Source organism: Mobula hypostoma, chromosome 8 (assembly GCF_963921235.1).
Source record: "Mobula hypostoma chromosome 8, sMobHyp1.1, whole genome shotgun sequence".
NCBI classification, from domain to species: domain Eukaryota; kingdom Metazoa; phylum Chordata; class Chondrichthyes; order Myliobatiformes; family Myliobatidae; genus Mobula; species Mobula hypostoma.
Window position 1 is genome coordinate 116,016,875 of NC_086104.1, and position 72,089 is coordinate 116,088,963.

Here is a 72,089-nt window from a genome sequence, read left to right on the forward strand (position 1 = left end):
GTCCCATAAACCTCTCCCCTTGCCCATTCCCGGACACAAACAGGGAGAGGTGTTGGAGCTGTGGAGGGGTCGCAAAGAAGAGGATAAGTCATCCCTCTCTTCTCCTCCCGTCCCTCATCCCTCATCCAAATCCTCCGCCCTGGTTCCCACCTTTCCACCGATTCCCCATTTTCCTCTGCAATATCTCTGATCCGCTCCTGTTATTTCCGTGTTCTCTGAAACTTTGGAGGCAGACCCTCCGCTCCGTGCTGCGATACCACTGGATCCAGTGGGAGCCACTCAGCACGCGACCGGATTGTGAGTGGACAGGAAAGATAAATTTACCTCTCATTCTTTGAAAGTCCAATCAATGCAACCACAATCTTTCTACTATCTGTCTGTGGGACAGCCCTCTCGTGTCAGGAATTAGCCTGGTGAATCTCCTTTACACTGTCTCCAATCTGTTCTAGATGATGTAAATGCAACAAAACCTCTCTGTTTTAAACTCTAAAACCTTGTAAATCAAGGCTATCTTGCCATTTGACTGTAGTAGTGTCTGTTGAACCTACCTGCTAACGTCTTCTTTAGCCATTAATATTCTCGGAACATCTTGTAGCCGGTTTCTGATGGGGCTGGCCTGGGTGAGGTTCACAACACCAGCCTGGTGCTGACAGCCTCCAACATTGCAGGAAAACATGTTGAGACATGGCAAGACCCAGAAAGGTGTCACATCAGTGCAGGTCTCTGCACTTTAAATCAACCAGTACAGGTCCCTCCATCCTCAGTGTGGGTCCCTGTATCATCAATTGGAATCGATTTATTATTGTCAGATGTACCGAGGTGCAGTGAACCAGAGCCAGAATCACGCTGATTGTCACTGACATATGTCGTCAAGTTTGCTGCTTTGTTACAGACGCTCGGTGCAATACATAAAAAGTATCACTTTAAGCTACAATAAAAACTAAATCGTGGAAAAGAGGAATAACAATGTCATGTTCATGACTGTTGAGAAATCTGATGGCCGAGGGGAAGAAGCTGTCAAATCATTACTCAGTGCACCGAGGTTGTACAAGATTAAACAATAACAATGCAGGATAAGGTACAACAGCCACAGAGACAGTGAAGCCGGCAGACAATAAGGTGCGAGGTCATAACGAGACAGATGTGAGGTCAAGAGTCCAATTTACTGTCTGAGGGAACCATTCATTATAACAGTGGGATAGAAGCTGTTCCTGAGCCTGGTGGTACAGGCTTCCAGGCTTTTGTATCTTCTGCCCAATGAGGGAGGGGTATAGAGAGAATGTCTCCGGTGAGTGGGATCTTTGATTATACTGGCTGTTTTACTGAGACAGTGACAAGTGTAAGGAGGGGAGGGGAGGCTGGTTTCTGTGATTTGCTGAGCTTTGTCCATAACTCTGTGCAGAGGCTGGGAGACAAAGGGTGCTGTCAGAGAGAGTGATAGCGATAGGAGACTCAATAGTGAGGGGGCAGACAGGAGGGGCACAGAATAGACAACAGGATGGTGTGTTGCTTCTCGAGTGTGAGAGTCAAGGATGTCCCTGAACATTTGCAAGACATTCTCAAGGAGAATAACAAGTGATTGTTGTAGATATTGGTACAATATCATGGGTAGAAGAAGGAATGAGATCCTCATTGGGAGTGAGGATAGGAGTTAGGAAAGATGTTTAAATGTAGGACGTCATGAGGAATGACTTCTGGATTACTCCCAGTGTCATCAGCTAGGGAGGGCACGTGACACTGGGTGCAGATCATCAGATTGTGGTGCCAACATTTTCCCTTTATCCCTGTGACCTTCCTCGTAATTCTTCAATGTCAACTCCGAGTTTATTCTCATGGTCATATGTACTCAGCAAATAAATATCATTCGATCTGGCTTTTACATGAACTTAATGTGAATTCACAATGATCAGAAATATAAAATACCAAGAGGGAAATATAGTCTGAGGTAGAATTGAGATTTTTCTAATGATACAAGAATCACCCCTTGTAATAATGATCAGTGAGGCACAGAAAATCTGTATTTACTGAGAAGAAACTTTTATTGTCTGAACTGAAAAGCAGGTGGGTGCACTAGCTATCTGTGTGCACCCTACTGGAATCCCTGACCCTCCATGAACAGTCAATGAAGAGAAAATTATTACCCAGGAAAGGAGTCTACACTGGCCAGGCATTCCTCGTGGTCCCGATCTCCACATGTCTGTGGGGTCCTCCTTATCCATGATGGTTGGTCTCTGGTTGCTGGAGAGCTATTGCCCCTGTGTATTTGGAGCTCCTGACTCTTATAGTGTTTCTCAATCCAGCTGGTGGATCTCCATCACATTGGCTCAAGGTCACCTGACCTACCAAGGTCACCTTCTTTCTGGTCATTGTACAGGGCTACAACCAACATTTCTTCATGGTTCTGCTGACATAAGAACATAAGAACTAGGAACAGGAGTAGGCGATCCGGCCCATCGAGCCTGCCCCGCCATTCAATAAGATCATGGCTGATCTGTCCGTAAACTCAGCTCCATCTACCTGCCTTTTCCCCATAACCCTTAACTCCCCTACTATGTAAAAATCTATCTAACTGTATCTTAAATATCTTTAGTGAAGAAGCCTCAACTGCTTCCCTGGGCAGAGAATTCCACAGATTCACCACTCTCTTGGAGAAACAGTTTCTCCTCATCTCCGTCCTAAATCTTCTTCCCTGAATCTTGAGGCAATGTCCCCTAGTTCTAGTCTCACCTACCAATAGAAACAACTTTCCTGCTTCTATCTTATCTATCTCTTTCAAAATTTTGCATGTTTCTATAAGGTCCCCTTTCATTCTTCTGAATTCCAGAGAGTATAGTCCCAGGAGACTCAATCTCTCCTCATAGGTTAACCCCTTCATCCCTGGAATCAACCTGGTGAACCTCCTCTGCACTGCCTCCAAAGCCAGTATATCCTTCCTCAAGAATGGGGAGCAGAACTGCACACTGTACTCCAGGTGCAGCCTCACCAGTACCCTGTCTAGTTGCAGCATGACCTCCCTGCTCTTGAATTCAACCCCTCTAGTAATGAAGACCAACATTCAATTTGTCTTCTTAGTAACCTGTTGTACCTGCAAGCCAACTTTTTGAGATCCATGAACAAGCACTCCCAAGTCCCTCTGCATAACAGCATGCTGCAATCTTTCACCATTTAAATAATAATCTGCTCTTCCACTATTCCTTCCAAAGTGGGTGATCTTGCATTTAACAATGTTGTATTCCATCTGCCAGACCTTGGCGCACTCACTTAACTGATCTATGTCCTTCTGCACACTCTCCACATCCTCTGTACAATTTTCTTTTCCACTCAGTTTAGTGCCATCAGCAAATTTTGCTACACTATGATCAGTCCCCTCTTCCAAATCATCAGTGTAAATGGTAAACAGCTGCGGGCCCAGCATCAACCCCTGTGGCACCCCCCTCACCACAGACTGCCAACTGGAGAAACACTCATTTATATCAATCCTCTCAAACAACAGAAATTCTGCAGATGCTGGAAAATTCAAGCAACAACACATCAAAGATGCTGGTGAACACAGCAGGCCAGGTAGCATCTCTAGGAAGAGGTACAGTCGACGTTTCAGGCCGAGACCCTTCGTCAGGACTAACTGAAAGAAGAGTTAGTAAGAGATTTGAAAGTGGGAGGGGGAGGGGGAGATTCAAAATGATAGGAGAAGACAGGAGGGGGAGGGATGAAGCCAAGAGCTGGACAGGTGATTGGCAAAGGGGATATGAGAGGATCATGGGACAGGAGGTCTGGGGAGAAAGACAAGAGGTGGGGGGGGGGAACCCAGAGGATGGGCAAGGGGTATAGTCAGAGGGACAGAGGAAGAAAAAGGAGAGTGAGAGAAAGAATATATATCCCGTCTGGGTAGACTCCAACCTGATGGCATGAACATCGACTTCTCTAACTTCCGCTAATGCCCCACCTCCCCCTCGTACCCCATCTGTTATTTATTTTTATACACACATTCTTTCTCTCACTCTCCTTTTTCTCCCTCTGTCCCTTTGACTATACCCCTTGCCCATCCTCTGGGTTACCCCCCCCTTGTCTTTCTCCCCAGACCTCCTGACCCATGATCCTCTCATATCCCCTTTGCCAATCACCTGTCCAGCTCTTGGCTCCATCCCTCCCCCTCCTGTCTTCTCCTATCATTTTGAATCTCCCCCTCCCCCTCCCACTTTCAAATCTCTTACTAACTCTTCCTTCAGTTAGTCCTGACGAAGGGTCTCTGCCTGAAACGTTGACAGTACCTCTTCCTAGAGATGTTGCTTGGCCTGCTGCGTTCACCAGCAACTTTGATGTGTGTTGCGTATATCAACCCTCTGCCTTCTATTGGTTAACCAATCCACTATCCATGCCAATACATTTCTTCCAACTCCAAGCATCCGTATCTTATTTATAAGTCTCCTGAGTGGCAACTTATCGAACGCCTTCTGGAAATCCAAGTATGCGACATCCACCTGTTCACCTGTATCCGCTGCACTCATTATGTCCTCAAAGAGCTACAGTAAGTTTGTCAAACAGGACCTGCCCTTTCTGAATCCATGCTGTGTCTGTCTAATGGAACCACTCCTTTCTAAATGTTTCCCGATTTCTTCTTTAATGACGGCTTCAAGCATTTTCCCAACTACAGAAGTTAAGCTAACTGGCCTATAGTTGCCCATATTTTGTCCACATCCTTTTTTAAAAAGTGGTGTGACATTTGCTGTCTTCCAATCCGCCAGGACCTGCCCAGAGTCCAGAGAGTTTTGGTAAATGGTTACCAACACGTCTACTATAACTTCCGCATATTCCCTCAGCACTGTGGGTTACATCCCATCAGGACCAGGGGACTTATCTACATTCAGGCCGTCTAGTTTTCTCATCACTACCTCTTTAGTGACAGTGATTTTATCGAGGTCCTCATCTCCCATTTTGTGCATTACATCATTCTTTGGCATATTAGATGTGTCTCCACTGTGAACACTGAGATCAAATAGTCATTCAATGCCTCAGCCATTTCCTTATCGTCCAATATCAATTTCCCCTCCTCCTCTTCCAAGGGACTTACATTGACTTTAGCCACCCTCTTCCACTTTATATATTTATAAAAACTTTTGCTATCTGTTTTTATATTTTGTGCTAATTTACTTTCATACTTCCCTTTCCTTATTTCTTGTTTAGTTGTTCTTTGTTGCTTTCTAAAGTTTTCCAATCCTCCAGTCTCCCACTACTCCTTGCGATTTTGTACACATGAGCTTTTAATTTGATACTATCTTTTATTTCTTTTATTATCCAAGGCTGGCTCGCCCCACATTTACTGTCCTTACATTTGAATGGAATATACTTTTGTTGAGCACTGTGAAAAATCTGTTTGAAAGTATCCCACTGTTCCTCAAATGTCCTACCAAGTAGCTTGTGCTCCCAATCCACATTAGCGAACTCCTCCCTCATCCTGTTGTAGTCTCTCTTGTTCAAGCATACACTAGTTTAGATATAACTATTTCATCCTCCATCTGTATGCGAAATTCAATCAGACTCTTATCACTCTTTCCAAGAGGATCCCTGAGTACAAGATAGTTAATCTTACCTGTCTCATTGCACAGGACTAGATCTAAAATAGCATATTTCCTTGTAGGTTCACTAACATGCTGCTCAGGAAAGCCATCATAGATGTATTCTATGAAGTCCTCCTCAAGATTTCCTTGACCAACCTGATTCACCCAATCTATGTGGAAGTTAAAATCCCCTAACAACTGCCATTCCATTCTTACAAGTCTCAGTTATTTCTTGGTCAATTGCTTCTGCCAATGCAAAAAAGAATATTAGGTTGTCTATAGACAACTCTCAACAGTGATTTTTCCCTTTACTATTGTTAATCTCTATCCAGATGGAATCAACATTCTGCTCCGTAGATCCTATGTTATCTCTCACCATCGCCCCGATCTCATCGTTAATTAACAGCACCATCCCACCTCCTTTGCCTTCCTGCCTATCTTTCCATATTACCTGATATACTTGGATATTTAATTCCCAGTCATCTCCACCTTTCAACCTGGTTTCTGTAATGGCCACTAAATCATATGCCTTGGTACTGATCTGTGTCACAAATTCACTAATCTTGTTTCTAATACTACGGGCATTTAGACAAAATGCCCTGATACTCATTGTCCTTTTTTAATCCAGTGACCTATGCGATTTTTGCTTTTTACTTTTATGCATTCTACTCTTACATTTTTCTTCACTAACTCCAGCTTTGGTCACTGCATCACTTCCCTCTTCTGTTCTGTATGGGTTCCCATCCCCCTACCATACTGGTTTAAACACAAAATAATCTGCAGATGCTGGGGTGGAAGCAACACTTACAAAACGCTGGAGGAATTCAGCATCCGTGGAAAAGATTGGTCGACGTTTCAGGCCGGAACCCTTCGTCAGGACTGTAGAGGAAGGGGGCAGAGGCCCTATAAAGAAGCTGGGGGTAGGGTGGGAAGGAGAAGGAAGGTAGGCATCAGGTGAAAAACCAGTAAGGGGAAAGATCAAGGGGTAGGGGAGGCAAGCAGGAGGGGGATAGGCCGGAAAGGTGAAGAAGGAATACGGGAAAGCACAATGGGTCGTAGAAGGAGGAGGAACCATGAGGGAGGTGATTAGCAGCTAGAAGAGGGGCAGAGTGAAACTGGAATAGGGGAAGGGAATTACCGGATGTTGGAGATTTCAATGTTCATACCAAGGGAGACTACCGAGACGGTATATGAGGTGTTGCTCCTTCAACATGAGTTTGACCTCATCATGAAAGTAGAGGAGGCCATGTATGGACATATCCGAATGGGAATGTGAAGCAGAGTTGAAGTGGGTGGCTACTGGGAGATCCTGTCTGTTTTGGCGGACAGAACGGAGGTGCTCGACGAAGTGGTCCCCCAATCTGCGTCGGGTTTCACCGATGTAGAGGAGGCCACACCGGGAGCACCGGATTCAATAGGTGACCTCAACAGACTCACAAGTGAAGTGTTGCCTCACCTAGAAGGACAGTTTGGGGCCCTGAATGGTGGCAAGAGAGGAGTTGTAGGGACAGGTGTAGCGCTTACACTTACAGGGATAAGTGTCGGGTGGGAGATCCATGGGGAGCGATGTGGGACCAGGGAGTCACAGGGGGAACGATCCCTGCAGAAAACGGAGAGGGATAGAGACGGAAAGATGTGCTTAGTGGTGGGGTCCTGTTGAAGGTGGCAGAAATTGTGGAAGATAATGTGCTGGTGGGGAGGTAGGTGAGGACAAGGGGAACTCTGTCCCTGTTGTGGTGACAGGAGGATGGGGTGAGGGCCGAAGTGCGGGAAATGGAGGAGATGCAGGTGAGGGCATCATGGATGACGGTAGAAGGGAAACCACAATCCTCAAAGAAAGAGGACATTTGACATGTCCTGGAATGGAAAGCCTCATCGTGGGAGCAGATGCGATGGAGACGGAGGAACTGGGAATAGGGAATAGCATTTTTGCATGTGGCAGGATGGGAAGATGTGTAGTCGAGTTAGTGATGAGAGTAAGTGGGCTTATAGAAGATGTCAGTGGACATTCTGTCTCCAGAGATGGAGACCGAGAGATCGAGAAAGGGGAGAGAAGTGGCCGAGATGGACTAAGTGAATTTGAGGGCTGGGTGGAAGCAAGAAGCAAAGTCGATTAAATTGATGAGCTCAGCATGGGTGCAGGAAGCAGCTCTAATGTAGTTGTCAATGTAGCGAAGACCAGGTTGGGGAGCAGTACCAGTATAGGTTTGGAGCATAGATTATTCCACATAACCAACGAAGAGGCAGGCATAGCTGGGGCCCATGCGAGTGCCCATATCTACACCCTTTGTCTGAAGAAAGTGGGAACAGCCAAAGGAGAAGTTATCAGTGTGAGTACCAGTTCCGCCAACTGGAGGAGGGTAGTGGTGGTGGGGTACTGGTGAGGTCTATTGTCCAGAAAGTAGTGGAGGGCTTTGAGGTCTTCTTGATGTGGAATGGAAATCTATAAGGATTGGACATCCATAGTGAAAATGAAGCGGTTGGGACCAGGGAACTGGAAGTAATTGAAGAGTTGGAGGGCATGGGATTTATCCAGGATGTAGGTGGGGAGGGACTGAACTATGGGTGACAAAATGGAGTCCAGGTAAGCAGATACAAGTTACGAGCTCAGTATGGGTGCAGGATGCAGCCCCAATGTAGTCATCAATGTAGCAAAGGAAAAGTTGGGGAGCAGTACCAGTATTACGAGCTCAGTATGGGTGAAGGAAGCAGCCCCAATTTTGTATCTGCTTACCTGGACTCCATATAGTGGTGGAATCCCTTTGGAAATCACATAATTTGTGGATGATAATATGATGGATGTGGGGACTGATGGGATGGTCGGTAATGATAAGAGGGACTCTATCACTATTAAAGTGGCAGGAAGATAGGGTGAGCACCATCGACAACAAGCATGACTTCCTGGTGGGCAAATATTTTAATTTCACTTCCTATTCCCTTTCCAACGTGTAGATTCATGACCTCCTCTTGCCCAAGATGCCATCCTGAGAGTGGAGGAGAAACACAATATTTTCAGTTTGGGTCCCTTTCACTCTGATGGATTGAATACCCATTTCTCCTTCTGGTGAACAAATTTCACCCCCACTTCCTCTATTCCCCACTCTGACCTTTCACTTCTTCTCACCTGTCTGGGTCCCCTCTTCTTTCCCTTTCTCCTGTCGTCCACTCTCCTCCCTTTTCAGATTCTCACCTAACTCTCACCTTCTAGCTTGCCTGCTTCCCCTCCTTTTTTATGGCATCTTCCCCTTTCGTCTTTGTACTGCAGAAGGGTCTCAGTCCAAGATGTCGACTGTTTACTCTTTTCCAGCGATGCTGCCTGACCTGCTGAGTCCCTTCAATATTTTGTGTGTGTTGTTGTTGATTAAGCTCTATGACTTAACTGCTCTAAGGAGCCTGACACATGCCACACATTTCTGTACCACACCCTGTGTGTCTGGTTTGTCCAGTCAGTATGTCCCCGCATAATAACACAGTCTCCTCAAATACACCTTTCATATTTTCCTTATATATGCTGTGGTTCATTCTGAGGCCACACTTTGAGGGTCTGTGAACCTCTCCCATCTGTGTCTTCTCTCCCCACTGTTCAGAAACAAAGGTTAAAGAAGGGTAACTTTGAAGATATGACACGTGAATTAACTAAGATAGACTGGCAAATGATACTTAAAGGGTTGATGGTGGATATGCAATGGAAAGCATTTAAAGATCACAAGGATAAACTACAACAATTGTTCATCCCAGTCTGGCAAAAGAATAAATCAGGAAATGTAGTGCACCCATGGCTGACAAGGGAAATTAGGGATAGTATCAATTCCAAAGAAGAAGCATACACATTAGCCAGAAAAAGCGGCTCCTCTGAGGACTGGGAGAAATTCAGAGTCCAGCAGGGGAGGACAAAGGGCTTAATTAGGAAAGGGAAAAAAATTATGAGAGAAAACTGGCAGGGAACATAAAAACTGACTGTAAAAGCTTTTATAGAGATGTGAAAAGAAAAAGATTGGTTAAGACAAATGTAGGTCCCCTACAGACAGAAACAGGTGAATTGATTATCGGGAACAAGGACATGGCAGACAAACTGAATAACTACTTTGGTTCTGTCTTCACTAAGGAGGACATAAATAATCTTCTGGAAATAGTAGGGGACAGGGGGTCTAGTGAGATGGAGGAACTGAGGGAAATACATGTTAGTAGGGAAGTGGTATTAGGTAAATTGAAGGGATTAAAGGCAGATGAATCCTCAGGCCCAGATGGTCTGCATCCCAGAGTGCTTAAGGAAGTAGCCCAAGAAATAGTGGATACATTAGTAATAATTTTTCAAAACTCTTTAGATTCTGGACTAGTTCCTGAGGATTGGAGGGTGGCTAATGTAACCCCGCTTTTTAAAAAAGGAGGGAGAGAGAAACCGGGGAATTATAGACCGGTTAGCCTAACATCGGTGGTGGGGAAATGCTAGAGTCAGTTATCAAAGATGTGATAACAGCACATTTGGAAAGCGGTGAAATCATCGGACAAAGTCAGCATGGATTTGTGAAAGGAAAATCATGTCTGACGAATCTCATAGAATTTTTTGAGGATGTAACTAGTAGAGTGGATAGGGGAGAACCAGTGGATGTGGTATATTTGGATTTTCAAAAGGCTTTTGACAAGGTCCCACACAGGAGGTTAGTGTGCAAACTTAAAGCACACGGTTTTGGGGGTATGGTATTGATGTGGATAGAGAACTGGTTGGCAAACAGGAAGCAAAGAGTGGGAATAAACGGGACCTTTTCAGAATGGCAGGCAGTGACTTGTGGGGTACCGCAAAACTCAGTGCTGGGACCCCATTTGTTTACAATACATATTAGTGACTTAGATGAGGGAATTAAATGCAGCATCTCCAACTTTGCAGATGACACAAAGCTGGGCAGCAGTGTTAGCTGTGAGGAGGATGCTAAGAGGATGCAGAGTGACTTGGATAGGTTAGGTGAGTAGGCAGATTCATGGCAGATGCAATTTAATGTGGATAAATGTGAGGTTATCCACTTTGGTGGCAAAAATAGGAAAACAGATTATTATCTGAATGGTGGCTGATTAGGAAAAGGGGAGGTGCAACAAGACCTGGGTGTCATTATACACCAGTCATTGAAAGTGGGGATGCAGGTACAGCAGGCGGTGAAAAAGGCGAATGGTATGCTGGCATTCATAGCAAAAGGATTCGAGTACAGGAGCAGGGAGGTACTACTGCAGTTGTACAAGGTGTTGGTGAGACCACACCTGGAGTATTGTGTGCAGTTTTGGTCCCCTAATCTGAGAAAAGACATTCTTGCCATTGAGGGAGTACAAAGAAGGTTCACCAGATTGATTCCTGCGATGGCAGGACTTTCATATGATGAAAGACTGGATCGACTAGGCTTATACTCATTTTGGAAATCCAAACAATACACACAAAATGCCGGATGAACTCAGCAGGTCATGCAGTGTCTATGGAAAGGAGTATAGTCAACTTTTCGGGCCAAAACCCTTCAGCTACACTGGAGAAAAAAAGATCAGGAGTAGCTTTAAAAGGGTGAGGGGGAGGGGAGACAGAAACAGAATGTGATAGGTGAAACATTGAGGGGGATGGATGAAGTAAAGAGCTGAGAAGTTGATTGGTCAAAGGCTGGAAGAGGATGAGTCTTATCGAAAGAAAGGTCATGGAGGAACATAAAGGGGAGAGGAGATCCAGAGGGAGGCAATGAGTAGGCAAGGAATTAAGGAAGGGGTGATGGGGAATTGTGAAGGTGGGGGTGTATGGCATTATCAGAAGTTCAAGAAATTGATGTTCAAGCCATCAGGTTGAAGGCTACTCAGATGGAATATAAAGTGCTGTTCCTCCAACCTGTGTGTGGTCTCATTACGACAGTAGAGGAGGCCATGGATAGACATATTGGTATGGGAATGGGAAGTGGAATTAAAATGGATGGCCACTCACTTTCTCTGGCAGATGGAGCGTAGGTGCTTGGCCATGCGGTCTCCCAAACAACAGGACGTCTGATCTCCTCAATATACAGGAGGCACACCAAGGGTACTGGACACAGTACATGACCCAAAAGGCTCATTGGTAAAGTGTTGCCTCACCTAGAAGGACTATTTGGGGCCCTGCATGGTCGTGAGGGAAGAGGTGTAGGGGCAGGTGGTCCCTCCAGCAGAAAAAGTGGGATCTCCCAGTGTCCACCCATTAGCTGGAAAATGAGCTGAAAATGGCAGGTGGAATTTAATGCAGACAAGTGTGAGGTGTTCCACTTTGGTTGGACCAGGGTAGGCCCTACAGAGTGAATGGTAGGGCACTGAGGACTGAGGTAGAAAAAAAGGGATTTGGGATGGATAGTGTCATAAAGAAAGCTTTTGGTGCATTGGCCTTCATATAAATCGATGTTTTGAGTACAGGAGATGGGATGTTAGGCTAAAGTTCTCTAAGTTGTTGGTGAGTCAAATTTAGAGTACTGTTTACAGTTTTAGTCACTTATCTTCAGGGAAAGACGTAAACTGGGCTGCAAGAGTATGGAGAAAACTGGATGTTGCCAGTTCTGGAGGACCTGAGTTATAAGGAAAATTGAATAGGTTAGGACAGAGTTCTTTAGAACAGAGAAGTTTGAGAGCAGATTTGATGAAGGTATACAGAATTATGAGGGGTATATATAGGGTAGATGCAAGCAGGCTTCCTCCATTTTTGTTGGATGGGACTACAAACCAGAAGTCATGGGTTAAGGGTGAAAGGTGAGAAGATTAAGGGGAACATGAGGGGAAACCTCTTCTCACAGAAGGTTCTGAGAGTATGGAATGAGTTGCCACCACAAATGGTGCATGCAAACTAGATTTCAATGTTTAAGAGAAGTTTGGATCAGTACATGGATGGTAGGGGTATGGAGGGCTATGGTCCAGGAGTAGGTCAATGGGACTAGGCAGTATAAATCAATTTGGCGTGGACTAGATGGGCTGAAGGGCCATTTTCTGTGCTGTACCTCTCGATGACTCCATGTATTCCCGAGAATAAGCTGTTTACACGATGGTTCAGAAAACGTAGGTAGGAGAACAATCTCACATTCCTTCCAGTAAAAGGCAAGAACAAAATCATTGGAGTTGGCCATTTCCACAGTCCTCACCCACTTCTAATTTGAAGTGACTCCTCCATTTCCTGAAGCCATTCGCAGACAAGGTGCACATGACTCTGGGAAGCCACTGCTTCCATGGGAAGGCAGGGCCTCCATCAGGGATTGAGTGATATGGGAAACGATGACAACATCATCTGATCTAGGAGCAAAGATGAAGCTGACGTGTTGGACAGGGGAGGGGACGCGAGGAGACTGAGCACAATGTCCACATACTCACAGGGAAGGTGAAGGAATGGGAATTCACCCGGTGAAACTGTTGAGTCTGGAGGTCAGTACAGCTTCTCGCAGGTCAGAGGCGGTGATTTAAAACGAGAGCTTTGCGAGCGTTAGTCCATTGTGCGAGGCCTATCAGCGGCGGCAACTAAGCTCGACGAAATAAATAGAAGTACAGAAGAGATAACGGAGCGGCAATTGTCGGGTGTATGCCAGTGGCGAGAGCAGAAGTGACATTTTGCACATTCAGGCTTCGGCAAGGTCGGTGAGTAAGTGGACTTCGTTTTTGGTTTTTCTTTGCATTTTTTGAGGAATAGAGAGCATATACGTAGGGTTAATATTTTGCTCTGGGTGTCTGATGTGGGAATCCTGAGAATCTTCCAGTCTCCCAGATGGCCACATCTGCACTAAGTGCACTGAGATGCAGTTCCTGATAGACCGTGTTAGGGATCTGGAGCTCTGGCTCGATGACCTATAGCTTTTTAGGGAGAGTGAACAGGAGATGGAAAGGAGATACTGGGAATTAGTCACCCCGAGGCTACAGGATTAAGATAAACGGGTGGTGGTCAGGAAGGAATGGAAAGAGCTCAGCTAGTAGAGAGCACCACTGTGGCCATTCCCCTCAATAACCGTTTTCTCGTTTTGGATGCGGTTGAGGGAGATGACCTGACAGAGGACGACCACAGGAATCTGGTCTCTGGCACTGAGCCTGGTTGCGTGGTGCAGAAGGGAAAGAGGAAAATAAGGAATGCAATAGTCATAGGGAATTCCGTAGTGAGGGGAGCAGACAGGAGGTTCTGTCAGCCTGCTAGAGCTACCCGCATGGTCTGTTGCCTCCCAGGTGCCAGGGTACAGGATGTCTCGAATCGGGTGCAGATTATTTTGAAGGGAGAGGGTGACCAGCCAGAAGTCTTGGTACACGTTGGTACCAATGACATAGGTAGTAAACGGGAGGAGGACCTGAAGAGAGAATTCAAGGAGTTAGGTAGGAAGCTGAAAGGCAGAACCTCTAGGGTTGTAATCTCGGGATTGCTGCCTGTACCACGTGCTAGAGAGAGCAACGATAGTATGTGTGGCTGAGAGACTGGTGTTGGGGGCAAAGGCTTCAGACTTCTGGATCATTGCGGCCTCTTCTGGAGGAGGTACGACCTATGCAAAAAGGACGTGTTACACCTGAACCCAAAGGGGTCCAATATATTAGCAGGCACATTTAATAGAGCTGTTAGGGAGGGTATAAACTAATTTGGCAGAGGCTGGAAACTGGAGTCATAAGGCTGAGGAAGGGGAAAACATAAATAAATCAAAGATAGTGTGCAACAGAGATTAGAGAAAGAACAGGCAGGAGATGAGGCTTAATCAGAGCCTATGGCATGAGTTACAAGTGCAGCCCCCTGGTAAGCCTCAGACTCACTCAGCTCACTTTCGTCTAGGGGGAGCAGCCTTTGGCCCCATCAAACTGAGTAATCAAGTTTGTGTGGATGCTGTGTGATGTACCCCACCCCGCCAATAACAGACAATACACCATATGCGATTAAATGATTAAACTCTATAGATCTTACTGGAAATATGTCATTAATAGTGATAAATATAAAAGGAAAGTAAAAGGCGCCAAACTTATCAAAGTGCAAACACTTCATGCACACAGTTGGAGCTCAATTAACGGAGTCTTCTATCCACCATTCGATCCCCTCCGACCCCCTCGACCCGCCACCTGGGATCAACCACGGTTGTCGACCAGACGCTCCACACGAGTCTGTCTTCGTCTCCTCTCCTCGCCGAAGACCCTAGGCCTCGGACTCCCGCTCGGGGTTCGTTGCGTCGCCCAGTTTAAGCATCGCGTCTCCAGTATCTGTCCCCATCGCACCTTCTGCTCAAAGCCCGCGAAAACAATAGCTTACAGACACACAAGAAAGAATAACATCTATCCCAGTTGATTAGCAAATGAGTACAATTCTCGTTATCAGTAATATAACCCAAACAAGCTGCTAGAGAGAGAACTTTCTCAGCAGTTAACATAATAAAGAAACCATTTTATTAGCCTTAGCAGTAACATAAAAGAAGAATCCCCTTACACTCTCCCCCACCAAATTAGTCATGTCCTCATGACTTCTAAATAACTCGCCAACCATCCTTGCAGACACAAAAACCCAAACCAGGTACAGTCACATTGATCCCCAATCAGTAGACCTTACGCCCTGTTCCACGGACGGTACATAGGCCAACCTATCTGGGCATTTCCTAATCCTCCGAGACATCCGTTCCCCCTCAGCTAAACCCTCCAGGCTCGGACACTCCTGAGGATACCTCGGGTCTGCCTGCCAAATCCTCTCAATCTCTCACTCATGCCCCCACTGCAACTCGGATCCCCCGGTCCCATGTCCAGGAACCCGCATCTTTTCCTTCAGGATCCTGCTGTAACCCAGGCTGCCCACAGATAACCCTCCTCACTGCCCCTGACTCAGTGGGAGAAGGGCTAAAAGCCCCTTCCTCAATCAAGGGGAAGTTAGCAAAAGGCAGCATGTACCACACATCCAGCACATCATGTTTCGAATCCGTAATCTTCCCCTTTCCTTGATCGGTAGCTGCTGTTTGATTTTCTCCAAACGCAAGCACTTAGCCTGGGCTGCGTCTGCAGCCTCTTCAGCCTGCTGCAGTCGAGACGTCAGCTTCTTCTCCGACTCCTCCAACTCTCGCCCCAGTCGCAGCAGTTCTGACTCACGCTTCGAGTTCATCTCCATCTGGGACGCAATTACACCACCAGCTTCTTCCAATCTGTTCTGGATCGGTTTCTTGAGTTCCTGCTTATCCTTTCGAAGGTTGGTCATTGTTTCGTCTCTCTGGAAAATTCATCAGTAAATGACAGAAGTTTCGGCTCGGAATTCCGTTTCCCCGTCTCCAGTTTGACGAGCGTGAACTCCAATTCTTCAATAGTTGTCCCAGAATTGCAGCACTCAGTCTCCAGCCTGCATTTATGAGCGTTCAGTTCAGCGATGCAAATATCCTCTCTCAGGAGTTGCGTACTTCTCCAGACCTGGCACTCGTTCAAAGGAAGTTTTACTTCGTTAATCCCCAATCGCCCAGGATCCGTCACTCGCCTCGCTTCATAGTCTTCCAAGACGAATTCCAATGCTAGGAGGTCATCCAGATACACCAATACTCCACGCACCTCCATATCCCCCATGGTCGTCCCCATGCCCTGCGGGAAGGTTGCAGGGACTCCGGATACGTCCTGTGGCACCTTTTCGGAACGGAAGAATCCTACGGAATCTATAACGGCCGTCTTCTCCTTGTTGGCCTCACTTATCGGGATCTGGCAACATCCACTTCTCAGATCCAGCACATTAAACCACGTCGCACCATTCAGACAGACCATAGCGTCTTTGGCCCTCAGGACTGTATTCAGCTCGAAACACTGGGTGCACAGACAGTGCCCCCAGACAGCTCTCACCCGCCTCCTCCTGGCAGGCCCCCATGCGCTTCCTCATCAGCGAGGTGTTGGTCCCCTCCAGAATCAAAACACTGCCCGTCGCACCAGGGTCCGGACACATCAGTATTAACGATTCACGGCCATTTGACTCCCACACATTGACCTTCAAAAACTCCAGTTCCACTGACCAGTAACGGTCATATGGATAATCACCGGCATTGGTACCCCAAATCTCCAGTGCCCTTAATGTTGTCAAGGGCAAATGCTTCAGAAACCGGTTGTACAACGAACTGTACAACAACTTGTCCTGCGCCCTGGTGTCAAGGATGGGTTTAGCATAGCTTCCATCTATCCGTATCGACACCCGAGGGCGTGGTCCCTTTAAGCCTTCCGGAATAGAGTCTTTTCCTTTCGGAAGCTCCTTGGTACATTGCTGGGTACGTGCTCCCCTAGAGGTCCCAAGCCTCCACTAAGTTTCCCGACACCTCTCTGATCAGCTGAACAACTGAGGGAGGGGCTGATCCCCTTAAATGATCCCCCTGGCACTGCAAGCAATTTAGCTGCTCCCCTACCCAGAGAAGATGCATTGAAAGCTTTTCCCCAATCTCCTGACACAGGTATGGAAACCGCCCCAGGCGCTGCATTTTACTTCCAGTCGAACCAGACGCATTTTCCCCCGCTTTCACATAACTGGCAGCTGTCACTACGGGATAATTGGTCCTGACAGTTCTAACACTGTCAACAGCCCGCCTACTCAAACTTCCAACCAATCCCTGCCGCTCTCCCTCAACCGAGCACTGCCACTCGTCTAACAACTGAGAGATCCGCTCCGCCCACGTCTCGTACGCCTCCGCCCCTTTAGGGGGGGGGGGACTTTTTCCGAAAAGCCAGGCGGAGCCTGCCATAGCAAGAACTTTTATTCGCAGACACTACCTCCTAATCAGACCACTCGTTCCTCTCTCTCCTAACAGTATGGACAGCCCATTGTCCCGCCTCACCTGGGGCACCAATAGACTCTGGCAGTCCCACCACCATCTCATCAGCGCTAGTCTGAACTTGAACAAAGACCTCCGGGGTGCCAACAGCCACCCCACCCAACACACATGCAGTAACAACCAGCAATTCCACAGAGGCACACCAGGTTCCGTCCCCGCAGCATGCATAATTTAAAGAGGGTGATCACACAGCTTCCTACAAAAATCCATATTCCGGACGAGTAACCCCACTATGCAGCCCCCTGGTAAGCCTCAGGCCCGCTCAACTCGGTTTTGTCTCGGGGAAGCAGCCTTCGGCCCCGCCAAACTGGATTTATCAAGTTTGTGTGGATGCTGTGTGATGTACCCCACCCCGCCAAATAACAGACAATACACCATGTGCCATTAAATGATTACACTTTATAGATCTTACTGGAACTATGTCATTAATAGAGATAAAGTATAAAAGGAAAGTGAAAGGCGCCAAACTTATCAAAGTTCAACCACTTAGTGAACAACAGTTGGAGCTCAATGAACGGAGTCCTCTTTCCACCATTCGATCCCCTCCGATCCCCTCCGACACCCTCGACCCGCCACCTGGGACCAGCCACGGTGGTCGGCCAGACGCTCCGCACGAGTCTGTCTTCATCTCCTCGCCTCGCCGAAGACCCTGAGCCTCGAACTACCGCTCGGCGTCCGTTCCGTCGCCCAGCTTAAGCATCGCGTCTCCTCTCTCTGTCCCCATCGCGCCTTCTCCCCCAAGCCCGCGAAACAATAGTTTATAGACACACAAGTAAGAATTACATCTATCCCAATTGGTTAGCAAATGAATACAATTCTCATTATCAGTAATATAACCCAAACAAGCTGCTAGTTTTGAGAACATTCTCAGCAGTTAACATAACAAAGAAGCCATTTTATTAACCTTAGCAGTAACATAAAAGAAGAAGCCCCTTACATAGGGCAATAGATGCGTGGTGCAGTTAAAACAGAGACAACAAATACTGGACTGAGAGCGTTGTATTTGAATGCACGCTGCATAAGGAATAAAAAGTACGATCTAGAAGTTTAGATTGACAAATACGACGTTCTGGCCATCTGTGAAACTTGGCTAAAGGATGGCTGCCACTGAGAGCTGAATGTCCAAGGATATACGGTATATTGGAAACATAGGTTAGTAAGCCGAGGGGTTGGTGTGGCTCTGTGCATAAGAAATAATATTAAATCATTGGAAAGAGATGACATAGGATTGGAAGGTTTAGAGACCCTATGGGCTGGGTTAAGAAATGGCAAGGTAGAAGGTCCCTACTGGCAGTTGCATACAGGCCTCCAAACAGCAGCCCGGATGTGGATTTCCAGTTACAGCAGGAGATAGAAAAGGCATGCCAGAAAGGCAATGTCATGGTAATCGATGTGGATTATAACATGAAAGTGGATTTGCCAGTACTGGACCTCAAGAGAGAGAATTTGTAGGGTGTCTAAGGGATGGGTTTTTAGAACAGCTTGTTTCGAGCCCACTAGGGGATTGTCTGTGCTGGTTTGTGTGTTGTGCAATGATCTGGAGGTGATAAGAGAGCTTTAGGTTAATGAACCCTTAGGGAACAGTGATCACAATATGATCGAATTCACACTGAAATTTGAGAGGGAAAAAATAAAATCCAATGTGTCGGTGTTTCAGTGGAATAAAGGAAATTACAATGGCATGAGAGGGGAACTGGCCGAAGTTGACTGGAAAGGGACATTTGCAGGAAGGACAGCAGAGCAGCAATAACTGGAGTTTCTGTGAAAAATTAGGGAAGTGCAAGACAGATATATTCCAAATAAGAAGTAATTTTCAAAGGGAAGGACACTTCTGTCGCTGACAAGTGAAGTCAGAGCCAAATTAAAAGCAAAAGAGAGGGCATACAAGGAAGCCAGAGCTAGTGGGAAGATAGAGGATTGGGGAGCTTTCAAAAACTTGCAGAAGGAAACTAAGAAGGTCATTCAGAGGGAAAAGATGAATTATGAGAAGGAATTGGCAACTAATGTCAAAGAAGACACTAAAAGATTTTTTAAGTATATAAAGGGTAAAAGAGAGTTGAGGGTAGATAAAGGACGAATAGAAAATGGCGCTGAAGATAGTATAATGAGAGTTGTAGAGATGGCAGAGGAACTGAATGCCTATTTTGCATCCGTCTTCACGGTGGAAGACGTCTGCAGTATACCAGACATTCAAGAGTGTCAGGGAAGTGAAGTTTGTGCAGTGAAAATTATGACTGAGAAGGTGCTCAGGAAGTTTAATGTTCTGAGGGCGAATAAATCTCCTGGACCTGATGGAATGCACCCTAGGCTTCTGAAGGAAGTAGATAGCGAGATTGCGGAGGCATTAACGATGATCTTTTAAGTATTGATAGATTCTGACATTGTACCGGATGACTGGAAAATTGCAAATGTTACTCAGCCTATAGACAGAAACTATAGACCTTTTAGGCTGACATCAGTGTTTGGGAAATTGTTGGAATCGATTGTTAGGGATGAGATTATGGAGTACCTGGAGGCACATGACAAGATAGGTCAAAGCCAGCATGGTTTCCTGAAAGGAAAATCCTGCCTGACAAACCTACTGCAATTCTTTGAGGAAATTACAAGCAAGGTAGACAAAGGAGATGTAGTGGATGTGGTGTACTTGGATTTTCAGAAGGCCTTTGACAAGGTGGCGCACATGAGGCTGCTTAGCAAGATAAGAGTCCGTACAATTACAGGGAAGTTACTAGCATGGGTGGAGCATTGCCTGCTCGGCAGAAAACAGAGAGTGGGAATAAAAGGATCATATTCTGGTTGGCTGCCGGTTACCAGTGGAGTTCCACGGGTGTCAGTGTTGAAACCACTGCTTTTTACAAAGTATGTGGATGATTTGGACTACAGTATTAATGGATTTGTGGCTAAATTTGCCGATGATACAAAGATGGGTAGAGGAGCGGGCAGTGTTGAGGAAACAGAGAGCCTGCACAGAGACTTAGATTGTTTAGGGAAATGGGCAAATAAGTGACAAATGAAATACATTGTTGGAAAGTGAAAGAAGTAAACGGGCAGACAATTACTTAGATGGGGAGAGAATTCAAAATGCAGAGGTGCAAAGGGACTTAGGAGTCCTTGTGCAAGATACCTTAAAAGTGACCTGCAGTGTGAGTTGGACCCAGGAATGAAAGGGTTACCAAATGAGGAACGTCTGGCAGCTCTTGGGCTGTATTCCCTGGAGTTCAGGAGAATGAGGGGGATCTCATAGAAACATTCCGAATGTTAAAAGGCCTGAACAGATTAGAAATGGCAAAGTTATTTCCCATGGTAGGGGATTATAGGGTAAGAGGGCACGGCTTCAGGTTTGAAGGACGTCCTTTTAGAACTAAATGCGTAGAAATTACTTTAGTCAGAGGTTGGTAAATTTGTGGACTTTGCTGTCACAAGTGGCTGTGGAGGCTAGTCATTAGGTGTACTCATGGCAGAGATAGATGGGTTCTTGATAGCCAGGGCATCAAAGGGTATGGGGTGAAGGCAGGGGAGTGGGGATGACTGGAAGAATTGGATCTGTCCAGCAGAGCAGACTCGATGGGCCGAATGGCCTACTTCTGCTCCTATGTCTTATGGACTCATGGTCTTATAGAATAATGCAACAGAATTTTCCTGGTGGAAACTCCCGTCATGATTTCCTTTTCGTCGGTGATAGTATTATAAACAGAACGGGCTTTTATATGTTAGTTAACGTGTACGCCCTGCGTGGTGTCGCTGAATTCGACGAACAGTAAAATCGGAATGGATGAAATGTCACTGTAAAAGTTCTTATTGGTTCCTGCCTCACTTTGATCATCCTGACCAAATTTGCTCATCAACCGGTAGCAAAGGAAAGTGAAAGTACATCAAGAAAAAGACTTGGATTCCCGCAGGCAGAAGCACAGTCAACACTCCGGCGCAGATCACTGGGTTTATACAACGCCAAACATGGGAAGCCGTGAGTTTATATCTTTAATCCGTTACTGAGACCACCACCCCCCCCCCCCCGAGATAAAACAAAGATATTAATACTTTCACGTTGTATTTCAGATTTTTCAAAGGACTGCTGTTATCACTTCCCAGCCATGGACAAGCGGTAGGTTCGCATAATCGGGGTGTGTCATCCCAATCGGACAGGGGTAAATATGATGATTTCGTTAACCCGTTTCACTCAGACAGCTGATGCTCTGTCTCCCTGGTCTTTGGCAGGAATCTGGGCAATTTGAAGAACCTCTTGTTAAACTACAACCCCCCTGAGGGCTGTGGAGACTGTATAAATATCCTGCTCTTCGGCATGGTGGGGGTTGGGAAATCATCGACCATCAACACATTCCTCTCGGCTCTGGATCCACAAGGAACGACTATAACCTGTGTCCCAACAGGAGACAATCCCGAGTCTCTCACACCAGAGGTACACACACTGCTGTCAACTTAATACAAACGCACAAGCGGTATATGTTACTCTATTAACTGTGAATTCACCGTCCTTTATGTGTCTCCTTGATGTCCACATCAGAGGTAGTGAGAGGTCACCTCACTCCAATCTATTTGCTGGTAAGCACGTCGGGAGGCCCCGAGGCTGGGAAAGTAGGGAGGCTAGAAGTCCGGCTTTAGGCCTCCGTCTGACGCCATCTGGAGCCGGACGTTAATTTGCCTCCAACCTGATCGCATGAACATTGATTTCTCTAACTTCCATTAAAGCCCTCCTCCCCTTCTTACCCCAGCCCTTATTTATTTATTTATCCATCTGTCTATTTATTTATTTATTCTCTCTTCTCCCCCCCCCCTCCATTTCTCCTCTCTTTGTTCTCTCTCTGTCCTTCTCACAATTTCTCCTTGCCTGCCCTTCATCTTCCTCTGGGCTCCCCTCCCCCTTTCTTTCTCCCTAGGCCTCCCGTCCCATGATCCGCCCCCTTCTGCTGTTCTGTATCCCTTTTGCCAATCAACTTTCCAGCTCTTAGCTTCATCCCAACTCCTGCTGTCTTCTTCTATCATTTCGGATCTCCCCATCCCCCTCCCACTTTCAAATCTCTTACTATCTCTTCTTTCAGTTAGTCCTGACGAAGGGTCTCGGCCCGAAATGTTGACTGTACTTCTTCCTATAGATGCTGTCTGGCCAGCATTTTGTGTGTGTTGCTTGAATTTCCAGCATCTGCAGATTTTCTCATGTTTGCATTAACTTGTCCTCCTTTTTTGCGTCTGACTAAAAAACTTATATAAATTACCTCGGATATACTTAAAACAGTGGAAACTGAAAGCTATAACAACCGTTAACCCAAGACCACAGTGGAGAGTGGTTGACTTTTTATTCTTGTTTCAAGACCCTAAAGAATTGCTGAAAAGAAAAACTATATTCAACCATGAATGGACCAAAGAATTTGGATTTATTGCTAAAAGCAGAAAATATAATTTTCATGTTTTTTGTACACTATACCGTTGTGACGTGAAGATTGGCAGTAAGGGAAAAAGTGCAGTTGAACGACACGGTACCACAGATAAATATAAAGTTAACACTCGTACTGCTGGAACACCATCATTATTATCATTTTTCTCCCCAGCTCAAGCAACTGAAGAAATTAAGTAAATTAATTTGGTTAGCATATTTGCTTCAGCAGGAGTAAAAATGAATATTCATTTCTTTATTTAAACTGTATGAATGCATGTATGTAATATGCAGAATGATGAATAATTGAATAGGAATAAGGGCTCTGGCAGAACATCACGGATTAATGATGAAATAGCTAGGTTTTTGCTGGATTTATATAGGCAAAAAAGTATCGTGTTAGAATTTTTATTTAATAAAATAACTAAAGTGGTCATCTGTTTGCATTTATTGTTTTTGCAATACGGTTTAAATTTTATAATTTTTTTTTGAAACGCACTGTATATATATGGTAATCCATGACCACATATGCAATGTCCTCCTTTTTGGAAATTTGGAAATGGTCCCCCTATGGGAAATGTGAATTTAAATCCAAGTGCGTGATATCAATTAGCTGCGGAATTAAGAAGGGAGGGACGAAAAAGAAATTATAGGCCAATTAGCCCGATGTCAATGGTTGGGAAAATGCTAGACTCCATTGATTAGCATAAGGTTTCAATACACTTGGAGTCACATGACAAAATAGGCCAAAATCAGTACGTTTTCTTCAAGGGGAAATTTTACCTGTAAAATCTGTTGGAATTCTTTGAGGAAATAGCATTCCAGAGAGACAAAGCAGAGACAGTGGATGTTGTTTACTTGGATTTTCAGAAAAACTTTGACAAGGAGCCACAGATGAAACTGCTGAAGTAGTTAATAGCCTATGGTATTACAATAAAGTTACTGGCATGGATAGAATTTTGGATGACTGACAAGATGCAAAATGTAGGAATAGATGGGGCTTTTCCTGGCTGTCTGCTGGTGACTAGTGGTAATCACAGAGATCGATATTGGGACTGTTTTTATTCACGTTATATGCAAAAGATTTGGAAGATGGAATTGATGGCTTTGTGGCCAGTTTTGTGGCTGATAGAAAAATAGGTGGAGGGTGGTTAGTTTTGAGGAAGCAGGGAATCTGCAGAAGAACTGAGACAGATTGGGAGAATGGGTGTATGAAGTGGCATTTGCAATTTTCAGTCCTTCAGAACCAATCTAGAACTAGTGTTTCTTCAAAGACGACTACTGATGCCTCCACAATCTCTTCAGGATCACTTTCCAGAGCCTGGGCTGCAGTTATTCAGGTTTCAGCAAATTACCCACATACAAACTTTTCCACTTCCCATCACCTTCTCCTTACCAACAGCTGCTACACTCACACTTGATCCCTGACTCTCTGGCATACAGCTGGTGTCTTCCACAGAGAAGGCTGATGTAAAATACAAATATTGTCACAATGGGTGGCACTGGTAGCGGATCCAAATGCAAGACACAGACAATGAAGTACGGGGAACATGACTTGACTAGAGTAGGAACGTGACAGGTTACAGACAAGGAGCAGGGACAAGAATGCAGACTTGGGCTAGGACATGGACAAGACAGGGAACCCGGACAAGGAACTAGGCACTAGGAGCCTGGGCTTGGGCTCTGAGCCAGAGACTGGACAAGGACCCAGAACCTGGGTCTTCCCTCGGACTCGGACCCCAGAATCAGGCAAGGACATGACATGACTACAGGACAGGAAATGTCTGGGGCATAGAGGCTTGAGGTTTGAGGCTGGGTTCTTGGTCTTGAGCTTGGAGTCAGGCTGGGGTCTTGGTCTTGAGCTTGGAGACAGGCTGGGGTCTTGGTCTTGAGCTTGGAGAACAGTCTGGGGTCTTGGTCTTGCACTTGGAGACAGACTGGGGTCTTGGTCTTGAGCTTGGAGACAGGCAGGGGTCCTGGACTTGAGCTTGGAGACAGGCTGGGGTCTTGGTCTTGAGCTTGGAGAACAGTCTGGGGTCTTGGTCTTGCACTTGGGAGACAGACTGGGGTCTTGGTCTTGAGCTTGGAGACAGGCAGGGGTCCTGGACTTGAGCTTGGAGACAGGCTGGGGTCTTGGTTTTGAGCTTGGAATACAGGCTGGGGTCTTGGTCTTGAGCTTGGAGACAGGCTGGGGTCTTCGTCTTGAGCTTGGAGACAGGCTGGGGTCTTCGTCTTGAGCTTGGAGACAGGCTGGGGTCTTCGTCTTGAGCTTGGAGACAGGCTGGGGTCTTGGTCTTGAGCTTGAAGATAGGCTGGGGTCTTGGTCTTGAGCTTGGAGACAGGCTAGGGTATTGGACTTGAGCCTGAAGACCGACTAGGGTCTTGGTCTTGCGCCTGGAGACAGGCTGGGGTCTTGGTCTTGAGCTTGGAGAACAGGCTGGGGTCTTGGTCTTGCGCTTGGAGACAGACTGGGGTCTTGGTCTTGAGCTTGGAGACAGGCTGGGGTCTTGGTCTTGAGCTTGGAGACAGGCTGGGGTCTTCGTCTTGAGCTTGGAGACAGGCTGGGGTCTTGGTCTTGAGCTTGAAGATAGGCTGGGGTCTTGGTCTTGAGCTTGGAGACAGGCTAGGGTATTGGACTTGAGCCTGAAGACCGACTAGGGTCTTGGTCTTGCGCCTGGAGACAGGCTGGGGTCTTGGTCTTGAGCTTGGAGAACAGGCTGGGGTCTTGGTCTTGCGCTTGGAGACAGACTGGGGTCTTGGTCTTGAGCTTGGAGACAGGCTGGGGTCTTGGTCTTGAGCTTGGAGGCAGTCTGGGGACTTGGTCTTGAACTTGGAATACAGGCTGGGGTCTTGGTCTTGAGCTTGGAGACAACCTGGGGTCCTTGACTTGAGCTTGGAGAAAGCCTGGGGTCTTGGTCTTTAGCTTGGAGTCAGGCTGGGGTCTTGGTCTTGAGCTTGGAGACAGGCTGGATCTTGGTCTTGAGCTTGGAGACAGGCTGGGGTCTTGAGCTTGGAAACAGGCTGGGGTCTTGGTCTTGAGCTTGGAGACAGGCTGGGGTCTTGGTCTTGGTCTTGAGCTCGGAGACAGGCTGGGGTCTTGGTCTTGAGCTTGGAGAGACTGGGGTCTTGGTCTTGAGCTTGGAGACAAGCTGGGATCTTGGTCTTGAGCTTGGAGAACAGGCTGTGGACTTGGTCTTTCGCTTGGAGACAGACTGGGGTCTTGGTCTTGAGCTTGGAGACAGGCTGGGGTCTTGGTCTTGAGCTTGGAGACAGGCTGGGGTCTTGGTCTTGAGCTTGGAGAACAGTCTGGGGTCTTGGTCTTGCACTTGGAGACAGACTGGGGTCTTGGTCTTGAGCTTGGAGACAGGCAGGGGTCCTGGACTTGAGCTTGGAGACAGGCTGGGGTCTTGGTCTTGAGCTTGGAGAACAGTCTGGGGTCTTGGTCTTGCACTTGGGAGACAGACTGGGGTCTTGGTCTTGAGCTTGGAGACAGGCAGGGGTCCTGGACTTGAGCTTGGAGACAGGCTGGGGTCTTGGTTTTGAGCTTGGAATACAGGCTGGGGTCTTGGTCTTGAGCTTGGAGACAGGCTGGGGTCTTCGTCTTGAGCTTGGAGACAGGCTGGGGTCTTCGTCTTGAGCTTGGAGACAGGCTGGGGTCTTCGTCTTGAGCTTGGAGACAGGCTGGGGTCTTCGTCTTGAGCTTGAAGATAGGCTGGGGTCTTGGTCTTGAGCTTGGAGACAGGCTAGGGTATTGGACTTGAGCCTGAAGACCGACTAGGGTCTTGGTCTTGCGCCTGGAGACAGGCTGGGGTCTTGGTCTTGAGCTTGGAGAACAGGCTGGGGTCTTGGTCTTGCGCTTGGAGACAGACTGGGGTCTTGGTCTTGAGCTTGGAGACAGGCTGGGGTCTTGGTCTTGAGCTTGGAGACAGGCTGGGGTCTTCGTCTTGAGCTTGGAGACAGGCTGGGGTCTTGGTCTTGAGCTTGAAGATAGGCTGGGGTCTTGGTCTTGAGCTTGGAAACAGGCTAGGGTATTGGACTTGAGCCTGAAGACCGACTAGGGTCTTGGTCTTGCGCCTGGAGACAGGCTGGGGTCTTGGTCTTGAGCTTGGAGAACAGGCTGGGGTCTTGGTCTTTCGCTTGGAGACAGACTGGGGTCTTGGTCTTGAGCTTGGAGACAGGCTGGGGTCTTGGTCTTGAGCTTGGAGGCAGTCTGGGGACTTGGTCTTGAACTTGGAATACAGGCTGGGGTCTTGGTCTTGAGCTTGGAGACAACCTGGGGTCCTTGACTTGAGCTTGGAGAAAGCCTGGGGTCTTGGTCTTTAGCTTGGAGTCAGGCTGGGGTCTTGGTCTTGAGCTTGGAGACAGGCTGGATCTTGGTCTTGAGCTTGGAGACAGGCTGGGGTCTTGAGCTTGGAAACAGGCTGGGGTCTTGGTCTTGAGCTTGGAGACAGGCTGGGGTCTTGGTCTTGGTCTTGAGCTCGGAGACAGGCTGGGGTCTTGGTCTTGAGCTTGGAGACAAGCTGGGATCTTGGTCTTGAGCTTGGAGAACAGGCTGTGGACTTGGTCTTTCGCTTGGAGACAGACTGGGGTCTTGGTCTTGAGCTTGGAGACAGGCTGGGGTCTTGTTCTTGAGCTTGGAGAACAGGCTGGGGTCTTGGTCTTGTACTTGGAGACAGGCTGGGGTCTCGGTCTTGAGCTTGGAGACAGGCTGGGGTCTTGTTCTTGAGCTTGGAAACAGGCTGGGGTCTTGGTCTTGAGCTTGGAGAAAGCCTGGTGTCTTGGTCTTGAGCTTGGAGACAGACTGGGGTCTTGGTCTTGAGCTTGGAGAAAGCCTGGTGTATTGGTCTTGAGCTTGTAGAGACTGGGGTCTTGGTCTTGAGCTTGGAGACAGCTGGGATCTTGGTCTTGAGCTTGGAGACAGGCTGCGGTCTTGGTCTTGAGCTTGGAGACAGGCTGGGGTCTTGTTCTTGAGCTTGGAGAACAGGCTGGGGTCTTGGTCTTGAGCTTGGAGACAGACTGGGGTCTTGAGTTTGGAGACAGGCTGGGGTCTTGAGTTTGGAGACAGGCTGGGGTCTTGAGTTTGGAGACAGGCTGGGGTCTTGAGTTTGGAGACAGGCTGGGGTCTTGGTCTTGGAATGTGGAGGCTGATAACTTGGAGGCTGGATCTCGGAGACAGACTGGGAACTGTACTTCAACAGAGAGCCGGGACTTATCCTTTGAGAAGCCGGGACTCATCTTTAACACATTACTAACACGAGACTGGACAGTACATAGTCATCGAGCCTGGACCAATCCTTAGACAAGCCGGGACTCAACTTTATCTCCACACCAATGTGTGACAGGTCCATCCATTGGTTAAAGGCAGAACGGCCGGACTTTCCCAACAGAGGCAAACACAAAACAAGACAAGACAGGACCCCCGCAGGGCAATGGCAGAACCGCTTGAGTTACCACTTGGAGGTGAGGACAAGACAAGACAGATCCCCCGCAAGGCAATGGCAGAACGGCCTGACTTACCCCACAGAGGCAAGGACAAGAAGAGACAAACACCAAAGAATGACATACAGTTCCATCTCTGCATCGGGGTTGCTCCAAGTCACAGTTCGGCCAGCAACCTCAGCTGGCTACGGAAACAGCCAGATCCCCACCTAGCTCGAAGTGGCCAGCAGCCACTCAGCTGGCCCGGGAAACAGCCGAATCCATGCCGCAAAGACAGCTCCGACTACCAACAGCAAGGCTTCATGAAGCGATGGTTCTCCAACACAGCCTAAAGATGGCAAGTGGCCGCTGTAGCCTTCCACCGGCAGGTTGCTCCCAGGAAACCTTTACAAGACAAACCAGCAGCCACCAGTCGTCCCCAAGGCTACTTATATTCCAAGCCCCAAGATGGGAATCAAATGCCTATGATTAACTCAACCAAAACAAGGGACAGCAGGAAGACCCGGAGTCCTGAGTCCACAGACCAGAGCGTGAACCAGAATGCGGACATTTACGGACTGGACCATGACAAATACAGTTCATCAGCCATTTCTGTGTCCCCCATTATCTCCTGCATTATTTTCCAGCAGTCTGATATCCACTCTTACCTCTCTTTGACTCTATATATCTGAAAAAATCTGTTATTATAATTTTATAGTGTTGGATAGCTTATCCTCAAATTTCATCTTTTCTCTTCTTGTGGCTTTTTTCAGTTGCCTTCTACTGATTTTGAAATATTCCCAGTCTAACTTCCCACTAGTTTTTGTTACATTATATACTCTCTCTTTTGATTTTCTGCTTTTGACTTTCCTTGTCAGTCATGGTTACCTCCTTACACCCCCACCACCCCTCACCCCATCTTTAGATTATTCCTTCCACTTTGGGATGAATCTATCTTTTGAATTGCTCCCAGAAACTCCATCCATTGCTGTTCTGCTATCATCCCTGCCCGTGTCTCCTTCCAATCAACTTTGGCCAGATCCCCTCTTATCCCTCTATAATTCCCTTTATTCCACTATAATATCGATACATCATTTTCTTGTCCCCGCCCCCCCCACCACCAACCCTCAAGGTGACTTCAATCATATTATGAAACTTGCCTCCAAGGGTTTCTTTACCTTAAACTCCCAAATCAAATACAGTTTATTTCACAACACCTAATCCAGAATGACCTTTTCCCAAAAGAGCTTAACCACAAATCCCTTCTTTGAGAACAGTCCCTGTTCCTTTTTCCATGGATGCTGCCTGATATGCCGAGTATTCTCCCCATTTTTGCTCTCTCACCCCAAGACTGTCCTTGTTAATTTGGTTTTCTTGGTGAACTGGAACGTTTTAGTTTGAAAGGGGAATCCAGAGATTCAGGATAACATTGCTGCAGTCAGAGTGTCTCTGGGTCTGTATACCAGGGATTCACCTGCCCTCTCAGGGGAACGTAAACAGTCCCAGGGCAGCAAGGGAAGAGGAGTTTTCTTGTGTCATGAGACATCATGTGACCGAGAGAAGATCAGGGAGATGTCCCACAGTCTGGGATGTCCTGTCACTGAGGGAAGAGGTAGGAGTTCTCCTGCAGATTGGATTATCCCCTCACTGAGGGAAAAGCAGGGTGTTCTCCCATGTCCCGATACATAATTTTAGCCAGCAGTTAACAACACAAAGCAGATCTTCAGTTGATCACCATTCCACTGTTTATGGGATCTTGTTGCGTAAATACCATCTGCCCTGTGTTCTACATTACACAGAACTTTACTCTCCATGAAAGGTGCCATACAAATGTACATCTTTTTAAAAAATTTACAGCTCAGGTCCTACAAAGCAGGGAGTTTAAACTTTTGGGATACAGCTGGATGGAATGCTATGAAGAACTGTGGTCAGACAAAGGAAGTGTTACAGATGATCCTGGAAGGGAGAGTTCCCAAAGGAACAAACGTGAGTTTCCTCCTTTACTTCATACTCCTGATTTCCACAAGCCATTAAACACTGAACAACCTCAGAGAGAGAAGGGAGAAATGGTCCCAAGCAAAGTTTCAGACAAAACAGCTATGGTTCTGAAGACTAGGTCCACACTCCGATTGGAATTAAACTATAACCTAGGCCAAGGGAGGTGGCACTCTTCAAAATAAGTTACACATAAATACCAAACAAAGAGTAACACTCGAGAACATAGTGACAGAGATTAGTCCCGGAGTAACACACAGGGATGCAGTGGCAGAGATTAGTCCTGGAGTAACACACGAGAACACAGTTACAGAGATTAGCCCCAGAGTAACACACTGGGATACAGGGACAGAGATTAGTCCTGGAGCAACACACCGGGACACAGTGACAGAGATTAGTCCTGGAGTGACACGCTGGGACACAGTGAAAGAGATTAATCCTGCTGCAACATGCAGGGACACAGTGACAGAGATTAATCCTGGAGTAACACATGGGGACGCGCTGACAGAGATTAGTCCTGGAGTAATACACAGGGACACATTGACAGAAATTAGTCCTGGTGTAACACACGGGGACACGGTGACAGGGATTAGTCCTGGAGTAACACACATGAACACAGTGACAGAGATTAGTCCTGGAGTAACACACAGGGACACAGGACAGAGATTAGTCCTGGAGTTACACATGGGGATACAATGAAAGATGTTTGTACTGGAGTAACACACAGGGTCACAGTGACAGATATTATTCCTGGAGTAACACAGTGGTACACAGTGACAGACATTAGTTCTGGAGTTACCCATGAGGAGATATTGACAGAGATTCACCAGGGGGTTACACACCACTCTCCTTGGCGTCTCACTGCCAGCTGTCTCCACCTCTACACATTGCTGGGACACTTAGAGCTCTTTTCCACGTGAGGGAGGACTGACTGTTGTGCTGACATCCTCCACATGGTACAGGTCAGGAGACAGAGCAGTGTTGGGGAAATGGATCAATCCCAGCAACACATGACCCCAGCATCCGCTCCACTGCTAGTGAAGGTCACAGGGTCACCAGCCCCGATGATGGTCCGACCCCTGCTCCAACTCACCTGGAGCAGCTCCTCCTTGTCTCCCACCAGTTGCCTTCTGCTGGCATCCATTATAAGCCAACAACTCCACCGTGTGGGGTTTGATGTTGGAATTCTGTGTATGGCCATGAAATCTTGTCTTACTTCCAAACTGATGTGAGAACAGACACTCAGGAGTCAATGGCCATGGGCCAACAGAAGAAGGGTGTTGAGGTCCAGACTAGATCAGTTCTGCTTACTGAATTGGGGGAGAAGGCTGGGGTTAGTGGAGGGATGACGGGGGAGGGGGGGTGGTTTGGGGTGTGTTTGCCCTTGTAGGATTTTGTGAGTAAAACAATTGAGAGTCACTTTATGCATTTAACAAGATTTGCAGTCCTTTACTTCCATTGCAGAAGAACAAGTCACCTTATACTGATGTCATTGTATCAGACACTGTTTCTTAAAATGAACTCAACAACTCAATGACGGAGTTTATGAATCATGTAAAACAGTTTATATGATGAACAATATGTGCCATCTGTCACCCATTACATTCCCCTACACTCTGTTCTTATCACTCTTCATTCGTCAAACCCACCATCCCTGGATCAGTCTGGTCAGCCATTGCTGCAATCCTTCCTTGGGTAAGGAATCCTGAACTGTGCACAAGCCTCACCAGGACTCGATAGAATTGGAGCGAGTCGTCTGTACTACTGTGTGACACAGTGATGGAGCAGTTAGTAGTGCTGACTCACAGATCCAGTGATTCCGATTCCATCCCAGCCTCTGGTGCTGTCTATGTATAGTTTGCAGGCTCTTGCTGTCATGATGTGGGTTTCCCCCTGATGATCCTGGTTTCTGGCTCCCACATCCCAATAGCATGTAGGTCATTGGGTCAGTCTGCTGCTGTTTTTTCCGGTGGGTTGTCAGAATGGCAGAGAGTGGATGGGGAGATGAGTAATTGGTGAACTGACAGAGAGCTAGCATAGGCTAGCCTGGCTGAATGGCCTCAGGAAACGAACATGAACAAAAGCTGCTGAACTCACCATTCACCTTCCTATCACCCAGTAACCTGGACACAATACACACGATTGTCTCCCCCACATTACTGATGGAGACTGAACAACTCACACTCCTCAGGATTAAATTTCCCATCAGTTTACACACTGACCAACCATCTGTATCATCCTTCAGTGTGAAGGACCAAACAGTTTCTGAATCCTCTGAAAACTTTGTTATCACGTTCCGACATTTTGGTAAAAATGCTGACATTTTAGATAGTACAAGAAACTGAGTATTGAAGAGCTCAGTGTAAATTCCAAAACAGCTCGTGGGGACAGAGTGGACTCACAATGAAAGGAACTGAAAAGTAACAGTGAACTGGGGACAGCAACTTTCCCATCTGGAGATTGACAGGGTTAGAGAAATCCCACTGATCCCTGAAGCAAGAGTGAGGTCAGAGCCCATCTGGATCTCAGTAGATCAGTGACTCTGATCTCTGGGCTTTGTCTGATGGGACTTGTCCCTCCAGTCAGTGTTCACCTCAGTGCTGAGTGATTGTGATCATCAGTGTTCTTGCTGCTGCCTCCGTAACCAGTTCTTCATTGTCTCACTTAGTTACAGCATTTCAACCCTGACTCGGATGTTTCCAACTATCCCATTATTCCGGAAAATGTAATTCATGGAGTCGCCTTCATATTTGACATCAGCACCATAGACTTGGTCAGTGACGATAAAATGGAAGAGTTTCAGGAGCTACAGACAATCGTGGCACAGAACTGTAAGTGCTTTCTTTTGTTCTGTGTAACTTTGTCACCTCAGCATTGCAGCTTCATATTGATATCTGGATCATCTCTCTTTTCCAGATGTTCACAGGGTTGTGATTGGGACCAAGTTTGAATTATTAGGGATACCAGAGAAACACAATGCATGGATTTATGAATACAAGCCACTGCAGCAGAAGGTAATAGTATGTAGAATCTGAGAACTGACATTGATGTGGGAAACATAGCACCCAATCTGTGAATAGCATGATTGCACTGACAGCAGAGAGGTAAGCACAGGAGATATTTGCTTTGTGGTTCCTAGTAAGCAGACAAATCTCAAGGTTCTATAATTTATGCATACATTGATAATACTTTGATATACTTTGTATCCTTTGAATGCCCTAAGCTCATCTGCCTTTCCTACAATATTCCCTGCATTGAAGTAGACAAAACTCAGAACATTAGTCCCACCATGGTCAAACTTGATTTCTGACCTTGTGTGTAGGCTCAGCAACATCTTTCCCCACAACCACTCCACGATCTGTTCAGGCGCTCTGCTTCCCATCCTGTGTAGTTCTAGCTTAACCACCACCCCCACCAACCGCACCCCCACCCCCCCTTGCAGCACTAGAAAACCTTCCTGCTAGGATATTCATTCCCCTCCAGTTCAGGTGCAAACCATTCCGTCTGTACAGGTCCCACCTTCCCTGGAAGAGAGCCAATAACCTGAAGCCCTTCCCCTCCTGCACCATCTCCTTAGCCACGTGTTAAACTCTATTACTCAGGCTTTACTTTGTGCTGCCTCATTTTACTGATATTTTCTGCCCCCTCCTGCCACACTTTGTTTGTCAAATCCCCCCTCACTCCTCTGAGCCACCGGTCTCTCACTTCCTCTTCAGTTATTAAGCATTCTGCCCTTGGAACCCTCCCCTTTCTGTCTAGTCTGAAGCCTGGTCTACACAGTATTCACATGATTCCCCAGGACACTGGTCACAACACAGTTCAGCTGAAGCCCATCCCAATGGAACAGCTCTCTTCGTCTCTGTTACTGCTACCATTGCCCGTGAATCTGAAGCTTGTGGAGTTTATAATTCCATTAATACCCTCTCTCTCCTTCCTTTCCCTCAGTTTGACCAGTTGGCAAAACGCACTGGGATGGAGAGGCGTTCCATGTTTGTGGTTTCGAATCATTGGAGAGGTGAACAGATCGAGATGATAAAATGCATCCTGGCCCTGTATGTTCTGGATAATATGGTCAGAAATATTGACCGATTTCTCAAAGCAGTGTAATGATCACAGCTGACCTTGTCCAGCGTATTGAATTTGTTCTAGTTTCAGCAGCACGGACACTGCTGTGGGATTGATGTTTTTATTGTTTTCCCCATAGTTTTAGCATTCTTTATGCTTGTTTATATATTTGTACAATCACCTGTTTGTCTGTAGACTTCTAGTAACTTGTTGTATTAGTAGTTCCATTCTTCTGTAGTTTCTATCCTTGCAAAGTTGAAGGGGGAATAAGTTAGTATCTGCTGAAAGGGTTTCTCAGATAAACTGGCTCAGCCCACTTGGCAGAATAAAAGCTCACCACGTTTTCATCTACCTTTGTTACAGTCAGTCACAGTTACTGGTTCAGAGGTGACTTGTACAACCGGTTACTGGGACAGCCAGTCAACGTTACAGTCAATGATTGTTACAGCCTGTCACAGTTACAGATGGTTACTCTTACAGTAGGGGACTGTTACAGCCAGTCACAGTCACAACCATTCACTGTCACAGCCGGTCACAGTCACAGCGAGTTACTGTTACTGCAGGGGACTGTTACAGCCAGTCACAGTTAGAGATGGTGACAGTTACAGCCAGTCACTGTTACGGATGGTCACAATTACAGCCAGTCACTATTACAGCAGGGGACTGTTACAGCCAATCACAGTTACAGCCGGTCACAGTCACAGTTACAGTCACTGTTACAGCAGGGGACTGTTGCAGACAGTCACAGTTACAGATGGTCACAGTTATTGCCAATCACTGCTTTTCAGCTGGCCACTGGTACAGCCGTTCACTGTTACTGTCAGTCACGGCTGTTACTGCTGCTGTTCTCTTGTTCCTTCTCCGCCTTACTTGCTGAGATTCACAGACTCTATCTGACCTGTACCACTATAAACATCTAACGAAACTGTGGTAAACATAAGATTTGGGCCTCATTCTTGATTTCTGAAGAAGCTACTGGACATCAGCCCCAGATCTAACTGTCATGGTCCGGTCCGTGAAGTCCGCATTCTGGATCACGGTGTGGTCCGTGGACTCAAGACTCCAGGTCTTCCAGCTGTCCTTTGTTTGGTTGAGTTAATCATAGGCATCTGATTCCCATCTTTGGGCTTGGAATATAAGTAACCTTGGGGTTGAGTGTCGGCTGCTGGTTTGTCTTGTCAGTTCCCCTTGGAGCAACCTGCTGATGGAAGGCTAGTGAAACTATTCGTGATCTCTAGGCCTGGTTGGAGGACCACCGCTTCATGGAGCCTTGTTGCCACTCGTCGGAGCAGTTATTGTGGTATGGATTTGGCTGTTTCTGTAGCCAGCCAAGATCGCTGGCTGCCCTGAGACTGAGAGCCACCCTGGATTGAGCTCCTTTCTTGTTCTTGCCTCCGTTGGGTAAGCCAGGCCGTAATTGCCTTTATCCTGCAGTTGGTTCTGTCCCTTCCTGTTCCTTGCCTCCATTGGGTAAGCCAGGCTGATTGCTGTTACCCTGCGGTTGGTTCTGTCCCTTGCCCCTGTCGGGTAAGCAGGCCGTTTGCCGTTACCCTGTGGTTGAGTCCCTCCCTCCCTGTCCTTGCCTCCGTGGGGTGAAGTTCTGCATCCTGTGCAGGAGTTCTGCATTCTGCGTTCTGCACAGGAGATCCACGTCATGCCCAGGAGAAGCTCCAAGAACCCAAGCCTCAAGGATCCCGCAGCCAAGCTCCAAGAACCCAAGCCTCGAGGATCCCGCAGCCAAGTTCAAGACCCAAGGCCCCAGCCTGTCTCTGAGCTCAGGCCTCTAGACCCCAGCCACGTCCTGTCCTGAAGCCATGTCATGTCCTTGCCTGGTTCTGGGGTTCGAGCCTGAGGTAAGACCCAGGTTCTGAATCCTTTTCCAGTCTCAGGCTCGGAATCGAGCCTTGTCTTCTAGTCCATGGTTTCTAGTCCTGGTCCAGTTTTCCCTAGCCCAAGTCTGCATTCTTGTCCCTGCTCCTTGTCTGAATCCTGTCACGTCCCTACTCTAGTCAAGTCCTGTTCCTTGTACTTCAGTGTCTTTATCTTGCATTTGGATCTGTTCCCAACGCACCATTGCAACAGAACGAACTTGCCATGGTGAACCTAGTGGACATGGGTCCTGTACAACAGGCCCTGTCCAGCCAGGGCTCTCTATTGGTCGACTCTTGTATGAGTAGTCTCGTTCCATGGTTCTTAGGACTATTAGTTCTAAGTCTAGCATTGTTCCTGAATTCTCTACTAAAACCAAGACTTCAGCTAAAGACTCTCTCTGGACACCAATTCCACGCACGCTACGACCATAGCGCCTCCCGACTCAGCATCCGCGCCTGTGTTCAGCACTTGGGTTCGTACCACCGCTACATCCTTGCAACACTAACAGAATAGACAGTAACAGAGTAAGGGAGGGAGAGGCCACAGCTTTAAGCTGTGGTTATTTCAGTGCAATAAGAACATAAGAACATAAGGAATAGGAGCTGGAGTAGGCCATCCAGCCCATTGAGCCTGCCCCACCATTCAATAAGATCATGGCTGATCTGTCCGTAAACTCAGCTCCATCTACCTGCCTTTTTCCCATGACCTTTAATTCCCTTACTATGTAAAATCCTAACTAACTGTTTCTTAAATATACGTATTTAGTGGGGAAGCCTCAACTGCTTCCCTGGGCAGAGAATTCCACAGATTTACCATTCTCTCAGAAAAACTGTTCCTCCTCATCTCCATCTTAAATCTTCTCCCCTGGATCTTGAGGCAATGTCCCCTAGTTCTAGTCTCACCTACCAATGGAACCAACTTTCCTACTTTTGTGTTATCAATCCCTTTCAAAATTTTGTATGTTTGTATAGGATGCCCTCTCATTCTTCTGAACTCCAGAGAGCATAGTCCCAAGCGATTCAATCTCTACTCATAGGTTAACCCCTTTATCCCTGGAATCAACCTGGTGAACTTCCTCTGCACTGCCTCCAAAGCCAGTATATCCTTCCTCAAGAATGCAGACCGGAACTGCACACAGTACTCCAGGTGCGGTCTCACCAGTACCCTATATAGTTGCAGCATGACCTCCCTGCTCTTGGATTCAATCCCACCAGCAATGAAGGCCAACATTCTGTTTGCCTTCTTAATAGCCTGCTGTGCCTGCTATACCTGCAAGCCAACTTTTTGCGATTCATGCACAAGCACTCCCAAGTACCTCTGTACAACAGCATGCTGCAATCTTTCACCATTTAAATAATCTGTTCTTCTACTATTTCTTCTAAAGTTCCATTTACCAACATTGTATTCCATCTGCCAGACCTTGGCTCATTCTATTAACCTATCTGTATCCCTCTGCAGACTCTCCTCATCTTCTGTACAATTTGCTATTCCACTCAGTTTAGTGTCAACAACAAATTTATACCAACTCTCTGCTTTCTATTGGTTAAACAATTCACTATCCATACCAATACACTTCCTCCGACTCCATGCATCCGTATCTTATTTATAAGTTTCTTGTGCGGCACCTTATTGAATGCCTTCTGGAAATCCAAGTATACAACATCCACCTGTACCCCTCAATCCACTGCACTCATTATGTCCTCAAAGAACTCCAGTAAGTTTGTCAAACAGGACCTGCCCTTTCTGAATCCTTGCCTGCATCTGTCTAATGGAACCACTCCTTCCTAAATGTTCTGCTATTTCTTCCTTAATGACAGCTTCAAGCATTTTCCCGACTACAGACATTAAGCTAACTGGCCAATAGTTGCCTATCTTTTGCCTACATCCTTTTTTAATAAGTGGCGTGACATTTGCTGTCTTCCAATCCACTGGAACCCGCCCAGTGTCTAGAGAGTTTTGATAAATGATTACCAACGCCTCTACAATAACCTCCACCAATTCCTTCAGCACCCTGGGATGCATTCCATTAGGGCAAAGGGACTTATCTACCTTCAGGCCCTCTAGTTTGCTCATCACTATGTCTTTAGTGACAGCGATTTTATTGAGGTCCTCACCTCCCATTTTGTCCATAACATCCTTCTTTGGCATATTAGATGTGTCCTCCACCATGAAGACCGAGACAAAATAGTCATTCAGTGCCTCAGCCATTTCCTTATCAATTTCCCCTTCTTGTCTTCCAAGGGACCTACTTTGACTTTAGCCACCCTCTTCCGCTTATATATTTATAAAAACTTTGGCTGTTTTTATATGTTGTACTAATTTACTTTCATACTCTATCTTCCCTTTCCTTATTTCTTGTTTATTTGTTCTCTGTTGTTTTTTAAGATTTTCCCAATCTTCCAGTCTCCCACCACTCTTCACGACTTTGTACACATGAACTTTTAATTTGATACTATCTTTTATTTCCTTCGTTATCCAATGCTGGCTCTCCCCACACTTACTGTCCTTACTTTTGACTGGAATATATTTTTGTTCAGCACTCTGAAAAATCTCTTTGAAAGTATTTTACTGTTCCTCAACTGTCCAAAACTGTCGCATGGACTCAGGATATGGACTGGCACTGAGAACTGGGATATCACAACCAACAACAGAAACATAGCTGAGGAAAGGGTAGGGTGGGCAGCTCAATGCTCCAGGTACAGATGCTACAGGTGTGATTGAGGTACAGGTAAGAGAGGAGGCGGGGGAGTGGCCTTTTTGGGGAAAGAGAACATAAGATTGGTGTTGCTTGGGAGATCGTCCAGTGAGACTGTTAGAAGTTTTCAAGAAGGATTCAATTGGTTCAGAGGATCGGCTGTAAAAATGATCCAGCTTCAGACCACACTCTGCCTTAGCCTGGCTCAATAGCTCAAACCCTTCAACCCTCCATCTGCTGAGGTGCAACATGTAGGAGATTGGAAGCTGAGGATTTATTGATTACATAGAAATATTCAGTAAATTTCCTGAAGCCTATTTAGCCAAAAAGAGGACAGTTCAGAATGCCGGCAAACTTGGAAATTACTTCAGCAAGAAAACTTCACAATGTTGACTGTAGAGAAGAAATGAAGGCAGAGAAGTTAAAGATGCTACAATGTGGAATTATTCCTGACTCAGGGATTCAACCATAAAATATAGGATCAGAATTATGCCATTTGGCCCATCAGGTCTGCTCTATTCATTTCACCATGTCTGTTCCATTTTCCTCTCAGCTCTAATCTCCTTCCTTCTCCCCGTATTCCTTCATGTCCTGTCCAATCAAGAATCTATCAACAGCTCTGCCTTAAATATGCTCAATGACTTGGTGACCACAGATACCTGTGCAATGAATACAACAGACTCACCACTCTGGCTAAAGGAATTCCTCCTGCTCTTCATTATAAATGGATATCCCTCTATGTATTCTCAGGCTGCATCTTCTAGTCTTTGCCTTCCCCAACATGGGAAACTTCCTCTCCACAACCAGTCTATCAAATGTTGAAAGGCCAGAAGACATCAAAGGCTCCTCATATGACAAACCTTTCAATCTCGGAATCATTTTCGTGAACCTCCTTTGAACCATTTCCAATGTCAGCACGTCCTTTCTTAGACAAGGGCCCAAAACTGCACTCAATCTCCAAGTGAGCCTACATCATTGCCTTATGAAACATCAACGTTATATCCTTGCTTTTATATACCAGTCCTCTCAAAATGAATGCTAACATTGCACTGCCTTCCTCACCACAGACTCATTTTGCAAATTAACCTTTAGGGAATCCTGCACCATTACTCCCAAATCTCTTTGCACTTCAGATATTTGAATTTTCTCTCCATTTCGAAAATAGTCTTCACATTCATTTCTTCTACCAAAGTGTGTGACCAGACACTCCCAACACTGCATTCCACCTGCCAATTCTTTGTCCATTTTCTGAATCTAAGTTCTTTTATAGCCTCTCTGTTTCCTCAAAACTATCTTTATACTGGCCACAAACCTGGCACAAATCTATCAATTCCATCATCCAAATCATTAACATCTATCATAAAAAGTTGTCCCAACACAGATCCCGGTGGAATACCACGAAACACTGGCAACCAGCCAGAAAAAGCTCCCTGTATTCCCATTCTCTGCCTCTTTCTAATCAGCCAATGCTCTATCCATGCTAGTATCTTGCCTGTAATACCATGGGCTCTTGTTAAGCAGACTCATGTGTGGCACCATGTCAAACACCTTCTCAAAATTGAAGTACACAGGATTCACTGAATCTCCTTTGTCTATCCTGCTTGTGATTCTTTAAAGAATTCCAACAGATTTTCCAGGCAAGATTTTCCCTGAAGGAAACTGTGCTGACTATGGCCTATTTTATCATGCACCCCCAAGTACACCAAAACCACATCCTTAACAATCAAATCCAAACCACTGAGGTCAGATTAAATTGCACATAATTTCTTTTCTTCTGCCTCCCTCCCTTCTTGAATAGTGGAGTGACATTTGCAAATTTCCAGTCCTCCAGGACCATGTCAGAATCTATTGATTCTTGAAAGATCAATACTAATGCCTCCACAATCTCTTCAGCCACCTCTTTTAGAACAGTGGAATGGATCCATTTGGTCCTTGTGATTCATCTATTCTTAGACCTGTCAGTTTCTCAAGACTTTTCTCCCTTCTGGTAACTTCACACACTCCTGTCCCATGACACTCTCAAACTTTTGGCATACTGTCAGTGTCTTCAGCAGTGAAGACTGATAAAATAAACTTTTTCGGATCTCCCATTACTACTACTACAGCAGCATTTTGTAGCGATCTGATATCTGTTCTGGCCTCTCTTTTTCACTTCATATATCTAAAGAAACTTTTGGTATCTCCTTTGATAATGTTGGTTAATATTTTATCTTTCCCTTTTTCATGACTAATTTAGTTTCCTTCTGTTGGTTTTTAAAAGCTTTCCAATCTTCTAACTTCCCATTCAGTTTTGCTCTATTGTATGCCCTCTCATTGGCTTTTATGTTGGCTTTGACTTGTCAGCCACAGTTGTGCCATCTTGCCTTTAGAATACATCTTCCTCTTTGGGAGGTATATAACCTGTGCCTTCCAAATTGCTTTCAGAAATCCCAGCCATTGTTGCTTTGCCATCATCCCTGCCAGTGATCTTTTCCAATCAATTTTGGCCAGCTCCTCTCTCATACCACTGTAATTCTCTTTACTCCAGTGTAACACTGATGGATTTGACTTTAGCTTCTGCTTCTCAAATTGCAGGGTGAATAATATCATAATATGACCACTGTTTCATCAGGGTTCCTGTACCTTAAGCTCTCTAATCAATTCCAGTTCATTGCATAACACCCAATCCAGAATAGCTGATCTTCTTGTGGAGTCAACCATGAGCTGCTCTAAAAAGCCAACTCATAGACATTCTGCAAAATTCCCCTCTTGGAATCCAACACCAACCTGATTTTCCCAGTCTATCTGCATACTGAAATCCCCCATGACTATCATAACATTGCTCTTTTGACACACATTTTCTACCTCCCATTGTAACTTGTAAACCACATCATTACTACTGTTCAGAGGTATGTATACAACTCTCATCAGGGTCTTTTCACCTTTGCTGTTTCTTCACCCTACCAACAACGATTCTACACTGAACCTATGTCACCTCTTTTTTTATGATTTGATTTCATTTTTTACAAACAGAACAACCTTATAATCCACCTGTCCTTTCAATTCAAAGTGTAACCTTGGATGTTACGCTTCCAGCTATAATCTTCTTTCAGCCATGATTCATTGATGCCCACAACGTCACATATGACAATCTGAAACTAATGAAAGTAATTGACCGTATTCTGTATACTGCGTACATTCATATATAACATCTTGACTGTGCATTCATCACTTGTTTATTTTGTCCCCCTTTTACATTGCAGCTCATCTTGTTGACTGCAATTTGGCCCTGTCATCAGACTCTCCTTGTTAGCAGTCTCACTCCACACTGCTTCTGCTTGTAAACCAACTGACCCATCCTCAGTCCTATCACCCTGGTACCCATCCCCCTGCCAATTAGTTTAAAACCTCTGAAACAGCTCTCTCAAACTTCCCTGCAATGATATTGGTGCCCTTGGGTTTAGGTGTATCTTGTCCCTTTTGTACAAATCGTACCTTCCCTCGATGAGATCCTAATGATCCAGAAATCTGCACCCCTGCCCTCTGCACCAGTTTCTTAGCTATTCATTTGCGTGCCAAATCATCCTATTTTTACCCTCTCTGTGCGTGGCACCAGCAACAATCCAGAGATTATTACCCCAGAGGTCCTACTTTTCAGCTTTGTATCTCACTCTCTTAAATCTCTCTTCAAGGATCTCTGCACCTTTCCTACCGATGTCATGTGTGCCAATATGTACCAGGAGTTCTGGCTGCTCACCCTCCCCCTTTAGAATGTCGTGGATCTGATCCGAGACATCCTGACCCAGGCACCAGTGAGGCAACATACCATCTGGGTGTCCCTGTCGTGCCCAGAGAATCGAGTCTTTATTCCTCTGTTGATGGAATCTCCTATCACCACTGCAGTCCTCTACACTTCTGTTCTGAGCCAGAGTGCCAATTCCTTTCTGTTCAAATGCTGCCTGAGCCAGATCTGCCAGCACTGATCAAATCATTGAATGTGTTCAGCTGACCGAAGCTCCGTGAGCCAGTGGACAGCACTCAAAGGCCACAAGAACATCACTAACCAATGGAGATGCATTGGGTCAGGGGTCACTGATTTGAACCCCAGTGTTGTTCCACTGTTGTTTAACAAGATACGTGACTACTCTCAGGGTGGAGGAGCAACTCTTCGTATTCCGTCCAACCTCCAACCTGATGGCATGAACATCGATTTCTCCTTCCCCTTCCCTTTTTCTCTAGTCCCCACTCTAGCCTCTTACCTCTTCTCCTCACCTGCTATGGCCTCCCCCGGTACCCCTCCTCTTTCCCTTTCATCCATGACCCACTCTCCCCTCCTATCAGTTTCTTTCTTTTCCAGACCTTTACCTTTCCCACCCACCTGGTTTCACCTCTCACCTTCCAACTATCCTCCTTCCCCTCCCTCCACATTTATATTCCAGCAGCCTTTAGATTTCTTTCCAGTCTTGAAGGAAGGTCTCAGTCTGAAACGTTGACAGTTTACAGAATTCATTTCCAAAGACATTGTTTGACCTACTCAATTTGTCCAGCAATTTGTGTGTGTGGCTCTCAATTCCCAGAATCCGCAAAATTTCGTGTGTGTGTGTCTCTGACCATCAGTTCAAATGAATATTAAAGTTAAGTAAGTTTCCATGCAATATATCAACATTCAGTCCCTGCTCAACGCATGAAATGTTGCCAAAAAACAGTCATTTCCAGGGGCTGGATAGTTTCTCAATAATGAAAGTAACTCCAAGTTTCCCCAACCATTCCCATTAAAGAAAAAAGCAGAAAGCTGGAAGAACTCAGTGGGTCAGGCAGAATCTGTGGAGACAGAATATCTGTAAGAGTCATTGGGTTGTACAGTTATCAAGCATTTTGTTTGATGTGTGTCTTCTCTGTAGCGATGAAGGAAGAGAAGGGACGAGGCAACGTGGGAGGGGGAAGAAGTGGTAAACTCAGAAGCAACTGAGAAGGGGTGAGGGGCCCAGAGTAATGAGGAAAAGTAAAGGCAGGAAAAGGAAAACAGAGGGAAGTATAACAGAAATGAGATGGTTCAAGTTGAAGTTTAATGGTCATTCAGACTGGGTATATGAACAATCATGAATACAGAAGTGTTACTCCGGGGTCAAAGTGCAAAATACATTAGCAACAGTCACACACAGCACAAGGCACATACAGCACATATAAGATAGCAGTAAAATATAGTCACCCAAAAATACACGACAGTTCCAGAGTCCGTGAGTGTTGTAGCAGTCTGTAGTCGAACACAATACAGGTTCATCTTCTGCTGAGCACTGACTCCAGCATAGATGCCGTGCCAGGCTATCTCCGGCACTTCAGTGATGCGCTCGACTCTGACACCTGCCCCGGGGCAGTGACAACCATCACGGATCGAGGTCTCGTTATCACTACGACCGAGGCCATGCAGCTCCCCCGCTGTTGGTGAATAAACAAATGAATTGGACTTGCAATATTCCACACCACCAACGTCCAACAGGGTCTTGCGATCACAGGAGGACACAGATCGATGTCAGGGTGAAGGGTCCCCTGTGAAACATGAGGACTCACTCCTCCAACCTGCACATGCCTCAGTATCAGTAGAGGAGACCATGGACAGACTTACCGGAATGGGAGCAGGTAATGGAATTAAAATCTGACCACCGGGAGATTCCCGCTGTTATCATTGACAGAATAAAGGTCAATGAAAAGGACCCCTATCAATCTCGAGCCTCATCGCTGAAGAGGTCACACGGTATCCAATGAAATACCCTGAGAGACTTGCAGTTGAAGCACTTCCTGAACTGGAATGAGTGACTGGGGTTCTGTATGCCAGTGAGGGAGAAAGTGTAGGGGGAAGTTTAACAGTTGGCACAGTTACAGGGATGAGTGCTAGTGGGGGGGGGTCAATGGTGGGGAAAGGGTATGCAATGGAGTGACAGCGGGGGGGGCAGAGAGGGAGAGAGAGAGAGAGCGAGAGAGAGAGAGAGAGAGCGCGCGCGAGCGATCCCTGCGGAAAGGGATCAAGAGTGGGTGAGAAGCTATGTCTGGAGTTGGAGTCCTTTTGTGAATGGTAGAAACATAAAAACAAAGAAAAGGAAACCTACAGCACAATATGGGCCTTCAGCCTACGATGCTGTGCCGAACATGTACTTACTTTAGAAATTACGGAGGACTACCCATACCCCTCTATTTTTCTAAGCTCCGTATACCTATCCAAGGGTCTATTGTATCCACCTCCTCCTCTGTTGCTGACAGCCCATTTAACAAACTCACCATTCTCTGCTTAAAAAAACGTACCCCTGACATCTCATCTGTACCTGCTTCAAACACTTTAAAACTGTGCCCTCTCATGCTAGCCATCTCAGCCCTGGGAAAAAGCCTCTGACTATCCACACGATCAATGCCTTTCATCATCTTATACACCTCTATCAGTCACTTCTCATCCTTCATCGCCCCAAGGAGAAAAGGTTGAGCTCACTCAACCTATTCTCATAAGGCATGCTCCCCAATCCAGGCAGCGTCCTTGGAAATCTCCTCTGCACTCTTTCTATAGTTTCCATATCCTTCCTGTAGTGAGGTGACCAGAATTCAGCACAGTACTCCAAGTGTGGTCCGACCAGGGTCCTATATAGCCGTAACATTACCTCTCAACTCTTAAACTCAATCCCACGGTTGATGAAGGCCAATGCACCATAGGCCTCAAACTCCACCCCTAAAAGCCCACCCCTCAAACTCCATGCCCCAATCTCCACACCTCAAAAGATGTGTTGGATGAGGTGCTGATGGGTGGTATCTGAGAATCCTGTTGTGATCCTGATCCTGTTGTGTTGGGTGTCTTAGAGTGAGGGCTGATGTGTGAGAAATGGAGGAGATGTGGGTGATAAAATTAGAAGGGAAACCCCATGTTTAGGTAGGAGAACATTGTTTAATTCTTGGATTAGACTCGGATAATTGTTTTTTCTTTGCAATTTAACCATTGAGAAGATTTAGTGTTCCTCCGAGCTCAGAGATGGACATGCATCAGCATAGGAATGGGCTCTGTTTCACTGTCAATCTGTCAGCAAATGTCAGTTCTCAAGGGGTGTGAAAGCAGCAGGTTAAGTGGGGTAGTTTACAGAGGCGGGGAGGAGTGTTGCAGACAGTGGAGACCGCAGAGATGACAAGGAGTGTAGGTTCCAGAGTGGGTCAGAGAGATGGGGAGGGGTCACAGATACTGGAGTGTTGTAAGCGTTGCTGAAGGTCACAGAGAATGGAAGTGCTACAGGGTCCTGTTGGGTTCAGAGATTGGGATGTGTGTAGGGAACGGAGGGGAAGGGGAAACAGACACACCAACAGGGTGAGGTATTGACCTGGGTGAGACAGTCAGCACTCTGACTCTCACAACATACAGAATACCATCCCTGGAAGCATCGGGTCCACAGGTACAGAGCCACATCCAATCTACAGGGACCTGTCACCGGGAGACTGCAGGATGTGCCCTGTGGAGGCCCTTCAGCCCATCAAGACATCGGACAATACAGCAGGATACAGGCCCTTTGGCCCAACCACTCTTCACTGGCAATGGTGCCCATCCAGATTGTCCAAATTGTCTGCATTACAACTGTATCTCTCCAAGTCCCACCCCCTCCATGTACCTATCCAAGTGCTTCGGAAAGGATACTCCTGTACTTGCCTCAACCACTTCCCCTGTGAAAAAGATCTAAGCCCAAAGCATAGTTATTATCAAAGTACATATATATCACCATATACAACCCTGAGATTCATTTCCTTGCTGGCATACTCAATAAATCCATATTAGAATAATAACTATAATAGTTTCACATACTCTCCACTGTCCCTTTTAACTCTCTCCCCCTCACCCTGAACCCAGGGACTCTAATTGTGGACTCCTCTGTCCTGGGGAAAAGACTGTTACCATGCACTTTATCTTGCCCCTATAATTTTATTTACTTCTTCATTCTGTATTCCACAACACCCTTCTTCACTATAATTAGCACCATTTAATTTTGGGTTATCCACAGATACACTGATCTAGCCTTGTGCACTGGCATTCAAATCTTTCTCAAAATAGTAATGAAAGAAACCCAACACTGATCCCTGCAGAACACAGTTCATCAACAGCCTCCATTCCGAAAAACAACCTTCAACCACCACCCTCTGCTTTCGTCGTCCAAACCAATTTTGAATCCACCAATCTTGACTGGATTCCTAACCATCCAGATGACCCAACCTTACAAGACCTTGTCGAAGGCCTCACTGAACTACAAATAGACAAAGTCCACTGCCCTGCCCTCATCTGCATTTTCAGTCATCTCTTCAAATAGATTGAATACTGTTCAATAAGCAGAGCTTTTTTTGAACAAAGCCATGCTGACTCTATTTAATCTGACTCCGTCCACTCAAATGCTGGTACACCCAGTCCCTCAGAACTCCCGTGGGTAACTTCCCCACTACTGATTTCACACTGACTGGTGTGTCGTTCCCTGGCATGACCTTCCTGCTCTTCTCAAACAACCAAACATGAGCTCCCTTCCAGTCTTCTGCAACTTTTCTGGTGGCAAATGATGAGACAATAATCTCAGCAAGAGACTCCACAATCTCTCCTCTCACCTCTCACAAGTTTCAAGGAAGCACTCACTCTGGCCCTGAGGATTTATCCGCCAATACACTGCAAGGTTGCAAATATCATCCTTTCTGGAAATATGACCAGTCTCCAAAACATCTCTACTTAATTCTCTTGAGTTATCATGATTATCTCCTCAGTGAAAAAAGGGAAATAGTCGTTAAGAATCTCACCCATGTCCTGTAGGTCAAGGCATAAGTAACCCTGCTAATGTCTGAGGGGATCTACTCATTTAGTAACCACCCTTTTATTCATGATATGGCTGAAAAATCTCCCGGCATTTCCCTTTGCCATTTCTGCAAGATCCATCTTACACCCTCTCTTTGCCCTCATGGTTTTACTCTTGATTGTTTTCTTAGTCATTTGGCAGAAAAGGATTCACAGGCACATAACCAAATTGAACTATGTCCTTCCATATTTTTCTTGACCAAAGTTTGTGTATATCTCATATTTTTGTATCCACCGAACTGTCTCTCCATGATTTCCTGGACGTTTCCTACTAAACCATCCTACCATGCAAGGTCTTATTGTAGGTTCTGCTAAATGGACAACATTTTCAGCCTGAATCTCATCTACAATTTTGGTCATTCTACAAACAGCTCTAAAGAGGTTCAACTGGACAACTTTCCACTCACAACACCATGCAAACTCCTCCTAATGAGTCTCTGTCTACCCAAGTACTGAGATATCCTATCCCTCCAATTGCCCACCACTCACCTACCCACAATTGACGTTGGAGTCACTGGTCTGTCTTTCCTTGGCTTATCCCTTCTATCATTCTAAAACTACGGAACAACATTCAACTCATTCCATTTTTCGCTGGCATTGATTCCCAGTGACAAACGATGAAGCAATTATCTCCGAAAGGGCATCTGCTGTTTCCTCTCTAGCCTCCCACAGAGTCGCAGGAAGCACTTAGTAAGGCCCTGGGGATTTATCCACTAGAAATCACTGTAAGGCTGCAAATACCTTCTCCCTGGGAATATATATGTCCCCCAATCTGTCTTCTCCTGATTCTGTCATCTCTTGAGCAATTGTGATATTCAGTAAATCAGTTCAGCAATCATTGTGGAGAAATATTTCTTACAATTTCAACCTTTCTGCCACATCAAGTTATAGACAGCCTGCTGATCCCCAACAGGAACTCCTCTCTGACTAACCATCCTTTTAATCTTTACTGAGCTACAGTACCTCCTAGAACTTTGCTTAATCTTATCTGTCAGATCCATCTCATACCCTCACTTTGCCCTCCAGATTTACCTCAAGTGCATTCTTCATATTTTTGTAATCATCAAGAGCTGAACTTGTCCCCAAATTAAACACAATGTATTATGTACAAAATGATGAAGGAACTCAGCAGGCCAGGCAGCATCAATGGAAAAGAGTACAGCCGATGCTTCAGACTGAGACCCTTCTTCGGAACACCTGTTTGTGAACACAATGTGTGCTTGCCTCTCCTCTTCACTAGAACTTCAATCTCTCTCGTCAGCCAGGGTTCCTAAACCATCCAGGCTCTGTACACAAGGTGAACACATTACATCTACATCCTTGATATGCCACGACTCGTGCCCCAATCCTTGCTTCTCACCGTTACACTGAAGCTTCTCTGAGCTCTTTTCACTCTTCTCTTGTGTGCAGGTTGAAGATGTCGAATGATCTGGTTGCTAACTGCACAATGAGGTGGACGCACTGCACAATGAGAGTCTCACTGCCATGCTGATCCTCGCTCACCCTACGGCACAACACACACATCAGTCAGAAACCTGTCACCTGGGAGTTGGGGTTGAGTTTACTTTAGAACCCAAGGGGATTTTCTGTTCTGACCCTCCCTCCCTCCCTCCCACGCCCCCATCCTGGTGTGTCACTGACTGACTGGGACACAGTTCTGACAGTTTCCCATTACGCCCAGCCCAGACATACCTGCCCTAGGACATGTAATTGGAACAGTGGGATGTACAAAATGAGACTATTCAGCTAATCATTTAATACACCAAGAAGGAGGTCATTTGACCAATGATTCTGTGATGACCAATATGCCCAGCAGGATAATCCCAATTTCCTGCAGTCAACTTTATCCGTTCTAAACCTGCCTTTCCATACATCTATCTAGATGCCCCTTCAGTGATACCATTGTACCTGCTGCACCCACTTTCTCAGGCAGCTCAGCGTATATACTCACCACCCTACAGGTGAAAGAATTGCCCCTGATCCTACTTCAGCCTTTCCTCTTCACCCTAAGCATATGCCCCAAGCTTTGGACTCTGCTGACGTGTGGGAAAGACCGTTGCCATTCACCTTATCTTTGCCACACCATGATGTTATATATTTCTCTATCGTCACCACCTCCTGCATTAAGAGGAATAATGACCTAGAATGGAAAACCCTCGCCATTAATCAACACTTGCAACAGTCTTGCAATTCTCTGCCCAATTTCCAGTTCAGCCACATCTTTCCTATTAAAGGGTGACCAACACTCTACATCATGTTCCAATTGCAGCCTCACCAATAACATAATCAACGGCAATATAATGCCCTACTTACGTACTCAATGCCCAACCAATGAATGTCAACGTGCTAAATATTAATTTCTCCCAACATGTTCCTGCAGCTCAGGATATAAGCAGACCCTCTCAGCTTCCAAAGTGAGCTATTTCTCCTTAGTTACCATTTTAATCTTAAAATAGTGACAGATCATATTAAAGACCTGTTTTTCTGTTACATATACATTGAATCATTCAGTGAAATGCTCGTTTGCCTCGATGAACAACAAGGATGATCTGGGGGGGGGACCCCCTACATGTCACTATGCTTCCAGTGCCAACGTAGCATGCCCTCAACTTACAAACACTGACGCTTTGGAATATGGCAGGAAACTGAATACTCAGTAGAAACCTACTAGAGTCATGGGGAAAAAGTACAAACTCCTTAAAGACAGCAGAGGGAATTGGACACACATGGCTGCCAATGCAAAGTTTATGCTAATCACAGCACAATTTCTTGGGATTTTCCTTAAACTTATCTTCTTGATCCATCTCACACCCTCTCTCTTTGCCCTCCTGATTTCCCTCTTGATAGTATTTTTAGTCATTTGTTGTTAAGGGATTCACTGGGAAATAATTAAATTGCACCTTGTCCTTCCATATTTTTCTTGACCAAATGTTGAATATCTCTCGTCTTGACAGGTTTACCCTCCACTTCAGCAGGAACATACTGCCTCTGCAGACTTGATATTTCTCATCTCCTGCCCCAATCGCTCAGGGCGAGCGCCAAGCCTGTATTCTCACTGTTACACTTCTCCGAATTCCTGCTTCTCTTCCTTTGGCTCCATCCTGAAGAAAGCGAACAATCCAATTTTTCATTCTCCACCGAAGTCTCAAAGCCCAGTGGATTGTCGCCCTGCCCTACTGGAAAGCACACACATCAGTCAGAAGCCTGTAGGAATGGAATTGTTGCTAAATTGACTTCTGAACCAAAAGACATTTTGAACAGCGAACCTCCCTCCCGCAGCAGTCACTGACTGAACGATCATAGTTTGCTCCATCATTTTCCCACCCAAGAAACACATCAATCACATCCCGCATATTCTACATGGGAAGGTTACAGTGAAGCGTGAGGCGTGACAGGGAGAGACAGGTTTTACCCACCAGGGCAGGTATGTTCTCTGGATCTGGTTCTGTCACTGAGACTCTGTCTGATGGCCCGAATTGCCTGAAGAGTTTTTGTACATGGGCAGTCAGATTTCCTCCTTTTGAGAATATCGCTGCTTTCTCTCTAAATTAATCGATGAACTGCTGTTCCTTCACGGAATAATCCTGAATAGGTCTTCATATTCCCCCTCCCAAATCTAGGGATTTCTGCAACAGAATCACAGCACAAATGTCTTCCTTCTGCACTCTTCCGCCTCCTGCAACACAGAGTAACAGAATGTCTGGGTGCTGCTGTGGGATGGGTGTGTGTCCCACCCACTGGGTACATCAGTTTTGAGCTCAGCACCTTCCACCTAGGGCTGTCCCACCTTCCTGCCCCCGTGTGTATCCAATTGATGCTATGTACAAGACAGCCCTCCCATCCCACTACTGGCACTCACCTCCCCACACGAGCTACAGCACTGACAGTAGCATCATTTTTCCACTGGGACTTTCATCCCAGGAATGATCTCCCTACTCGAGCACAGAAAGTTCCAAACACCTTACACACAGAGGAAGGGAACCGACCCATACCCTGGAGAATGTTACACCAGGATCCACAGTCCATTACCTCACAGCTGTTTGTGGCAGCTTGCTGTGCACCATTATACATCCCCATCGCAATGATAACTACTGTGAGCTTTGGTGGCAGGGCAGCACAGGACATGGCAAGGATAAGGAAGGTGCTACATCAATGCAGTGCCACTCTCCTACTGCGAACCAAATCCCAGGATGACACACAGTCATAATTATTGTACCTCAGAGGAAGGGAAGAGCCAGTAGTCAGCAGAAATCTTCAAGAGGAAGGGGATACCAGGGAAGCGAACTGACTTCATGACTTCACCTGTAGAGAGGACGAGAGTATCTTCCTGTGACCCACTGCAGGGCATTTCAAAAATCCTGAATTTCACGAGACACTTTGTAGACAAACATGACACAGGGAATCCTTGGCCTTTCACACTGGTTGATATTCAGCTTCTTCACAATCTCTTCATGGACGGATCCTCGACCGTAACATTGCACTGTAAAACACAGAACCTGTGCTCACTCAGTCTGCCTCACACCAGCACATTTCACTCAAGGTGATTCCTAGTAACAAAAGGGAAGGGGATAGATTTAATGTTCCTCCGAGCTCAGAGATGGGCACCCATCAGCATGGGAATGGGCTCTGTTTCACTGTCAATCTGTAAGCAAATGTGAGTTCTCAAGGGATGTGAAAGCAGCAGGTTAAGTGGGGTAGTTTACAGAGGCGGGGAGGGGTGTTGGAGACAGTGGAGACCGCAGAGATGACAAGGAGTTTAGGTTTCAGAGTAGGTCAGAGAGATGGGGAGCGGTCACAGATACTGGAGTGTTGTAGGCGTTGCTAAGGGTCACAACGAATGGAAATGGAAGTGCTGTAGGGCCCATTTGGGCTCAGAGAGTGGGATGTGTGTAGGGAACGGAGGGGAAAACAGACACACCGACAGGGTGAGGTATTGACTTGGGTGAGACAGTCAGCACCCTGACTCTCAGAACACTCAGAATACCATCCCTGGAAGCACTGGGTCCACAGATACAGAGCCACGTCCAATTGACAGGGACCTGTCACTGGGAGACTGCAGGATGTGCCCTGTGGAGGCCGTTCAGCCCGTCAAGACATTGGACAATACAGCAGGATACAGGCCCTTTGGCCCTACCACTCCTCACTGGCCATGGTGCCCATCCAGATTGTCCACATTTTCTGCATTGCAACTGTATCTCTCCAAGTCCCACCCCCTCCATGTACCTATCCCAGTGCTTCTGAACGGATACTCTCGTACCTGCCTCAACCACTTCCCCTGTGGAAAAGACCAAAGACCAAAGTACAGATATTAGCAAAGTACATATATATCACCATATACACTCCTGAGATTCATTTCCTTGCTGGCATACTCAATAAATCCATATTAGAATAATAACTATAATCGTTTCACATACTCTCCACTGTCCCTTTTAACTCTCTCCCCTCACCCTGAACCCAGGGACTCTAATTGTGGACTCCTCTGACCTGGGGAAAAGACTGTTACCATGCACCTTATCTTGCCCCTATGATTTTATTTACTCCTCCATTCTGTATTCCACAACACCCTTCATTATAAATAGCACCCTTTAATTTTGTGTCATCCACAGATATAGTGATCAAGCACTGTGCACTGGCATTCGAATCATTTCTCAAAATAGCAATTGAAAGAAACCCAACACTGATCCCTGCAGAACACAGCTCATCAACAGCCTCCATTCCAGAAAACAACCTTCAACCACCACTCTCCGCTTTCGTTGTCTATACCAATTGTAAATCCACCAATCTTGACTAGATTCCTAACCATCCAGATTACTCGACCTTGGAAGACCTTGTCGAAGGCCTCATTGTACTACAAATAGACAATGTCCACTGCCATGCCCTCATCTGCCTTTTCAGTCATCTCTTCAAATAGACTGAATACTGTTCACTAAGCAGGCCTTTTTATGCACAAAGCCGTGCTGACTCTATTTCATCTGACTCCGTCCACTCAAATGCTGGTACACACTGTCCCTCAGAACTCCCGTAGGTAACTTCTCCACTACTGATTTCACATTGACTGTGCGTCATTCCCTGGCATGACCTTCCTGTTCTTCTCAAACTACCAAACATGAGCTTCTTTTCAGTCTTCTGCAACTTTTCTGGTGGCAAACGATGAGACAATAATCTCAGCAAGAGACTCCACAATTTCTCCTCTCACCACCCACAAATTTCAAGGAAGCACTAGCTCTGGCCCAGGGGATTTATACACCAATACACTGAAAGGTTGCAAATATCATCCTTTCTGGAAATATGACCAGTCTCCAAAACATCTCGACTTAATTCCCTTGAGTAATCATGATTATTTCCTCAGTGAAAAATGAGAAATATTCTTTAAGAATCTCACCCCTATCCTGCAGGTCAAGGCAAAGGTAATCCTGCTAATGTCTAAAGGGATCTACTCACTTAGTAACCACCCTTTGACTCTTGATAGAGCTGCCAATAGGGTTGACTTCAAGTGCCTGTGGAAACGTTCCACCAGGCCGTTGGACTGCGGGTGGTAAGCAGTTGTTCAATGGAGCTGGGTTCCAAGGAGTTGTGCTAGTGCAGACTACAAAGCCGATGCAAACTGCACACCCCTGCCTGAAGTGACGTGGGCTGGGAGTCCGAACCTTGCCACCCAGGTGGTAATCAGGGCTCTGGCGCATGTCTCCGTGGCCGTGTCAGCAAGTGGGACAGCTTCTGGCGACCTCGTGAACCTGTCCAACATGGTGAACAGGTATCTCGCTCCTTTTGAAACTGGCAGTGGGCCGACGATGTCCACGTGGACATGTTCAAACCTCCTATGTGTCGGCTGGAAAGGTTGCAGTGGGGCCCTCATGTGCCTCTGGATTTTGGGGGTTTGACTGTGCATGCATGTCCTGGCCCAGTGCCCGACCTGCTTGCGTAGGCCGTGCCACACAAACCTGTCTGCAATCAGCCGGATGGTCGCCCGGATGGAAGGATGGGCTAAACCGCGGAAGGCGTCGAAAACACGGCGCCTCCAAGTGGTCGGGACAATGGGCTGAGGTTGCCTGGTGGACACATCGCAAAGGAGCGTCTTACCTTCGGGGCCCAATGGGTATGTCTACAAGGTGGAGTCCTGAGACTGCGTTTCGGTACGCCAGCATCTCGCTGTCCAGTCGTTGCACCTTAGCTAACGCCGCATAATCCAGCCCCAGAGACAGAGAGTGCACTGATTGGACAGAGGTGCATGTCAGCACGTCGGCTGCCACTTTGTTCTTCCAGCAGATGTGCTTGATCGTGGTGGTAAACTCTGCGATGTATGACAGGTGGCATTGCTGGCCACGAATCCTGCACTTATGGCATGCCTCCAAGGGCCAGACTGGGTTGACGAACTCCCCTGGGTGCTGCTTGGCATCTGCACAGCACCCAAGGAGGACCTGGCCAAGTCATCAGCCGAACTTGTTTACGGTGCCCCGCTCACAGTTCCCAGTGAATTTGTGCCAGCACCCCGTGGCCAGGAGGACACAACTACGGTGGTCCTAACTAAACTCCAGGAGCGGCTTGGAACACTTGCCCCAGTCCCGACGTCCCATCACGGAACAACACCCTCTTTCGTGCCCAAGGACCTACAACAGAGCTAGTATGCTTTCATTCGCCGAGGCGCGCACAGACCCCTGCAGCGACCATACGAAGGATCCTACAATGTGCTGCGCCATAATGGGACGACCTGCGTTCTCGACATCGACGGTCGTGAAGAGACTTTTACCATTGACCGTCTCAAACTGGCGCATCTAGACATTGAACGGCCGATTGTGGTACCACCCCCTTGACGACGAGGACGGCCACCTAAAAGAACTGCCAGTGTGCAGGCTGAGGACTCTGCACTTCCTAGCGCCCGTCCAGGGGGCGGGGGGGGGGGTCATGTGGCAGCCCGGCCATGCGGCAAGTGAACCGGCTCCAGCAGTCACAGGCGAGCAGGCGAGTCCGCAGCCAGTGGCTACCGAGAGGGCTGAATGCGGGACAGACCTCGGCCCGGAAGCCGACGTCACTTCTGCCCCACAAAGAGCGGAGAGCGGAGAGCGGAGGATGCTGGCAGTGGGGACTTAAGCGCGCGCAGATTGAAACAGTAAACGGTTCAACCAGACCCTGCTCAACTCAGTGTGTTGCTTTCACTCGTTGCGTATCAGCACAACTACAACCCTTTAATTTTGCGTTATCCACAGATATACTGATCAAGCCCTGTGCACTGGCATTTGAGTCATTTCTCAAAATAGCAATTGAAAGAAACCCAACACTGATCCCTGCAGAACACAGCTCATCAACAGCCTTCATTCTGAAAAACAACCTTCAACCAGCACCCTCTGCTTTCGTTGTCCATACCAATTGTGAATCCACCAATCTTCACTAGATTCCTAACCATCCAGGTTTCCCTACCTTGCAAGACCTTGTTGAAGGACTCGCTGAACTACAAGTAGACAACGTCCACTACCCTGCCCTCATCTGCCTTTTCAGTCATCTCTTCAAATAGCTTTAATACTGTTCAATAGGCAGAGCATTTCATGCACACAGCCACGCCTACACTATTTAATCTGACTCCATCCACTCAAATGTTGGGACACCCTGTCCCTCAGAACTCCCGTAGGTAACTTTCCCACTATTGATTTCGCACTAACTGTCATCATGATCATCTCCTCAGTTAAAAAGGGGAAATATTCTTTAAGAATCTCACCCATGTCCTGCAGGTCATGCTAGACCTGCTAATGTCTGAAATAGACCTACTCACTTAGTAACCACCCTTTGACTCTTGATATGGCTGCAAAATCGCTTGGGATTTCCCTTCACCTTTTCTGCCAGATCCATCTCACACCCTCTCTGCTTGCCCTCATGATTTCACTCTTGATTGTTTTCTTAGTCATTTGGCATTAGAGGACCCACTACCACATGACCTGACTGAACTATGACCTTCCATATTTTTCTTGACCAAAGCTTGTATATCTTTCATATTTATGTATCCACCAAACTGTCTCTCCATGATTTCATGGAACGTTTCTTACTAGACCATCCAACCACACTTGGTCTTATTGTAGGTTCTGCTAAATGGACAGCATGCTCAGCCTGAACCTCATTTACAATTTTGGTCATTCTACAAACAGCTCCAAAGAGGTTCAACTGCACAGCTTTCCAGTCACAACACCATGCAAACTCCTCCTAATGAGTCTCTGTCTACCCAAATGCTGAGATATCCTATCCCTCCAATTGCCCGTCACTAACCTCCCCACAATTGACGTCAGTCACTGGTCTGCCACTCCTTGGCTTATCCCTTCTATCGTTCTCAAACTATGGAACAACATTGACCTCATTCCATTCTTCAGTGGCATTGTTTCCTAGCGACGAACGATGAAGCAAATATCTCCCTAAAGGTCTCCACTGTTTCCTCTCTAGCCTCCCATTGAGTCCCAGGAAGCACTTTGTAAGGCCCTGGGGATTTATCCACGAAAATACACTGTAAGGCTGCAAATACCTGCTCCCTGGGAATGTGTATGTCCCTCAATCTGTCTTCTCCTGAATCCCTCATCTCTTGAGCAATTGTGATACTCAGTAAATCAGTTCAGCAATCATTGAAAAGAAATATTTCTTATAATGTCAACCTATCTGTCCCCTCAAGTTATAGACAGCCTGCTGATCCCCAACAGGAACTCATCTCTGACCAACCATCCTTTTCAATCTTTACTGAGCTATCGAAACTCCTAGAACTTTTCTTAATCTTATCTGTCAGGTCCATCTCATACTGTCACTCTGCCCTCCAGATTTACCTCAAGTGCATCCTTTATATTTTTGTAATCACCAAGAGATGAACTTGTCCCTAAGTTAAACACAATGAATGATGTAAAAATTGATGGAGGAACTCAGCAGGCCCGGCAGCATCAATGGAAAAGAGTACAGCCGAGGCTTCAGACTGAGACCCTTCTTCTGGACTCCTGTTTGTGAATGTATGCTTGCCTCTCCTCTTAACTGGAACTTCAAACACTCTCGTCAGCCAGGGTCCCTAAACCATCCAGGCTCTGTACACAAGAGAAACGTAATACATCTACACCCTTGATATGCCATGAGTCGTGCCCCAATCCTTGCTTCTCACCGTTACCCTGAAGCTTCTCTGAGCTCTTTTCGCTCTTCTCTTGTGTGCAGGTTGAAGATGTCAAATGATCTGGTTGCTCTCTGCACATCGAGGTGGGCACACTGCACAATGAGAGAGTCTCACTGCCCTGTGGATCCTCACTCGACCCTAGTGCACAACACACACATCAATCAGAAACCTGTAACCTGGGAGTTGGTGTTGAGTTTTCCTTAGAACCCGATGGGGATTTTCTGTTCTGACCCTCCCTCCCACTGACTGACTGGGGGACAGTTCTGACAGTTTCCCACCACGCCCACCCCAGACACACATGTAATTGGAAACAGAGGGATGTACAGAATGAGGCTATTCAGCTTATCGTTTAATACACCAAGAATGAGATTATTTGCCCAATGGTTCTGTGATGACCACTACACCCAGCTGGACAATCAGGACCCAGGCTGTAAAAATAGGGGACAAGCTCTCCTCTACAATCACTCTGAGCATCGGTGCCCCACAAGGCTGTGTACTCAGCCCCCTGCTGTACTCGCTGTACACCCATGATTGTGTAGCCAAGTTTCCATCGAACTCAATATATAAGTTTACTGATGACACAACAATTGTAGGCCATATCTTGGGTAATGATGAGTTTGAGTACAGAGAGGAAATTAAGAACCTGGTGGCATGCTGCGAAGACAATAACCTATCCCTCAATGTCAGAAAGACAAAGGAATTGGTTGTTGACTTCAGAAGGATCAGCGGACCGCACAACCCAACTTACATCGGTGATGCGCAAGTGGAACAGGTCAAAAGCTTCAAGTTCCTCAGGGTCAATATCACAAATGATCTGAATTGGTCCAACCAAGCAGAGTCCACTGCCAAGAAGGCCCACCAGCGCCTTTACCTACAGAAATTTGGCCTGTCTCCTAAAACCCTCACTAATTTTTCTAGATGCACCGTAGAAAGCATTCTTCCAGGGTGCATCACGACCTGGTATGGAAGTTGTCCAGTCCAAAACCGGAAGAAACTGCAGAAGATCGTGAACACGGCGCAGCACATCACACAAACCAATCTTCCGCCCTTGGACTCACTTTACACCGCACGCTGTCGGAGCAGTGCTGCCAGGATAATCAAGGGCACGACCCACCCAGCCAACACGCTGTTCATTCCTCTTCCCTCCAGAAGGCTCAGGAGCTTGAAGACTCGTACGGCCAGATTTGGGAACAGCTTCTTTCCAACTGTGATAAGACTGCTGAACGGATCCTGACCCAGATCTGGGCCGTACCTTCCAAATAACCGGACCTGCATCTCGTTTTTTTTGTACTACCTTACTTTCCATTTTTCTAATTTTTCTATTTATGATTTGTAATTTAAATTTTTAATATTTACAATCGACTTGTAATCCAGGGAGCGGGAAGTGCAGAATCAAATATCGATATGATGATTGTACGTTCTAGTATCATTTGTTTGGCGACAATAAAGTATAAAATAATCCCAACTGCCTGCAGTAAACTTTATCCATTCTAACCCTGCCTTTCCATGCATCTGTCCAGGTGCCACTTCAATGATACGATTGTACCTGCTGCACCCACTTTCTCAGGCAGCTCAGCGTATATACTCACCACCCTACAGGTGAAAGAATTGCCCCTGATCCTACTTCGGCCTTTCCTCTTCACCCTAAGCATATGCCCCAAGCTTTGGACTCTCCTGACGTGTGGGAAAGACCGTTGCCATTCACCTTATCTTTGCCACACCGTGATGTTATACATTTCTATATCGTCACCATCTCCTGTGTTACAAGGAATAATAACCTTGAACGGAAAACCCTCCCTATTAATCACACTTGCAACAGTCTTGTAATTCTCTGCCCAATTTCCAGTTCAGCCACATCTTTCCTATTAAAGGGTGACCAAAACTCTACATCATGTTCCAATTGCAGCCTCACCAATAACATTACCAACGGCAATATAATGCCCTACTTACATACTCAATGCCCAACTAATGAATGTCAGCATGCTAAATGTTAATTTCTCCCAACATATTCCTACAGCTCAGGACATAAGCAGACCTTCTGTGCTTCTAAAGTGAGCTATTTCTCCTTACTTATCTTTTTAATCTTAAAATAGTGACAGATCAGATTAAAGATCTGTTTTTGTGTTACTTCTACATTGAATCATTGAAACATTCAGTGAAATGCTTGTTTGCGTCAATGAACAACACAGTACAAGGATGAACTGGGGGGAGCCCGTACGTGTCACTATGATTCCACTGCCAACGTAGCATGCCCTCAACTTACTAACACTCGCCCTTTGCAAAATGGCAGGAAACTGAATACTCAGTGGAAACCTACTGCAGACACGGGGAGAAAGTACAAACTCCTTAAAGGCAGTGGTGGCAATTAGACGCACACGGCTGCCACTGTAAAGTTTATGCTAATCACTATACAACTTCTTGGGATTTTCCTTAACCTTAACTTCTAGATCCATCTCACATCCTCTCTCTTTGCTCTCCTGATAGTATTCTGAGTCATTTGATGTTAAGGGATTCACTGGGAAATAACCTAATTGAACCTTGTTCTTCCATATTTTTCTTGAGCAAAGCTTGAATATCTCTCATCTTGACAGGTTTACCCTCCACTTCGACAGGAACATACTGCCTCTGCAGTCTTGATATTTCTCAACTCCTGCCCCAATCACTCAGGGCAAGCCCCAAGTTTGCATTCTCACTGTTACACTTCTCCGAATTCCTGCTTCTCTTCCGTTGGTTCCATCCTGAAGAAATCGAACAACCCAATTGTTCATTCTCCACTGAAGTCAAGTTGCCCGGCGGATTGTCGTCCCGCCCTACTTGGAAACCACACACATCAGTCAGAAGCCTGTAAGCTCGGAATTGTTGCTAAATTGATCTCCAGACCCAAAGACATTTTGGACTGCGAACCTCCCACCCTCACTCCCTCCTGCAGCAGTCACTGATTGAACAACCATAGTTCGTTCCATCATTTTCCCACCCAAGACACATATCAATCACATTCCTCATATTCCATATGGGAAGCTTACAGTGATGCATGAGGCGTGACAGGGAGAGACAGGTTTTATCCACCGGGGGAGGAATGTTCTCTGGATCTGGTTCTGTCACTGAGACTCTGTCTCATTTCATTTTTAAAGTCTTTTTGTTGATACATAATCTTCTACAGCTTTAAAATGATACAAGACTTCAACAAACTGATATATGTACATTTAATAAAGCTGAAGAAAAAACTTATCAAAAAAGAATATGATAATGAAAAAAAAAGTTATTTTTATAAAGAAAATAAAGAAAAAAGAGTACCCCAACTAACTGAAAGAAAAAACCTACAAACTACAAGAGAAAGGAAAAGAAAACGAATTAAAAGAGAGAAAAAAACCATTAGGAACTAACTCCCGAAGCAATACACCTTACAATTGTCTATCTATATATATATATATAAAGGAGAAAAATCATCAACTGCCAGCTCACATTTATATAAGACTGTAAGGAAACTATACAAATTAATTCAAATTAAATGATAATATTTGGCAAAAGAGCCCCATCTTCTCTCAAAATCGAATTGAGGATCAAAAGTTCTACTTCTAATTTTTTCCAAGCTAAGACATAACATTACTTGAGAAAACCATTGAATTAATGTAGGGACAGAGGTGTCTTTCCATTTCAATAAAATACAGTAGCCCTTCTTGCCAACAATGTAACAAATGCAATTATATGTTGGTCTGAAGATGAAATACCCTGAATATGATGTAGAACGATTCTAAATAAGACAGTCAATGTATTAAGTTGTAAATTAATTTTCAGAGCTTTAGAAATTGTAGAAAATAAAGGTTTTCAAAAAGATTTTAATGAAGAACATGGTCAGAACATATGTGAAAAAGTGGCTACTTCAGTTTTACACCCATCACAATAGTTGTCTATGTTAGGAAATATTTTGGATAGTCTCTCTTTTGTTAAATAATAACGATGAACAATTTTAAATTGAATTAAACAGTGATTGGCACATAAGACCATAAGACCATCAGACAAAGGAGCAGAAGTCAGCCATTCGGCCCATCGAGTCTGCTCCGCCATTTATCATGAGCTGATCTATTCTCCCATTCAGCCCCACTCCCCCACCTTCTCACCATAAACTTTGATGCCCTGGCTACTCAGACACCTATCTCTGCCTTAAATACACCCAATGACTTGACCTCCACTGCTGCCGGTGGCAACAAATTCCATAGATTCACCACCCTCTGGCTAAAAAAATTTCTTCGCATCTCTGTTCTGAATGGGCGCCCTTTAATCCCTCTCGTACTAGACTCCACATCGAAGAGGAATTGACCATTTTCAAAACTCACAAACAATCTTCATTAACAAAGCTCATATTAAGTTCTCTCTCCCAATCTTGTTTAATCTTTAGTGAGAGGTTATCTTTTTGTAGTAAAAATAAATTATGAATTCTACCAGTGGAACCTCTCACTAAAGGATTCATATTCAAAATAGTATCCAACAAATCATATTCTTGCATATATGGAAACTTAGATAAGTATTTTTGTAAAAAATATCTAACCTGAAAATATTGCAGGAAATGTGTCTGAGAGAGAGAATATTTGTTAATTAACTCTTCAAAAGTCATCAATCGACCATCACAAAATAAATCTGCAGAAGAACAGATCCCGTTATTTCTCCATAAGAGAAAAGTGGGATTGGTTATTGATGGTTTAACTAGAAAATTTCGATATAAAGAGCTAGACAATTTAAATTGTTTAAAATTAAAAGAGTTGTGAAACTGAAACTAAATCCGTAAGGACTATTTAATAACAGGGTAGAGATTTAAATCTGGAATTTTAGCAAGATTGTAAAGGTAATGGAGCTCCTAATAATGAGGTTAAATGAAATTGTTTGATAGCTTCTAATTCCAAATCAATCCAAGCTGGTTTTTGGCTCTTATCAAGCCAATATAGCCAAAACCATAATTGTCAAATATTAACAGCCCAGTAATACAATCTTAAATTAGGTAGTGAAAGTCCACCAACTTCTTAAGATTTTTGTAAATGATTTATTAATTCTTGTTTTTTTATTATTCCAAATAAAGGATGAAATAATAGAATTTAATCAAAATTTTTTTTTAGTCAAAAAGATAGGTATATTTTGAAAAATATATAAAAATCTAGGTAAAATCATCATTTTCACGGCATGAATATGACCTATTGAAGAAAGTGTAAGTGGGATCCATCTACAAAATAATTGTTTCATGGAGTCCATTAAAGGAACTACATTAGCTTTATAAAGATCTTTATATATTTTAGTAATGATAATACCTAAATATTTAAAAGAATTCACAACTCTGAATGGAATATTGTTATATATAAAAACAGGAGCATTAAAAGGGAACAATTCACTTTTATTTAAGTTTATTATCCTGAAAATTTTCCAAAATCACTTAATATTTCCAAAAGATTATGAATAGATTCTTCAGGGTTTGAAATATAAACCAAAAGATCATCTGCGTAAAGAAAACTCTTATGTGTGGTCCCATTTATAGAGATACCATGAATATTTTTAGCTTCACGGAGTATTATAGCCAAAGGCTCCAGTATAAGATTAAATAATAAAGGACTTAATGGACATCTCTGTCTCTTACCTCGTGAGAGTGAAAAAAAGGAGATCTGAAATTATTAGTAATAACAGTACCAATAGGATTATTAAAGTTATTACCAAAGCCAAATTTTTCTAATACATTAAACAGATATGTCCATTGAACTCTATAAAATGCCTTTTATGCGTCAAGAGAAGTAACCTATAGTGATGAGTATATAATGTTCATCGATCTCCAAACATTGGAGAAAGAGTAACGGCCTTTAATAAGGTCTGTTTGATCCACAGAGATGATTTTAGTTAAAATATTTCCCAAACGGTTAACCATTATCTGAAAAAGAATTTATGCATCCACATTTAATAGCGAAATAGGTCTATATGATGAACATTCAGCTAGGATCTTTATCTTTCTTAAGGATTAAGGAAACAGAAGCTTCATAAAAAGGAGGTAAATTACCCTTCTCAAAAGATTCATGAAATATTTCCAAAAGATATGATGAAAGTAATTTTTCAAATATTTTTTTAAATCCTACTGAATAACCATCAAGTTCTGGTGCTTTACCTGATTGCATTGACAACACAGCTTTCTGAATTTCATGTTCAGTAACTGGAGCATCAAGGATCTGTTGATCTTCAACAGTAATTTGAGGAAATTTAATCTTATTTAAAAAAGCCTTCATTTTGGAGGAATCTGCAGGAAAGTGAGATTTATAAGGATCAGAATAAAAATCTTGAAAAATACTACTAATGTCTTCATGATTACTTACTATATCTCCATTATCTTTACGAATCTTTAAAATTTGTCTTTTAGCTCTAGCTGCCCTTAATTGGGAAGCTAAGAGCCTATTATTTTTATCCCCAAAAAATATAAAACTGACTTTTCAATTTTAGCAAATATCCTTCAATAGAATAAGTTAATAATAAATTATATTGTGATTGTAATTCCACTCTTCTTTTAAACAAATCAACATTTGGAGAGGTTCCATTGATGTTACCTAAATCTTTAATTTGTTTAGAAATTTTATCTAATTCCATTCTTGTCTGTTTCTTCAGTTTAGCTAAATACAAAATAATCTGACCACGTAAATAAGCTTTTAATGTATCCCAAATTACTAACTTTGAGACATTTCCTGTATTATTAAAGAGAAAAAAACTCTTTTATCTGAGTTTCAATAAACTCAATAAATTCTGAGCTTTGTAACAAATGAATGTTCTGGAAAACGCCAAGGTAGTCTTGTAGAAGCAACATCTTTCAAATCAAATATTAGGTTTAAGGGAGCGTGATCAGAAATAACAATTGCATCATATTCACATTTCTGAATATTAAATAGAAGTCGAGGGTCGACTATAAAACAGTCGATTCTCGAATATTTATTATGAACGTGTGAGAAAAAGGAATATGCTCTATCACTAGGATGCATATGTCTCCAAATTTCAATTAAGTCATAATCAATTAACAAGGAATTAATAAGTGTTGTAGAGCGATTAGGAAGTTGATGTTTGGATGATGACTTATCTATTAAAGGATTTAAACAAATATTAAAATCACCACCCATTAATAACATATATTCATTTAGATCAGGTAATAGAGCAAAAACATCTTTAAAGAATGAGGGGTCATCAGCATTTGGTCCATATATATTAACCAAAACTACTTTCCTGTTGTAAATTGTTCCCTTAACAATCACAAATCTACCATTGATATCAGATATAATATCCTCCTGATTAAAAAGAATATTGGAAACAAATCTAATTTTACTTTGAGAATTTGCATGAAACTGAGGACCCTTCCAAAATTTAAAAAAGCGATTTTTTATCACATAACCTGATTTGCGTCTCTTGTGCAAAAATTATATCAAGTTGGAATCGATTAATAGTTTTAAATGGTTTCTTACGCTTAATAGAATGATTCTAACCACGGACATTCCAACTTAAAACATTTAACTATTTAAATATCATCATGAGACTTTATATCTAAAGAAAGTAGTTTGACGCATGTCAGGATAAGGTAGTCGAGAATGGTGGAGATAAACAATATTAATAATTTGCATATGCTCCGGAATTCCATAATGGGGATAAAAAATAAGAAAAGAAAAAAGAAAAAAGACACCCAACCTACAAAGCCCGGAAGTAAGTCGATATCAATCGATGCAAGCCCCAAAGAATGCATAAGAAGCAATTATAACCTCCACCTGCCTAAATAAAAGGTAAAAATGGAAAGAGTGATCTCTGTCTCCCTCTTCCGGATACACAACTCATTACAGTCGACATACAGCTCATTACAATTGCGTTGAAAAGAACAATTATTACAAACGACCTACAGTTTTGAAGATAGCCATCATAATATTAGGTAAGGAAAGAAAACAACATGCCCAAAAAAAATTCTTGAAATATTTGCTCAGGAGAAAAACAATCACCATCTTTCAATTATTACATCTATCTTTAAAACATAAAGAAACCCGAATAATTACTTACAAGTTCTTAGCAAAAGCATACAAAGCAAAAAAGCAATTAGTTCATTTAAATGCTGCAAATAGAAAGAAATTCTAGATGGTTCAAAGTTATCTAGTCTTTCGACAGTTCCTGCGTTATGTCTTCTGAAGTTAAAACCATCCAAACCAGTCCATTTCAGAGACAAAAGTACATTTTAAGGCAAAGACTTTCTATACCCATCAAATCTTCCGACCTCATCACTCCTTACGTCGCGAGACAATCATACAATTGTAAATCATCTAAACTTCAGACTCGTCAGGGAGAGAATTAATAAAACGCAACGTTTCAGCTGATCCTCAAAAATGCAAACCCCAGAATTTTTGACGAAAAGCCTTAATTTAGCTGGGTATTGAAGAGATGGATGCAACTGTCTTTGATAAGCTGTATGCATTACAGCAACGAATCCAAAACTTTTCTGAACAATTTCACGTGGAAAATCTTGGATGAAATGAATCTCAGAGCTTTGAAATTTGAACAACCTTTGTTTTCTTGCAAGCTTAATAATACGGTCTTTGTCTCTAAAATGAAGAAAGCGCACAACGACATGCCTACTTTTACTTTGATCCGAGGATTTTAAAGCACCAACTTTATGTGCCATTTTGTTCCAACGAGAGCGAGCCTCCAAATCCACGATCCGTTGTTGAGCCTTTTCCAGACGGGAAGAAGTATCAGCCGCATTTCCACTCACCTCTTTAAAATCAAGGCTCAAAGAGTCCATTTTTTTCCTCCAAAGGGAGAAATCTTTTAGTTAATTCAGCAACGATATAGCTGATTTGAGACTCTAATCTATTTACCCAGGGTGGCTCCTCTGAAGTCTCGACAGCTTTTTTAGGCTTATCAATGCCTGCTTCAGGATTTCTTTTGGTGCTTCTTAAGTTAGACAGCATTTTAACTGTCACTCTACAAAATTCAAAACTGAATAAAGTTAAAATTTCAAACTTTGAATTGGGAAAGGGAGAAATTAAAGTCAGACAGAAAGAAACTGTGTCTTACATGTCCACAGGCAGAAGGCAGAGTCCTGAGACTCCGTCTGATGGCCCGAATCGTATTTGGATACTGACAGTCAGATTTCCACCTTTTAAGAATTTTACTGGTTTCTCTCCAAAGTACTCACTGAACTGCTGTTCCTTCATGGAATAACCCTGGACAGGTCCTTATCTTCCCCTCTCCCACATCCAGGGATTTCTGCAACACCATCACGGCACAAATGTCTTCCTTTCACGCTCTTCCGCCTCCTGCAACACAGAGTAACAGAGTGTCTGGGTGCTGCTGTGGGATGGGTGTGTGTCCCACCCACTGGGTACATCAGCCCTGAGCTCAGCACCTTCCACCTGGGGCTGTGCACACCTTCCTGCCCCCGTATGTGTCCAGTTGATGCTGACTATGTACAATTCAGCCCTCCCATCCCAGAACTGGCACTCACTTCCCCAAAGGAGGTACAACACTGACAGTAGCATCATTTTTCCACTGGGACTTTCATCCCAGGAATGCTCTCCCCAATTGGGCACAGAAAGTTCCAAACACCATTACACGAAGGGGAAGGGAACCGACCCGTGTCCTGGACAATGTTACATCGGGATCCACAGTCCATTACCTCACAGCTGTTTGTGGGAGCTTGCTGTGCACCATTATACATCCCCATCACAATGATAACTACTGTGAGCTTTGGTGGCAGGGCAGCACAGAACATGACAAGGATAAGGAAGGTGCTACATCAATGCAGTGCCACTCTCCTACTGTGAACCAAATCCCAGGATGACACACTGTCATAATTATTGTACCTCAGAGGAAGGGAAGAGCCAGTAGTCAGCAGAAGTTTCCAAGGGGAAGGGGATACCAGGGAAGCGAATTGACTTCATGACTTCACCTGCGGAGAGGACGAGAGTATCTACCTGTGACCCACTGCAGGGCATTTCGAAAATCCTCAATTTCATGATATACATTGTAGACAAACAGGACACAGGGAATCCTTGGCCATTCACACTCGTTGATATTCAACTGCTTCACAATCTCTTCATGGACGGCTCCTCGACCATAACATTGCACTGTAAAACACAGAACCTGTGCTCACTCAGTCTGCCTCACATCAGCACATTTCACTCAAGGTGATTCCTAGTAACAAAAGGGAAGGGGGTAGATTTAATGTTCCTCCGAGCTCAGAGACGGGTACCCATCAGTATGGGAATGGGCTCTGTTTCACTGTCAATCTGTCAGCAAATGTGAGTTCTCAAGGGATGTGAAAGCAGCAGGTTAAGTGGGGTAGTTTACAGAGGCGGGGAGGAGTGTTGTAGACAGTGGAGACCACAGAGATGACAAGGAGTGTAGGTTTCAGAGTGGGTCAGAGAGATGGGGAGGGGTCACAGATACTGGAGTGTTGTAGGCATTGCTGACGGTCACAGAGAATGGAAGTGCTACAGGGTCCTGTTGGGCTCAGAGAGTGGGATGTGTGTAGGGAACGGAGGAGAAGGGGAAACAGACACACCGACAGGGTGAGGTATTGACCTGGGTGAGACAGTCAGCACTCTTGACTCTCATGACACACAGAATACCATCCCTGGAAGCATCGGGTCCACAGATACAGAGCAAAGTCCAACCTACAGCGACCTGTCACCAGGAGACTGCAGGATGTGCCCTGTGGAGGCCCTTCAGCCCATCGAGACATTGGACAATACAGCAGCATACAGGCCCTTTGGCCCAACCACTCCTCACTGGCCATGGTGCCCGTCCAGATTGTCCATATTGTCTGCATTACAACTGTATCTCTCCAAGTCCCACACCCTCCATGTACCTATCCAAGTGCTTCTGAAAGGATACTCTCGTACCTGCCTCAACCTCTTCCCCTGTGAAAAAGACCAAAGACCAAAGTACAGTTATTATCAAAGTACATATATATCACCATATACACCCCTGCGATTCATTTCCTTGCTGGCGTACTCAATAAATACATATTAGAATAATAACTATAATAGTTTCACATACTCTCCACTGTGCCTTTTAACTTTCTCCCCCTCACCCTGAACCCAGGGACTCTAATTGTGGACTCCTCTGTCCTGGTGAAAAGACTGTCACCATGCACTTTATCTTGCCCCAGTGATTTTATTTACTCCTCCATTCTGTATTCCACAACACCATTCTTCACTATAATTAGTACCATTTAATTCTGTGTCAACCACAGATACACTGATCAAGCCTTGTGCACTGGCATTCGAATCATTTCTCAAAATAGTAATGAAAGAAACCCAACACTGATCTCTGCAGAACACAGCTCATCAACAGCCTCCATTCCGAAAAACAACCTTCAACCACCACTCTCTGCTTTCGTTGTCCAAACGAATTTTGAATCCACCAATCTTGACTAGATTCCTAACCATCCAGATTACCCTACCTTGCAGGACCTGGTTAAGGGCCTTGCTCAACTACAAGTAGACAACGTCCACTGCCCTGTCCATATCTGCCACTTATGATATAGTTGGGATCACAGAGACATGGCTCCAGGGTGACCAGGGATGGGAGCTCAACGTTCAGGGATATTCAATATTCAGGAGGGATAGGCATGAAGGAAGGGGAGGTGGGGTGGCGTTGCTGGTTAAAGAAGAGATTAACGCAATAGAAAGGAAGGACATAAGCCGGGAAGATGTGGAATCGATATGGGTAGAGCTGCGTAACACTAAGGGGCCGAAGACGCTGGTGGGAGTTGTGTACAGGCCACCTAACAGTAGTAGTGAGGTCGGAGATGGTATTAAACAGGAAATTAGAAATGTGTGCAATAAAGGAACAGCAGTTATAATGGGTGACTTCAATCTACATGTAGATTGGGTGAACCAAATTGGTAAAGGTGCTGAGGAAGAGGATTTCTTGGAATGTATGCCGGATGGTTTTTTGAATCAACATGTCGAGGAACCAACTAGAGAGCAGGCTATTCTGGACTGGGTTTTGAGCAATGAGGAAGGGTTAATTAGCAATCTTGTCGTGAGAGGCCCCTTGGGTAAGAGTGACCATAATATGGTGGAATTCTTCATTAAGAGGGAGAGTGACATAGTTAATTCAGAAACAAAGGTTCTGAACTTAAAGAGGGGTAACTTTGAAGGTATGAGACGTGAATTAGCTGAGATAGACTGGCAAATGACACTTATAAAGGATTGACGGTGGATATGCAATGGCAAGCATTTAAAGGTTGCATGGATGAACTACAACAATTGTTCATCCCAGTTTGGCAAACGAATAAATCAAGGAAGGTAGTGCACCCGTGGCTGACAAGAGAAATTAGGGATAGTATCAATTCCAAAGAAGAAGCATACAAATTAGCCAGAGAAAGTGGCTCACCTGAGGACTGGGAGAAACTCAGAGTTCAGCAGAGGAGGACAAAGGGCTTAATTAGGAAGGGGAAAAAAGATTATGAGAGAAAACTGGCAGGGAACATAAAAACTGACTGTAAAAGCTTTTATAGATATGTAAAAAGGAAAAGACTGGTAAAGACAAATGTAGGTCCCCTACAGACAGAAACAGGTGAATTGATTATGGGGAGCAAGGACATGGCAGACCAATTGAATAATTACTTTGGTTCTGTCTTCACTAAGGAGGACATAAATAATCTTCCAGAAATAGTAGGGGACAGAGGGTCCAGTGAGATGGAGGAACTGAGCGAAATACATGTTAGTAGGGAAGTGTTGTTAGGTAAATTGAAGGGATTGAAGGCAGATAAATCCCCAGGGCCAGATGGTCTGCATCCTAGAGTGCTTAAGGAAGTAGCCCAAGAAATAATGGATGCATTAGTGATAATTTTTCAAAACTCTTTAGATTCTGGACTAGTTCCTGAGGATTGGAGGGTGGCTAATGTAACCCCACTTTTTAAAAAAGGAGGGAGAGAGAAACCAGGGAATTATAGACCGGTTAGCCTAACATCGGTGGTGGGGAAACTGCTGGAGTCAGTTATCAAAGATGTGATAACAGCACATTTGGAAAGCAGTGAAATCATCGGACAAAGTCAGCATGGATTTGTGAAAGGAAAGTCATGTCTGACGAATCTCATAGAATTTTTTGAGGATGTAACTAGTAGAGTGGATAGGGGAGAACCAGTGGATGTGGTATATTTGGATTTTCAAAAGGCTTTTGACAAGGTCCCACACAGGAGATTAGTGTGCAAACTTAAAGCACACGGTATTGGGGGTAGGGTATTGATGTGGATGGAGAATTGGTTAGCAGACAGGAAGCAAAGTGTGGGAATAAACGGGACCTTTTCAGAATGGCAGGCGGAGACTAGTGGGGTACTGCAAGGCTCAGTGCTGGGACCCCAGTTGTTTACAATATATATTAATGACTTGGATGAGGGAACTAAATGCAGCATCTCCACGTTTGCGGATGACACGAAGCTGGGTGGCAGTGTTAGCTGTGAGGAGGATGCTAAGAGGATGCAGAGTGACTTGGATAGGTTGGGTGAGTGGGCAAATTCATGGCAGATGCAATTTAATGTGGATAAATGTGAAGTTATCCACTTTGGTGGCAACAATAGGAAAACAAATTATTATCTGAATGGTGGCCGATTAGGAAAAGGGGAGGTGCAACAAGACCTGGGTGTTATTATACATCAGTCATTGAAAGTGGGCATGCAGGTACAGCAGGCGGTGAAAAAGGCGAATGGCATGCTGGCATTTATAGCGAGAGGATTCCAGTACAGGAGCAGGGAGGTACTACTGCAGTTGTACAAGGCCTTGGTGAGACCACACCTGGAGTATTGTGTGCAGTTTTGGTCCCCTAATCTGAGGAAAGACATCCTTGCCATAGAGGGAGTAGAAAGAAGGTTCACCAGATTGATTCCTGGATTGGCAGGACTTTCATATGAAGAAAGACTGGATGAACTGGGCTTGTACTCGTTGGAATTTAGAAGATTGAGGGGGGATCTGATTGAAATGTATAAAATCCTAAAGGGATTGGACAGGCTAGATGCAGGAAGATTGTTCCCGATGTTGGGGAAGTCCAGAACAAGGGGTCACAGTTTGAGGATAAAGGGGAAGCCTTTTAGGACCGAGATTAGGAGAAACTTCTTCACACAGAGATTGGTGAATCTGTGGAATTCTCTGCCACAGGAAACAGTTGAGGCCAGTTCATTGGCTATATTTAAGAGGGAGTTAGATATGGCCCTTGTGGCTACGGGGATCAGGGGGTATGGAGGGAAGGCTGGGGCGGGGTTCTGAGTTGGATGATCAGCCATGATCATAATAAATGGCGGTGCAGGCTCGAAGGGCCGAATGGCCTACTCCTGCACCTGTTTTCTATGTTTCTATGTTTCAGTCATCTCTTCAAATATCTTCAGTACTG

The 72,089-nt window shown here is 45.2% G+C and overlaps 3 protein-coding genes across 4 annotated transcripts; 1 reads left to right on the top strand and 2 right to left on the bottom strand.

The window, feature by feature from the left end:
- Positions 1-13,620: 13,620 nt before the first annotated feature.
- Positions 13,621-16,866, bottom strand: LOC134350871 (myosin heavy chain, cardiac muscle isoform-like). Of its 2 annotated transcripts, none has more exons than XM_063056656.1 (2): positions 15,420-16,866; positions 13,621-14,788 (listed from the first exon to the last, which is right to left on the bottom strand). In XM_063056656.1, exons 1-2 carry the CDS (start codon positions 15,718-15,720, stop codon positions 14,613-14,615), a joined length of 477 nt encoding a protein of 158 aa, XP_062912726.1. In that variant the 5' UTR covers positions 15,721-16,866; the 3' UTR covers positions 13,621-14,612. The 2 variants fall into 2 exon arrangements, with proteins under 2 accessions (XP_062912726.1, XP_062912727.1); XM_063056657.1 differs by having other exon boundaries at positions 13,621-14,762; positions 15,420-16,848.
- A 50-nt stretch (positions 16,867-16,916) lies between these two features.
- LOC134350869 (interferon-induced protein 44-like) lies at positions 16,917-43,946 on the top strand. The gene is made up of 8 exons (XM_063056652.1): positions 16,917-16,939; positions 21,170-21,281; positions 21,374-21,419; positions 21,533-21,734; positions 29,982-30,110; positions 32,788-32,950; positions 33,036-33,133; positions 34,065-43,946. The coding sequence occupies exons 2-8, from the start codon at positions 21,272-21,274 to the stop codon at positions 34,224-34,226; spliced, it is 810 nt and encodes a 269-aa protein (XP_062912722.1). The 5' UTR covers positions 16,917-16,939; positions 21,170-21,271; the 3' UTR covers positions 34,227-43,946.
- Positions 25,767-44,070, bottom strand: LOC134350868 (keratinocyte proline-rich protein-like). The gene is made up of 2 exons (XM_063056651.1): positions 43,940-44,070; positions 25,767-28,812 (listed from the first exon to the last, which is right to left on the bottom strand). The coding sequence occupies exon 2, from the start codon at positions 27,939-27,941 to the stop codon at positions 26,730-26,732; it is 1,212 nt and encodes a 403-aa protein (XP_062912721.1). The 5' UTR covers positions 27,942-28,812; positions 43,940-44,070; the 3' UTR covers positions 25,767-26,729.
- Between the last annotated feature and the right edge of the window lie 28,019 nt (positions 44,071-72,089).

Excerpts from the sequence above, each read along its gene's own strand:
- LOC134350871 (XM_063056656.1), bottom strand. The coding sequence starts at position 15,720 with ATGACCAACCTTCGAAAGGATAAGCAGGAACTCAAGAAACCGATCCAG. Across the intron at positions 14,789-15,419 it reads CATGATGTGCTGGATGTGTG|CTATTGTTTTCGCGGGCTTT; the intron begins GTACATGCTGCC and ends TGTGTCTGTAAG.
- LOC134350868 (XM_063056651.1), bottom strand. The coding sequence starts at position 27,941 with ATGAGTCCCGGCTTCTCAAAGGATAAGTCCCGGCTCTCTGTTGAAGTA.
- LOC134350869 (XM_063056652.1), top strand. Across the intron at positions 21,420-21,532 it reads TTCCCAGCCATGGACAAGCG|GAATCTGGGCAATTTGAAGA; the intron begins GTAGGTTCGCAT and ends GGTCTTTGGCAG. Across the intron at positions 32,951-33,035 it reads GACAATCGTGGCACAGAACT|ATGTTCACAGGGTTGTGATT; the intron begins GTAAGTGCTTTC and ends TCTCTTTTCCAG.